The 72,089-nt window shown below is 39.1% G+C and overlaps 3 protein-coding genes across 3 annotated transcripts; all 3 read right to left on the minus strand.

Moving 5' to 3' along the window:
• Positions 1-19,948: 19,948 nt before the first annotated feature.
• On the minus strand, positions 19,949-21,320 carry LOC104118341 (protein SRC2 homolog). Its single transcript, XM_009629571.4, has one exon. The coding sequence runs from the start codon at positions 21,004-21,006 to the stop codon at positions 20,206-20,208; it is 801 nt and encodes a 266-aa protein (XP_009627866.1). The 5' UTR covers positions 21,007-21,320; the 3' UTR covers positions 19,949-20,205.
• A 26,426-nt stretch (positions 21,321-47,746) lies between these two features.
• Positions 47,747-48,070, minus strand: LOC117273024 (uncharacterized). Its single transcript, XM_033652091.1, has one exon. It carries the CDS (start codon positions 48,068-48,070, stop codon positions 47,747-47,749), a length of 324 nt encoding a protein of 107 aa, XP_033507982.1.
• A 508-nt stretch (positions 48,071-48,578) lies between these two features.
• LOC138892722 (uncharacterized) lies at positions 48,579-49,070 on the minus strand. Its single transcript, XM_070176458.1, has one exon. The coding sequence runs from the start codon at positions 49,068-49,070 to the stop codon at positions 48,579-48,581; it is 492 nt and encodes a 163-aa protein (XP_070032559.1).
• Positions 49,071-72,089: the final 23,019 nt, after the last annotated feature.

A 72,089-nucleotide genomic window follows, 5' to 3' on the forward strand; every position in this document is an offset into this window, starting at 1 on the left:
TATCCATAATACATACCATTAGCTATCCAATTTTTATCATATCTTCATAGTTCGTAATCAAGGAATAGTCCACATACATGAACATTCAGTCTTTAAACCTTAAGAATACCGAAATCTCCATATTTGATCCCAACTTCACTACTCAAATGACCGATACATCACTCATACATAATAATCTTACAGAAAATACTCATATAGGTCTTATGCGCCATGTAGCAAAACCTAAACCTCAGCAGTCCAAACCCAGGTGATCAACATAACACTAGTCAAGCAACCGCAAGTAAAAACACAATGCGCCTCCTAAATTGCACACTCTACTCAAGCGACATCAAATAGTTTTAGCATTCTCTTAAACTCCTGAAATCGTCCATGCCTTCAAGAACTCATGACCTTCCCTGCTAAACTAAATCGCAACCTTGCCCATGCAAATCTCAATCCCGCATGGCTCACCGCAATTATCAACGCCAAATAGTGGAAATACAAAAATCTCATAATCAACTCTGAACACCAGTAGGATAAATATCCCCATCGACCAGAAACTGCAGACTTAACCTAATCCGGGAGAATGTCATGACCTAAAATCCTAACCTGTCATAATGGTACCTATCGCGGTACTAGGCAAGCCGACATTTAAAAATATTTCCAACACTTTTAACAGAAAAATAAATTAAAGCAGTTTTAACAATAAAAGTTCTCATAAATGGGATAGAAATCCAAAATACAACGCGGAAGTTCACAACCACTGGGGTGTCACAGAGTACATGAGTATCTATACACCACAAGTCAGGAAAGTACTGTCTATGATAGTCTGAAACTAAATACAATAGGTGGAAAGATAGGAAAGGAGAAACAAGGTCTATGAAATGCCAAGCAGCTACCTCGATAGTCTCCGAGAATCCGAACTCCACAACTCAGCAACCGCCGTGATCGGAAGCACCTGGATCTGCACACAAGGTGCAGGGTGTAGCGTGAGTGCAACCAACTCAGTAAGTAACAAGACTAAATAAAGAACTGAAAGTAGTGACGAGCTTCACAATTATAGTTCAATTACAGTAATTTCAACTTAGGAAGGTAGGCATGCTTTCAAGTTCGATAAATTAGGTCAAATAGTCACTTCATGACAAGTTTAAGTGAAACAGCGTATAATATCTCTCAGAAATTTCAAGACAGTGATACATGGAAGCTAAGTGCAACAATAATGAAATCAAATGCATCCTCTCAGGGCCACAGTCACTTATCACTCAGCACTCGGCACTCGGTAGGCACATGCGCTCACTGGGGGTGTGCACAGATTCCGGAGGGGATCCTTCAGCCCAAGCGCTATAATTCGAACAGACAACTCACGTGCTGCACAGACAACTCAAGTGCTATAGTATAATACATGGATCTGCACGGATAACTCACGTATCATAGTATCAATATCTCACAATGAGGCCCTCGGCCTCACTCAGTCATCAATCTCTCCAGTCTCTCAGGCTCTCAGTAATCATGAAAATCAGCCCCAACGGAAATGATATAATGTATCAACAAGGAACAATAGAGACTGAGATATAATATACAAGTAAAACTGTGACTGAGTATAAAATAATAATTTAGCAGATAATTCAACATGTACACAATCTCTATGGGTCCCTACAGTGCCAACACATAGTCGAAACATGATTTCTAGCATGATTTGTGGTTTAATTTCTCTAATACATGAAGAAGGTACAGATAATAACAGATTATTCAACTACATAGTCCCATAGAATTTGACCAACTCATAATTCCTACGGTGCACACCAACACGCCCGTCACCTAGCATGCGTGTCACCTCAAAAGCAAATACATGACATGTAATATGGGGTTTCGTACCCTCGGAACCAAATTTAGAACTGTTACTTACCTCAATCTGAGCAAATCTCTACTCCAATATACCCTTGCCTCGTGAAACGGCCTCTGAACGACTCGAATCTAGCCATAAACAATTCGATGTAATCAATACGGGCTAAGGGAATCAATTCCAGAAGAAAAATACTAAGTTATTAATCAAAAGTCAAAAATTAACTCAAAAGCCGGCACCCCGGGCCCACGTCTCGAAAGTCGATAAAAGACACAAAACCCAAAAGCCCATTCAACCACGAGTCCAACCATACCAACTTTATCAAAATCCGACACTAAATCGTCACCCAAATCCCCAAATCAAACTCTCTGAATCCCTAGCCTCAAACTCCCAATTTACATCTTAAATACACACCAACTAGCTAGAAAAATCAATGGGGACGCAAAATTATTGATAAAAAATGAACACAAGGGACTTACCTCAAGCAACCCCTCGAAAATCCTCTTAAGAATCGCCTAAATCGTGCTTGAAATGTATGAAATGAAGCCAAAATCGCGAACCTAAATTTAAATAATCTGCCCAGGCTTTCTGCTTCTGCGGACACTTAACCGCTTCTGCGGCGTCGCAGAAGCGACATCACACACGCATCTACGACTCATTTCTCTCATGCGGTCCCTCATTCCGCTTCTGCGAGCATCCAAGCCGCTTATGCGGACCAAGCCCATCTGCCCAGTTCCTCTTCTGCGGTCCTCTTGTCGCATTTGCGGTCACGCAGATGCGGAATTTCCCATCGAACCTATGCGCCTTCTTCTTCTTTGCACCTCTCATCGTACCTGCGGCCACGCATGTGCGGAAAACTCCTCGCACTTGTGATCACCTGCACACTCTCCTCAAATCACACACCTGCGCGAGCCAGCCCGCACCTGCGATCAAAGCTTCGCAGGTGCGGTCATAACTTTTGATCCGTTAACCATCCGGAATCAACCCTAGGCCCACGTGACCTCAACCAAACATACCAACAAGTCCTAAAACCCCATACGAACTTAGTCGAGCCCTCAAATCACATCAAAAAACTTTAAAAACATGAATCGCACCCCAATTCAAGCCTATTGAATCTATGGAAATTCAACTTCTACAAATGACGCCGAAACCTATCAAAACACGTTTGATTGACCCCAAATTATGCACACAAGTTACAAACGACATTACGGACCTACACCAACTTCCAAAATCCGAATCCGACCCCGATATACAAAAGTCCCACTCCCGATCAAACTTCCCAAAAATTCAACTTTTGTCATTTCAAGCCTAATTCCACTACGGATCTCCAAATCACAATCCAGACACGCCCCTAAGTCTAAAATCACCCAACGAAGCTAACGGAAATATCAAAACTCCATTCCGAAGTAGTTTACTCATAGATCAATATCCGGCCAATCATTTCAACTTAAGCTTTCAACCTCGAGACTATGTGTCTCATTTCATTATAAATTCACTCCGGACCCGAACCAACTACCCCGGCAAGTCACATAATAGCTATAAAGTACAAAATGAGCAGTAAATAGGGGAACTGGGCTACAACTCTCAAGATGACCGGTCGGGTCGTTACAACATCAGACCTCTTATACCCGTAGAAGACATTAACCCCGAATTATGGACATAACAATCGTGAATTATTTGAAACCCATTAACACATAATAAAATAATCAATATTGATTTCTCTAACTCAATCGAATCACGAAGACTGCTAAACCCAAAAGTAACTCAACACGAAATGCTCGCTCTGAAGGGACCTTCTGCGAACCCGAAGCCATTTCTTGCATCTCTCCCATGCTGCCATGTAGAGTCAATATTGATATAGATGTACAACAAATCCAGACTCATCCACTACCGATCTCAATCCCTAGCCATACACAAATTCAAAAATCCTTAAATACCACACGTGAATCTTAAACTCATCGGCACCTCCTCGATAGCCATTTACCTTGCTCTAATCGCCAATACACATCATATATGCACTGAATAAATCATGCTTCACCAGCACATGAATATACAAAGAAGCATCCAAGCGATTCTTTTTTCTTGCACACTATATCAGAAACGAATAACGAGCTTGAATCATTCCCAGAGTCATCCTTTTCAAGTCATAGTTAATCCATAAGCGTTCCTTAGTCCAAAAACTGATATAACACATGATCCTACAATCTGATCATCAATAACAGTCTCCCCCACCTGGCTCGAAGACATAGAACACATCATCGGTAACCCGCAATACCTTTCCTTCATAACTGTCACGGTTCTGCACTGTTAGTCAGCTGAATATTTCACAAACTTATGTAATACTAGTAATAAAATGCTCCAAAGACTCTGTCAAGTACATACTTACACTGGTGACCGTCAAGCCCACTTCCTCAAATGCTCTGAAATGATAATATATACATTCCTCTGAATAGAAACCTCATACGAGACACACGATCTCAAATCTTCACGCCTTAGATAGCCCACCAGCTAGCCTCAAAGCAACACCTTCCCATGACCCCACCATGGTAGTCACAACTAGGCAACCAATTAATCCATCTTGAGTCAGTAATCATCACCCAAATAGAAAAGTCCGCTTTTTTCCACAAATGAATAACTGAAAGATCTATCAGTGTGTCTGCTTCCAATATTAGACAACACATCACGACGATAATCAAGCATCCATAGCCATTTCATAGTCCATCCTCAGCATCGCAAATTATTGGTGCACACTGATACCTAGTGCTCAACATCACATACGGACGATTAGGAAGAATCAAAGTTGCAGGCTTTAAGAAGAAACAAGGTCGCACGATAAGGAAAGAATGAAAGAAAGTTTCCTAAATGCCCTATAGCCTCTCGAAGATAGGTATGGACATCATCATACCGATATGCAAGACTTCACTAGACACTTTCTCATGACTCATAGAACCTATGAACCTAGAGCTCTGATACCAACTTGTCACGACCTAAAATACACTAGTCGTGATGGGCACCTAACCCAACCGTCTAGGTCAGCCAACTAACAATCAACACGGTTCTAATGAAATAAAAGTGGTCAACACATGATATAACTAAACTCCATACATTATCCCAAGGACTAGTAGTATAAGTCACGAGCCACTAAGACAAGTTTTTATAAAACTGGTGTGAAATGAATACGACATCAATTTGAAATGTACATAAACAGAATTCAAATGCAAAACTATCGAGGACAAGTGGCAGCAAAATCTGGAATCCAGGTACATCTTCGGTGCTAGCTCCCGTCAACCACCGCATCTTACGTCTAAGATCTGCACGCAAGGTATAGAAATATAGTATGAGTACAATCGACCCCATATATTCTGTAAGTATCATGACTAATATAGATGAAGTAGTGGTGAGGTTATAAAGTCAAATATACTCACTAATATGACATGTTTCGTTAGAATTGCAATATAAATAATACTAGAAATAACAAAGAAGAGTACAAAAACAAATATGCGAAAAAATAAATGATTACTAAAAGAAATCACGGTCAGTTTCCTCAATATCGTTATCAACCTACTTCTTAAATCGGTAACCATCAAACAATATAGTAAATCCATGAATCTTCATAGTGTAAGGAATGTGTTCAAGATATCAATTCAAATGGCACGGCAACACCCTTCGTGCATTTATCGCATCCTCACCAAATCTATGAATGCATGTCAAATCAATTGGCACGGCAACACCCTTCGTGCATTTATCTCATCCTCGCTAAGCATATGTATAATAGTACCAACCAGGTAAAATGAAATGACAATAATAGTAACTACAAAGTAGAGAGTACACATATAGAAGCAATAAACAAGTCGGAAGCTTATGAAAGACGGTAGCAGACGACATAGGAGGCACAAAAGTAGTGACATCAAGTAAGGTAGAAGAGCATAGATTTCAACAGCTAGCGAGTTAGAAAGTTTAGATGGAATCACAACAAGCGAGAAAAATTCATAGATGTATATGACAAACAAGAAGGTAGACATGAACGTAACAATATGTAACAAATAGAAGGCATGGATAGAACAATAGCAAATAAGGAAAAAGGCAAAGACGTGACAACCACAAGCATCATAGAAAACGTAGGTGCAATAGTAACAACTCAAGATAAAGAAATAAACGTATACGCAAGGAAATGATATCACAATATAATGCATGTCTCTCGTCCTCGCCTGAACGGAAACACCATTCGTGCCATGAATACATGATAATATAAAACTAATGACATGGCATCACCCTTCGTGCTTTTACTCTCATCCTCATATGATAATATAAATGCAATGGCATTGCATCATCTTTCGTATTTTAACTCTCGTCATCACATGATAATGTAAATGAAATGGCATGACATTATCCTTCGTGCATAATAATGTATATGACATGGCATGGCATCACCTTTGTATTTTACACTCTTCATCACATGATAATGTATAATAATGGCACGGCATCACCCTTTGTGCTTTATACTTTTCTTCACCAAGCATATATATACATCAACAACAAGCAAGGTAAGAAGTACAGATAATATCAAGAAGAGTGGTTAAGCAAAATATACGACGTGAATGAGAATCACAACTCTTGCATAATTAAACAATTCAATAGACTTCAAGAACCTCATTGCTCAAGTATCTCAACAAATCTCAAAAAAAATAATTTTCAACTCAAGTATGGAACAAGTATCTCTAGAAAACGGTTGTAGCAATGTATTCGTGATTAGGTATAGTGATGACCGAATTTAGCACATTAATGGTTTCACAAATAGTCCGTCAAATTTTATCAAGTTATAATAAGCTGAATCATAGTTTCTAGCATTGAAATTCATATTCATCTTATTATGGAAGTCAAGTAAAACATGAAGCAAGAAAATTACATATTCTAATAAGGCACAAAGAATCGTATAATCTACACCACACATGGATAAACCGGTACATGCATATACGCTTGTCACCTCACATATGCATCACCTTCGCATGTAGCAAACAATATTATTTTATTAGGAAATATTTTTCCAACAAAGTTAGGCAAGACACTTACCTCAAATAAGCCAAATCGATACACTAAAAGTGCCACCCCATACAAATCGACTTCCAAACGGTTCGAAACTAGCCAAAAACAACTCAAAATCATCAAATAATGCCATAGAAAGCAAACCCAAATGATAAAGGTCAAATCTTTAATCAAATACTCAAAGTCAACCAAAAAGTCAACACTGGCCCACACCTTAGAACCCGACAAAATTTACAAATTCTGATAACCAATTCGAGTACGAGTCCAACCATACTCATTTCACTCGAATCCGACTCCGAATCGATGTTCAAATCTCAATTTATGTTTTAGAAACATTTTTACTAAAATCCCGAATTTCTTCAATTTGATTCATCAAACAATTGCTAAATTCAAGATTGGAATCATGAAATATAAACTAATCCGAGTTGAAAATACTTACCCCAAACCAAATTGTGAAAATCTCCTCCAAAATCGCCCAAATTTGAGCTCCAAAACCTTATGAGAAAAAATGACTAAATTCTAGAACAAGTAAAAGAATGCAGCAGTTGTTCCAACTCGAATCAGATCTTAGGTTACCCCAAAACTCACATTTAATAATCCCTATATAATCCTTGTGAGATTACACCCAAGATAGCCTTTTGAATCACCCAATTTGGCCTTAAAATGAGGGAGATATGATGTTTTGAAGTTTTAGAGTAAGTCTAAAAATTTCAGGGACATAAATGGCATTTCTATAATTATATATACTAGAAAGAAATTCGGCAATAAGATCTTCGTTTTAGCACCCAAAACTCATCCGGAACCTCCCAGACACAAACCGTATATCCATTTCAATCATAAAACATGCTATGAACCTGCTCGCATACTCAAAATACCGAAAAGAGATCATCTTGACCTGATATTGACCATGGTCAAACTCCAAAACCTTAACTAATTTCTCAACCAATGATCCAAAACACACCTGAGCCGCTTGGGACCACATTCAATCATACCAACAAGTACAAATACATTATCCAAACTTATCCAAAGCCTCAAAATACCCATGGGAACATCACAATAAAGAATCGAGGCTCAAGCCGAATAGAATTTCTCTTAAGTTGTTAAATCTTCATTCTTTCAAAAGAGTGTCTGAATCACACTTAAACACTTTGGATTACTTCTAAACTTTGCACACAAGTTCAATTCAACTATATAGACCTATCCAAAGTCTCGTAACACCAATTGGAATCCAATAACATCAAAGTCAATCTTGGTCAAACTTATGAACTCATAAATTCTTCAAATTACCAACTTTCGATAAATAGTGTTGAATCCTTCTAGGAACCTCCAAAACCAAATCCGAATAATACTTACAAGTCTAAAATCATCATACGAACATATCAAAATCATAAAAACTCGATTCCGAGTTCATTTACCTAAAAGTTAAAGCTTGGTCAACTCTTCCAACTTAAAGCTTCCTAATCGAGAGTCATTCTTCCATATAATTCTCGAGCCACTCGAAAACTAAAATTGATCATACAAGTAAGTCATAATATATCATATAAATCTACTCAAAGTCTCAAACCACCGAATGGAATACTAAATATCAAAACGACCGATCGGGTCATTACATGTAGACCCACAAGAAATTGCATTAAACGATCTTCTTCAATTTGATCATTATGCGCTTTCATTTGGCTGCATGCGGGAATGGCTCAAAATGTATCTAACTCATCCCAATGGCCTTTGAGTTTTGTAAAATAGGAAGAAACAATCATGTTACCTTGTGAGAGTGAAGCTAATAATTTTTGAATCTCACATATTGCTGGTGCGTTCTTTTGTAAAAACTGATCTTTGAGATCTTGCCATACTTGGTGAGCAATCTTGGTGTGAATGACTCCTTTAGCTAGACTGGGTTCCACTGAATGAGCAAGCCATGACAAAATCATGTTGTTGCATTGATTCCACAGTGCAAGCTCTGTAGGCTTAATTGTTTCCGATAGCGGTTCGATTGATCCATCAATAAAGCCAATTTTATTTTTTCCATGGATTTGCTCCAAGAAGGATAATTGATTGCATTCAATTTGATTTGAACAAGCATGTGGCTGGGATGATCCGAATGTTGAAGAAAATATGGATTTGATGAGTCCATACCATGACTGTTATTGCTAGTGTTTGGATTTTTGGAATTATCATGCTTTGATACCATCTTAAAAAGGGGAAAGAACAAGGTAGTTGGGTGGAGTATTTTCTTTATTCACAGATGGTCAAATATATATACACAAGAATACAAATCAATCAAGCCTAATTTTTAGACCAAGAAATCTTGATCCCCATTTAATGAGATTTTCTCTACATCTATGGAAAATAAATATATAAGAATAAATGTACAAGATATGTATTCCTCAATAAAGGTACTCGTGGATACCTCTGTGATCATGATTGTCCCATATAACAAAGAAAACAAATATATATGAATTCAATGAAAAATCATGATAATTTATAAATTTAAGTGATACTAATTGATACAATACAACAATTAATTATAATTAAATGATAAATCTACATAAAAGTACATATAATATACTCAAGATTAAAGGTAGATAAGCATATATGACTTAATAACTTTGAATAAGCCATTGATTTTATGCATATATATTGTTGTTTACCCATAAAACGGTACAGTTGAATTTTTACATAGTTTTTAGACAAGTGAATTCATTTGATCATGAAATAATAAAATAATAGAAGAATTATACAATACTTAGCCTTGGGATATAGACGAAATAACAGAAATAACCGTTCCGAAAATAGGATTTCCGGGCGCAACAATAGTGAAATCAAAAGAATCAAAAAATAAGATTGTATTAAGCTTTATATAGAATGTAGTGTCAGTTTTCCAGAAAATTCTCCCTTACAATGATAACTGAGCTCACTATTTATAGCTATGAATGTAATGTCACAAACGAAATAATTGCCTTCATTCTTTGGCCATTCCTCTATCTTGGGTTCCACGTGTCCCTTTTTTGGACGATCGTGTGTCATAGCATATTTTACCCTATACAATTGTCTTATGTTTGAGTAGATACAAAACTATGGCATTCACCACTTATACAGTTTACCTGTAAAACGGTATAGTTGAATTTATATTTTGGTTTATAGACAAGCGAATCGATTTGATCCCCAAATAATAAATAAATTAAATAAAATACAAGACTTAGCATTGAAACCGAGATTGAATAGCAGATAGCTTGGTTCTGGGAGCAAGGCTTCCGAAGGTATTAATAAGGATAACGTTAGATAGAAAATAAAGTATTATTTAGCTTAGCATAATGTATAGCATAAGTTTGTCAGAATTTTTGTGTGTTACAATGGTTGTTGAAGTCACTATTTATAGCTATACCTAGGAAACAAGGTCCTATGATCAAGCCCCTCTTAAATGACAATAATGAGGGCCACTTATGAATATGTAACGGCAGATCATGAATGCCAAAGTAATGGATGAATTTAATACTAAGGAATATTCTTCATTGAATGTCATCTAGTGACAAATATTTATTTTCTCTCGTTGATAATGTTCCCTTCAGGTTCTACCCAATGCCAACCGAAGTTGATGTCCTTGGTCTTGGTTTTCACTCGCTTTATCTCTCGTCTTTCCCCGGTTCCATGTGTCACTCTGTCATTCGAGCATTTAATATGAACCGATTTTACCCTATACTGATAGTCCCCCTGCTTTCCGATGGCACATCTTTGTGTCACCGAAAAGTTGGTGAAGATTCCTTTCTTGGTGGGAAATTTTCTGAACCCTTCTGAAAAATTTCCAACACTTGATAAGACGTACGTCTCTTCGCATTTAATACCCCGAACACATGTTACTCCGCGATTTAGCAATATCTTCGCCGATTCTTCTAGGTAATCATGGCCACGATTTTAGCCGCCTATTCCTTTACTTATATGCCTCATTCTTCTTCTTTTACACTTAACAGTTTCATAAACTCTCTCAACTTCCTTGCATTCAACTCTTTTCTGCTTTTACCTTTCTTTAATATTCTTCAAAGAACTCTTATCACCTTCTGTTGATCATGCCTTCTTTCACTAACTCTTCCAAGAACTCCGGTCTTCTCTTCGGAGGGGGCCCGAATAGGAGCAAAGACAAAGAAATCAACATTGATGCTGACCCTCCTACGGTGAGCACCATCATCCCCAAACATTTCAACACAACCAAAGACTTCGAAGAGAAGTTCCTTTCTTCAAACTCTCGCACTTGGGATGTTTGTAAATACCCTTCTTCTATTTTCCCTTCCAGCATTCCTGCTGTGAAGAAGGACTGTGATTTCCAAGACCTGAACATCATTGCTCCCAATCTGGTTGGGCGAGTAACCTTCACTAATAAGGGATTCACGTACGTTTACACGTACCCATTAACATTGGGTGCATTTTCTTTGAGCAGGAGACTTGACCCCGTGATTTTGGAGTTGTGCCACCGATATCAGGTTTGTTTGGTATAGGTGGGCCCTTCAGCGTGGCGAACGGTGGCTTGTCTGTGGCGGCTATGCCAGGAAATGAAGGAGGATCTCATCTTGGCTCGTATGATGAACCTCTTCTCCCCTAAGATTTTCTGTGGGGGAGTAATAAATTTCAGCAAACATGGCCACCATGTTTTGCTCTCCAACATAGATGACAACAACGACCGTGGGTGGATGGAGCGATTTGTCGTCATTGCCACCGGGGATATTATCCCGGATTTAACTCCATCTTTTCCCGAATCCTGGACTCATACACGTAAGTTCAAAGTCTATCTCTTTTTTCTTAAAAAAAGGTTGTTTCATGTCGTTGTTGATCCTTCTCCTTTCATTATTTTAGAAACTAGGTGGACACCACCAAGGGTTGAAGGCCTGGACCGGTAAGTTTATAAGATTATGTAGATCACCACGCCTGAGACCCGCTGGTGGAAAGAGTTGGCCCCCAAGTATAAGTGGAGGGCCAAGAATCATGGTAAACTGATTTTTCCTTCATTTTTTCTTTGTACATAGGAAGACTAGCTAATCTCACCCGTCTCCTTTTTTTGTTGGATTCAGGTCTCCCGTAGGGCTATGTTACCATTCGTGATGAGGATGTTTTGGTTGATCTCACAGAAGCTGCGAGGTTGTTGAAGGAGGCTTTCATCCAAACAGGTGCCATCGGATCTGCTTCCGGTGCAAGCGCTTCCTCTCGTAGTCCCTGGCCGGAGAAGAAACAACCAAAAAGGCGGCATTATTCTCTGGCCGAGGGAAAGAATAAGAAAGTGAATAAAGACGCACCTGAGCTAGCCGCAACCACTGTGGTTATTGCCGATGATGGGGAAGCCAGTGATGAAGGGGCTTTCTTACAAAAGAGACGACGACTTTCATTAGCTCAACATAATGCTCAGTATGAAGAGATTATAACCCCAATCGAGGACGATGCCCAAGCTCTTTGGGGAGAATTAGACTTGGTGGAGAATGCAAATTTTCCCTTTTCCGGTCCCAGATGCTTCTCCCGGTACTATGAGGCCAAGTACCGGGCCTCTGAGCAACCAACAAATAACATCGGTTGTGCCGTAGTTTCTTCTCAGCCTACAACACCATCAGCTTCATCTCCTTCCACACCGGCCATACATTCATCACTAGCAACCGCTGCATAAACCCCACTGACCGCAGGCACTCGAGAGGAAGGTGTCCCTCCTCCCCAGTCCCCTGACCACGGGAATTTGGGGTACAATTACTCGCCCCCTTCTGTAAACCCCTAGAGGAGGAGGAGTGTCTCCCTCTCGCTGTCTACTAAGTGCCATTTGTTGTCCCAGCAGCTGTAATTTGCCAAATATCTTAAGCCAGATAAGAAAAAAATACATTCTCTTTTGGGAGAGTGTTTGTTAAATAATTTCATGCATAATACGGCAGCGGTAACAAACTTGTTCTTTTATTGCTTGTTTTGTCTTGATTTGTCGTGAAAGGGTTTTTAACTTTGGTATTTGCTTTGCAGACCAACTTCCTTGCTTTTCAGGGCCTTCAAAAATTGATCCTTGATAAAGGACTCATGACCAAGCGAGATCAATTGTTGGCCAAAAGGGACCAAATTGATGCTTGCCTCCCGGTGCTGGAAGCAAAGGCTGCTAAGGCGAGTGAGTTAGAGGCTCGGTTGTAAGAAGTTGAGTAGGAAGTGATGGCCCTCAGCCAAGAATCCTCTCAGCTAAATGTATAGATTCAAAAATCTAAGGCTAAATGGGATGAGGTCAAAGATGTTGTGCTTTCTCCTGCCGAGCGCGAATCTGCCATCATTGAAAGAGTGAATAACTTGGAGGCAGCCTTGAACTCCAAAGCTGAAGAGGCTGCTGCTATCAAGGAGAAGCGTGCCCAGAGGGAGGATAGGTATAAGAAGATCATGGAACATAATAAGGTTCATATAATCACTCTCTGCGATCTTGACCTTAGCCTTAGCGCCATGAGATCCGAGCGGGATGGCCTTTATACCGAGGTTGATCGGATTAAATCAGAACTTCAGCACCGATCAAATTCCCTCATCATCGAAACAACACATTCTATATATAGCATTAGGAGGAAAACCTTGGAAGAGGCCAAAACGGGCATCATCGATATTGACGATGATATCGCCGAGGCCCGAGTGCTAGAGTTAACTACTCGAAGACGCCTCCCGGCTCAGCCTGATGCAACTAACTCTTCTAGTTCTGATTCCGAGTTCACAGGAACGGAGGAAAAACTTGAAGAGAATAATGATGAGGTCCAAGATCCTGAGCCGACGACAGATTCGCCTACTTCTCCCCAGGGGCGTTGATGCTTCTTTTCCCCCGAGTTCTGGTGGCGACGTAGTTTAGCTTTTTTGCTTTTTATTCCTTTGTTGTTTTCCTTTTGTATTTTTGTACTTGTGCTGCTTGGCACGTTTGATAAATACAAGTGATTTTTGTTTAAGCATTGCGAAAAATTTACTCTTTTTGCATCGAATTATGCAACGCTTCAGGTGCATTTTTCCCCGATAGCATTTGGGTTCAGGGCATAAACTCTTCCGGAACTAACCCTTTACTGTGAGGGTTTCATAAGAGAGGGCCTTCTTACGTTTACGGTGCCCTTGAAGGGGATGTCTCCTGTTTATTCGGCACTAGCATTTGAAGTACTTGATTAACTTTCAAACGAAAAAATCAATTCATTGTTTGGACAAGAAACAAGATAAAAATAAAATAATTTTATTTTATTCCTTCTATCTTCAAAAGTACATAAGCATTCATTTTGCTAAAAGAAAAGAAATTGCCATTATATGTGCTTAATTTGTACAACTTGTTTCTACGGGGCTGGCTGTACAGTCCCCGATCCTGATGATACATTTTTGTTCCCAGACTTCGTAGTCCCAATTTTTGTAGCAATCAGGTTGCCGTATTATCATATTATTCCCCCTCCCCCAGTGTTCAAATGTGAAAAATGCAAATTGGAACACTGGAAGTCTTGTTCCTTTGAGGATTCCACTAGTGAATGGTTGGATAATCTTTTATTTGATAGCAAGCTTCGTTTCCCGTTAGGAACTTTTCTATCCAGAAAAAGATTATCTAATAACCCCCTAGTGGCTTGTAGGAAAGATCACTCGTGTACGGTTGAATAGCCTTTGGTCTGATGGCAAGTTTTTTTTCCCGATAGGAATTTTCCATCGAGCCAAAGACTATCTAACTATCCAATAGTGATTTTCTGTATCCATGCTTTGTTATTTAAAGGTATTATCTCCACTGATGATGTTTTCTTCATAGTATGCTTTTCGTTGTTGCCTCGTTAAAAACCTTACCAGAAAAACCCAATTAGGACAAAAACTGGACGAAGGGAAAAAGTGTGCAGCACATACTTTCAGTATAAGCGGTGCTCATCAGCAATAATTCCTTTTGAGGTGAGTCACATTCCAGTTGCTTGGCAATTTGACTTCATCTTGGGTTTTTAGTTCATATGACCCTTTCCCGATTACAGCTGAAATTCTGTATGAGCCTTCCCATGTCGAACCCAACTTTCCTGCATTGAGCTCCCGGGTGTTTTGAGTCACTTTTCTTAAAACCAAGTCTCCCACTTTGAAATAACAGAGATTGGCCCTTCGATTATAGTACCTTTCCATTATTTATTTCTAGGCCACCATCCTTATGTACGCTAAGTCCCTGCGCTCCTCAAGCAGCTCCAATCTGACTAGCAATGCTTCATTGTTTGTTTCTTCGTCCACCCGGAAGTATCGCAAGGTCAGTTCTCTTACTTCCACTGGGATCAGAGCTTCTACTCCATACATGAGAGAGAAAGTTGTCTCTCCCGTGCTTGACTTGGCCGTCGTCCGGTATGCCCATAACACTCCCGGTAACTCTTCGGGCCACTTGCCTTTGGCTTCTTCCAACCTCTTTTTGAGGTTTTGAATAGTCATCTTATTGGTTGATTCATCCTGCCCATTTGCGCTTGGGTGACTTTTGAGCCTATGCACTGTGGCCCGTTGTCACAGGCAATCGCTTTTGGTATTCTGAACCGGCAGATTATGTTTTCCCATAGGAAATCGACCACTTCGCACACGCCGATTTTTTGGTAAGGACCTGCTCCAATGCACTTAGTGAAGTAATTAGTTGAAATTAAAAGAAATCTTACCTTTCCGGGAGCCGATGGCAACGACCCGACTATATCCATCCCCCACTTCATGAATGGCCATGGGGATAGTATAAAATGCAGCAGTTCTGCCGGTTGGTGCACTAATGGTGCATGGCATTGACACTTATCGCATTTCTGAATGAATGCCTTAGCGTCTTGTTCCATATGGGCCAGTAGTATCCTGCCCTAACCATTTTTTGATGCATGCGCTCCTCTTTGGTCTCGAAGATTCTATATATTTGATTTACCACTAGTTGGGAATCACATTGTATTTCAATGATGGGGGTCTAGTCTATGGGCCAGTTCAAGTCTTGGAATAAAAGTCTCATACTCGGCTTCATTGTTTGTCAAGGGAATAATTTTTATGGGCACCCTCAGGACTTCTCTCGAGGGCGTGATTAAGACCACCCCAATCTCGGACCCTTTCACATTGGAAGCTTCATCCGTGAACAAGGTCCAAACTCCCAACGTCATTTCCAACACCATCACCGCTTCTTTTGTGGCCAAAGGCAGTAGCCCGAGACTAAAATCGTCCACGAAGTTGGCCAAAATATGTGATTTGATCGCAGTCTTGGGCTTATATTCAATATCAGATTCACTAATTTCAATTGCCCATTTGGCTAGCCTACATAACAATTTAGGTTTCTGAAGGACATTCCGTAGGGGAAAGGTTGTCACCACAGCTATAGGGTGGCATTGAAAATAAGGCCTAAGCTTTCAAGCATCGACTGCGAGAGCTAAGGCTAGTTTTTCGAGGTGCGGAAAATGAGTTACCTCTCCTGATAAAATGTTACTAATATAATATATAGGAGATTACGTACCTTCGTCCTCCCGGACTAGAACGACACTTAACACTACCTCCGAGACCGCTAAGTATATTAGCAACAATTCGCCTTCCTCCTGTTTTGATAGTAACGAAGGGCTTGATAAGTATCGTTTCAGGTCTTTTAGAACCTACTGGCATTTTGGATTCCACTCGAAGTTGTTCTTCTTATTCAGAAGTGAGAAGAAGTGATGACATTTTTTCAAAGACCGAGAAATGAACCTGCTTAGAGCGGCTAGTCTTCCGGTTAGTCTTTAGACTTCTTTCACATTTGCCAGCTGGTCTGAATTTCCTTGATGGCTTTAATCTTGTCGGGATTGACTTCGATCCCCCTTTGTGACACCAGAAAACCCAAATATTTATCGAAGCTGATTCTGAACGCACAGTTTTCGGGTTTAAGCTTCATGTTGTATTTTTATAGGATATCGAAGGGTTCCTGGTGGTATTTCAAATGGTCACATGCATTCAAAGACTTAACCAGCATATCATCTATGTACACTTCCATTATTTTCCCTATTTTCTTTTCGAACATTTCGTTCACGAACCTCTGATAAGTGGCTCCGGTATTTTTAAGCCCGAAGGGCATCACATTGTAGCAATATGTGCCAAAGTTTGTTATGAACGAAATTTTTTTCTGATCCTCTGGATTCATCTTAATTTAGTTGTACCCGGAATAGGCATCAAGGAAACTCATCAACTCGTGTCCGGCCGTTACATCAATCATTTGATTAATGTTTGGCAGTGGGAATGAGTCTTTTGGGAAATTTATTGTTCTTTTTCGGAGCTACTACTACGTTAGCTATCTATTCGGGATACTTTACTTCCCGTATTGAACCGATGTCGAGAAATCGAGTTACCTCTTCTTTAACAAACCTGTTTCTGACCTAGGCAATTGGGCGCTTCTTTTGCCTTACCGGTGGGATGCTGGAGTCCATGCTTATCTTGTGCACGACCACCTCTAGCGCGATACCTTTCATATCCGCGTGCGACCATGCAAAGAAATCAACGTTAGTTTTAAGAAATTCAATAAATCCTGACCTGAGCTCAGGGTTTAGTCCTGTCCCCAAATGAAACTTCTTCTCTAGAAACTTCTCAAAAAATGCCATTTGTTCGAGTTCTTCCATCGTGGACTTGGTCGCGTCCGCTTCTTCTTGTACCTGGAAATATCTTGGTACCTGGTGGGATTTAGAAGGCTCCTCCCTTTGTCATTTTCATTCGGATCGGAGCATGCGTCGGTTCCTGTAATTGCTATGCTACGTGTTCATTTCCTTTACTGTTGGAAACTGAGACCACGTTCATCTCCCTTGCCACCGGTTGATCTCCTCTTATTTGTTTTATTCCCTCTGGAGTTGGGAATTTTAGAAGTTGGTGATATGTTGATGGTACGACCTTCATCTCGTGTAGCCATGGTCTTCCAAGAATTATGTGGTAGCCCATATCGTCGTCTACTACTTCAAATAAGGTAGTCTTCATGACCCCTTCGGTGTTCGTGGGCAGCATGATCTCCTATCGAGTTGTCACACTCGGTAAGTTGAACCTGACGAGGAGCTTTATTGCCGGGATGATGCTTCTGGTTAGCTTGGATTGCTCCAGCACTCTCCATTGAATGATGTTGGCTGAACTTCCTGGGTCAATCAAAACACGTTTAATCTTGAAATATAAAAAGTTAAGAGACCTTGCGAAATTCTGAATATGTCTGCCTTCCGGCCCTGGACCTTCCTGGCCCCGGCATGGGCCTTGATGAAAGAGTCTACAAGCATCTCAAAGGAATCTATTGAATGTTCGAGTAAAAGTGAGTACCATGTCAGGGCCCCCTTCGTGAGGGTTTCTCCGAACTTCTTCAGCAGGACCGACTCAGTCTCATGTTGAGCCAAGTTGTTTCCTTTCACCATCATTATATAGGTGGTGATGTGCTCCTGAGGGTCCGAAGTCCCATCATATTTCGGTAAATTTAGTATTTTGAACCGCTTTGGAATTAATTCTAGTGTTGCGCTCAATTTGAACGGCAACTGGGTGTATTTCTTTGAGTTCAGGCCCTTCAACACTGGTAGTGCTATCGGAATTTGGTCCATTCGAGCATTTATTTCCCTCATAAACCGCATGAGCTCGGTTTTGAAGGGATCATTATTATTGTTGTTACCAGATCCGTTGTCGATCCCCCCGGTCTAGTCAAAGCCGACCTCACCCCTCGAGGTGTTGTTATCAACCCTTTGCGTTGTTTGATTTGCGGGAGCACCAGGAGGAACAGAGCCTCTTCCATTCACATTGTTGGAAGCGCCCGACAACGCTTGCCTTAGTTCTGTCATGGCCTGGTCTTGTCGTGAGAGATGGCCCATGATGGCCTTTAGTTGTTCTCTAAGATCCTCACCATTTCCGCAACGTGCTTGTCTTCAACATCATCAGGATGTTGCGGGTGTCGGTGATATCGCCCGCCATGAACCGGCGTTGCTACGTCCTCCTCGTTAAGGGTGTCGCTGATCGAATCCTCATGTTGAGGCAGATTCTTTTGTGCCTCAACGTTGTGTGAGATGTTGACATCGTTAGCTGACATCTTTTACGATTTTTCTAAGAAACAAAGAATCAAACAAATTAGTAATAGATGTAGGGATCAACTCAGTTACACAACTGTCTAAGCCCCACGATGGGCGTCAAACTGTTTAGTCGTAAAATGGTATAGTTGAATTTATAGAGTAGTTTATAGACAAGCGAATCGATTTGATCCTAATGATAAATAAATTAAATAAAATACAAGACTTAGCGTTGAAATCGAAATTGAATTGCAGATATCTTGGTTCCGGGAACAAGGCTTCCGAAGGCAGTAATAAAGATAACGTTACACAAAAAATAAAGTATTATTTAGCTTAGAATAATGTGTAGCATAAGTTTGTTAGAATTTTCGTGTGTTACAATGGTTGTTGAAGTCACTATTTATAGTTATACCTAGGGAATAAGGTTCTAGGATCAAGCCCATCTTAAATGACAATAATGGGGGCCATTGATGAATATGTAACGGCAGGTCATGAATGCCAAAATTCTCTGTGACGGATGCGTATTTAATATTGAGAAATATTCTTCACTGAATGTCATCTGGTGACAAATATTTGTTTGCTCTCGTTGATAAAGTTCCCTTCGAGGTCTACCTGATGCCAACTGAAGTTGTTGTCCTCGGTCTTGATTTTCACTCGCTTTATCTTCCGTCTGTCCCTGATTCCCCGTGTCACTCTGTCATTCGAGCATTTAATGTGAACCAATTTTATCCTATATGTGTACGACCAAAAACGTTTAGGTAGATAACCTTTTGTTTCAAAACATCATGTGTTTGAATAAATTGTTAACTTTTGGTTTATCGAATAACTTTTTTAAGTAAATACAAATTAATTCTTCCATATAATTAACTACTGCTTCTATCCCAAGAAAATTGACAAAATTCAGATTACACTGTATATAAGGTTAATGTACGCGTCGAATTAACGGGGTGAATTTAAATATCATTTTTTCTTTTGTTTTTTACTAAATAAATAAATTTTAATAAATCATAGAAGCACAATGACTGATATTTCTATTTACTTAATTTCATTGAAATAGTTAATAATCACATGGCCGGGATTATTATTTTGTAAATTATTTCCAGGATAAACTTCCAAAACCAAGTCAAAAGCAAATAGAGCACTTACTTAACACACATAACTATACATTCACAACAAATTGTATACACTCCAAAATAATTAGCATCCATGCTTTTACTTTCATAATAAATCTTTATTTATTCCCTTCTCCTTTTTTGTTTTTTTTTTCCACTCATTATCAGAATGTACTACTCATAGAGTCAAAAATACTCTTGGAATATTAGCATATTGAAAAGTAAAGGAGCCAAAAGGAACTTAGGCAAAAGACTGTAAGAACATTTCCTAAAAGTCATCTCCACCGTAGTCCCCATCGTCGTCGGCGAGATCATCCTCCACCTTCTCCGCCACGTCATCGGCGATTTTGTCCTCCAAGAGGTCGACGCCCTCCGCCAACGCCACTCCACCCAATACCCCTGCTACTGCACCCACAGCCAATCCTGTCCCCATTCCCCCAAACTTGCTCTTCTTTTTCTCCTCTTCGTAACCGTACCCACCAGATAGCTGCCCGTAGCTTCCCTCCCCGTATGCCGGCTGCCCGTAAGGAGGAGTTGTGGCGCTGTAAGGATAACCAGTTGGAGGCGCAGTGTACGGAGCCCCGTAGTCCCTACCGTAAGGTTGCGACGGGGGCGGGACACCGTACGGAGGTGCATAATACGCTTCTGGTGCACGATAGCGTGGCTGATCTCGTACGCTAACCTCCACTTGTACCTTTCCCTGAGGGCGACCAGAAGGGCGTTTGAGCTGGAGCGTACACTCCAGCTCACCACCTATGCCAATATCATCGACGACTTTGCTAAGGGGAAGCTTAGCGGATCCGATGAGAGGCTTGGTGTCCTCGACAGCGTTCGCATGAACGATGTCGATGTACAAGGTGGAATCGTCGATCGGAGAATTCAAAGGGACGACGAGTTTTTCGTTCCAGTAAGGAGATGTATCGCCGTCTTCGTCGACTTTAGTAGAGCATTTAGCGTTGGGGTCAACCCAGACAACTGCGTACGGCTTCAGGGGACCGTAACGCCAGTTGACGTTCTTCAAATCGTTGGCTGAGGTTATCTTTACTTCAACTTCGTATCGTGATCCCATTTTCAGAAGGGAAACTACACCAGAGTAATCTAGAAGGAACTATATGTATGTTGAGAAACAATAAATAGTTGGATTTAACTAGCAGTGTGGGCAAACGATGATTTTGGAGTTACTATTTATAGCACGTAATCGATCTAACATAATTGACGTTTAGGAAAAGCAGCAACCAATGATATTTGTTTGTCAGGAAGTTCCATTTGTGTCCTTTGGTCTAAATGCTTGACATTATTCTATATATATGAAATTACTATTCCAATTGTCATCGCTAGTATAAAGTGACATTTCTGAATCCTGTATCTGATCGATAACATTATATAAAAGGGAAAAAAGAATACTGTAATAACCTTTAAAGTACGAGATGCCAATCTTTTTCCTCTTTATGTGCATTTTGATATTGATTTTTAGTTTTTTTTAAAAAATTTATATACTTAGAAAATATGTAATAAGAAATACAAATCACAATTGTTTTTCTTTGAAATAATTAAAAATTATGATCAACTACAACTTTATTTGACTGCTTAAATAACAATAGTATAACAACAATAATAACGATGAAATAGCTAGAATGGATATTTCTTGATGTTCAACGCTTTTAGGCTAAGGTCAGGCACGGTAATTACCTTCACCGAGAAAAGTCTAGATCCCCAAGGGAAGAAACGGACAAAGGGGCCATTAGTCGGTGGCATGAAACGTATTTGAACAAAAAATTAATTAAAGGTGAAGGCATGGATTAGGCTGGGGAAAATGAGTTCAATTTGACATAGGCTTTATCCAATCCTTAGGAGAGGGAGGTTTATTTTGAAGCATATTCGATCGGTTGTTTTTGACAGTGATGTTGGCTGAATTTTGTGTCCGTCAAGGAAAATTTAGATGAATTTGAATTTGAAACTGTGATCAATATTTATTTTATATTATTTTCAAACGTTGTCAGTCGATATTCTGTATTTACATAATATTGTACCTTCTAGAAAGGAACTTTCTGTAAAGCAGTAGCAGATGATATTGCTTAATTAAAAGTATTTCAACCACTGGTTTCAGATACGCGGTAGGAACACGGATTTCATTATGGACCTTTTCATTTGTGTCACTTCTGATCATTTGTTTGCTTCTGTTTGCAAAATTGACTGGCAAATTATACTATTTTTTTTTCTCCCTAGCTAATTCCATTTGCAACTAGAATAATTGGGAGAAAAATAAGATGGAGATGTGGGAAAAGAAAAGGCAACGATATTTTTTCTTTAGCTCTTCACTCTGTCATTGCAAGTCGATCTAATTCTTCAAGGGAAAGCTTGACCTTTGGTGGTGTAGTTAGTATCTGATTTGATTCCAACTATGTTACGGATATGTCGTAATCCACTGCTGAACTTTTTCGATGTGGTTGTTCCAATTTTTAGATAGATCAAAGGCCAATTCAGTGAGACGAAAAAATCTATGTCTTCCATCGGTCCCATAAAAATATCTCACCCTGAATCATTTTTACTATGTCTTATTTACATTCTTTCACTTAATTCAATTTTAGGCAAAAATCATGATTTACATTTTTTATTTTATTTTAAAACTCAAACTCCTCCTTTTAATTTGAAGAAAAGACATTCTTATCTACCTATTCTATGTAACGTCTATTTTGTCCTTAATATTTTCAATGATCCGTCTATGTAATACCTTTTTAATTATGTGTGATTTGTTATTTTATTTTTAGCTAAATATTTCACTTATGGTTTGAATAAACAAACAAAATCTGATTTTGATTCCAACTACTACGGTCCGAGGCAAAGTGCACAAATAATATTTTTAGGACGGATTACTTTACCTAATTATGTTATATTATGAACCTAATTATCATTATTAGCAAGGCCGATTCTCATTTAATTATATATCATATACATAATTATCAATTGTATTTAAAGTAATGCATTAGGCTCCAATTTTCACTTTCTTTCCCTTTCTTCCTCCTCCATTCCACCTAGTGCAACCCAAAAATCTTCCCCATTTTTTGTTTTCATTCCCGTGGAAAATTCATATCAGACGAGAGATTATTCGAGATATCCATTGTATTGGGTAAAATATGTTATGACACGTGTGTCACACCTCTTTTTTTCCGAAGAGATAGGGGATAAGAGAGTTTTTCCAATTAAAGTGACATTAATCAAAATGAGATTATTTATTTATTCAGAGTCGCCACTTGGAATAATTTATGGTGTCCCAAGTCACCGGTTTATTTTAAATCTCAAATCGAGGAAAATTGGACTCTGTTTTAAAGTCCACGAAACCAGAAGACCGGGTAAGGAATTTTGTTAACCCGGGAGAAGGTGTGAGGCACTCCCGCATTCCGTGATTTTAGCACGGTCACTCAACTATTAATAATTGGCCTAATTATCTAATTTATTGCATGTTTGAAACCTATTGTGCATTTTTTACTTATGAACCGCATTTAATATTTATGGAATTATTCTGGAACAAGTCACGATGTCATAAACTTGTCGTTTTGGTACACATTACAAACCGCACCACATGAAATGCACCCGCGGTTTACGAAATGTTTATTTTTATTACTATGAGAAGTTACGTTCGGGTCACATGAAATGCACACCCGAATTTGGATTTATGGATCGTGACCATGACACAGGAACCGTACCCATGATCACGATGATTTATTATTAATTGCGCCTAAAGTGCCTAAACCGTATCAAGCGTTGTAAGAACACAACATTATCCCTAGCTTAAAAATATAAAGAAACAAAAATGTAGCAGCTTTAGGATGTGTAGAAAAATATAGAGCAATTAACAAGTAAAATTCACAAAGATAAATTAATAGTATTCCAGTATCCTTCTCAAAGTTAAAGCTGCTTTGCTTTTCCTTTAGAGCAAAAAAAAAAGCTATTTAACTACACTAATCAGCACAAAAGAATGGCAATGGGCCTCACATGTGCATTATAGAAAAGATTAAAACAAACAACAGCGAGAGCAAGCTTTCGGAGATCAACCTTTTAAGTCAGAATAAGAAAATATCAACGTGAAATCCATGTTTAATGCAAGTAAACATATGAAACTAAAGTTTTAAGTAGCAAACCTTACCAAATTTTTAGTATTAAATTTCATCGAAACATAACCCTCATTAACACATTAATGAAAACAGAAACTATCAAAATTAACGTGGCCAACGTAGTTTCGTTCATCTCACATTAACATAATTAAACAGGTAACTCAATGAAACACTGTTAAGGCTAGTCGAAGTTACGAAATTTATTTAAGAGTAAAAGATAATGAACCTTTACAATTGCTGGACTACTTCTTTTAAAATTCGAACAAGAGTGAACCTCTGACCGGAGCTTTTGCCGGTGAATCCAGACGGAACCGGCAACTCAAGACCTCAACGACAACCTTCATCGGAGTTAGATCTAACCCGAAACTTATCCTTAATGTTTAACCCATCTCTGCTTTGTAATTTATTGAAGCTTTGGCAAAGAAAGTGATAGAGGACTGTGATGGTGGTCGCTGCTTTGGCGGAGAGGATTTGAGTCCTTGAAGGAGGCGGTATTTTTTTTTTCTTTTTTCGGTGAGGTGTGTGTTCATCAGAGAAAAAAATGGATGAAACTCTGTAAGGAGACAAGCCTGCTCTGGGGTCTCGGGATTTAGGTTTTATTTTTATTATAAAAGGATTGTGGGTTAGAGAATGGGTACATGGGCTGAAGGGAGGAGTGGGCTGCCAGAAGTTGGGCTCAAGTTTGGGCCAAATTTGCCTTTAAAGTGGCCCTTTAATTCTACAAAGCTAAAATATTAATTTTTTTCCTAAAATATCATACTATAAAAATATAAAATCAATCCTAATTAATTAAAATAACTATATTATGACATGAATTTGTTTTGGTATTTTCAAGGATTATACTAAAATACAAAATGGGTTAAAAATAATATCCTTATAAAAATACCTAATACCTGAATTAAATAGAAAAAATAAAACTATTTTTGTATTTTTCAATTTTTGTGCTTTAAAATAGAATTAAAATTAATAATAAAGGGAAGTCCTATAAAAATAAACTCAAATAAATATTCTAAAAATACTAGGACTATTAAAGATAATTCTAATGTGCGAGTCAAAAATTACGTGCTTACAGCTGCCCCTCTTTGCTTGGAAACACGAAGTGTTTTTGAGCAAAGAAACAAGTAAGCGACGTAATTGATTTCTGACCCGACACTTATTCAAAAGAAAATAAATATGGGTAAAATATTGTGACTGAGCCCTGGTATCTGAGCTGCCTACATATCCTTGGCTATAAAGGAATCAGGTCACGTGTAGTTCAGAAGTGATGGAATATGTGGAGAGGATGAGAGAGTCGAGTGAGGTACTATTCCGTCGAGGTTCCGATCCGCAGTCCCTGCCATTACATCATGAATTGAAAGCAAAAATTATAACAAAAGTAAAAGAAAAATACAAGATCCTCTAGTTCTTGTATTGAATCTTCCTTGAATCTCCACTTGATCCTTTAATATGAAACTGAAAATTTACCCCATTCTTCAGGTGGGCATCCTGCTGACTTGAATTTGAAAAAAAACTGAAAGTTGACCCTATTCTTCAGGCGGGCACCCTGCTGCTTGCACTTGAAATAAACTTGAACTTGCGGTAGACTTGAGCTTGCAAAAGTTGTTCTTCAGGCGGCGCGCGCTACTTCTGATTTGAATTGAAAAACTGGAGATTGCCCATATTCTTGAGGCGGGATCCTGCTGTCTCTTACTTGAACTTAAAAACTGAAGTTGACCCTGTTCTTCAGGCGGGCTCCTGATTCCTCTCTAACTTGAACTTGTAAACTGAAAATTGACCTTGTTCTTCAGGCAGGCTCCTGATGCTTCTCTAACTTGAACTTGAAAATTAAAAGTTGACCCTGTTCTTCAGGCGGGCTCCTGATGCCTCTCTAACTTGAACTTGAAAATTGAAAGTTGACCCTGTTCTTCAGGCGGGCTCCTGATGCCTCTCTAACTTGAACTTGTAAACTGAAAATTGACCTTGTTCTTCAGGCGGGCTCCTGCTGCCTCTAACTTGAACTTGAAAATTGAAAGTTGACCCTGTTCTTCAGGCGGGCTCCTGGTGCCTCTAACTCAAACTCTAAGTGAATTTTGAAATGACTTCCCTCGTTCTCCAGGTGGGCGCCTGCTAATGACTTGAAACTTAAAATGAATTCCCTCATTCTCCAGGCGAGCGCCTGATGACTAACACTTGAAATGAATTCCCTCATTCTCCAGGTGGGCGCCTGATGCTGACTTAAAACTTGAAATAAATTCCCTCATTCTCCAGGTGGGCGCCTCATGCTGACTTAAAATTTGAAATAAATTCCCTCATTCTCCAGGTGGGTGCCTGCTGACTTAAAAACTTGAAATGAATTCCCTCGTTTTCCAGGTAGGTGCCTGATGTTGACTTAACACTTGAAATGAATTCCCTCATTCTCCAGGTGGGCGCCTGATGCTGACTTAAAACCTGAAATGAATTCCCTCGTTCTTCAGGTGGGCGCCTGATGACTAACACTTGAAATGAATTCCCTCATTCTCCAGGTGGGCACCTGATGCTGACTTAAAACTTGAAATAAATTCTCTCATTCTCCAGGTGGGTGCCTCATGCTGACTTAAAATTTGAAATAAATCCCCTCATTCTCCAGGTAGGTGCCTGCTGACTTAAAAACTTGAAATGAATTCCCTCGTTTTCCAGGTAGGTGCCTGATGTTGACTTAACACTTGAAATGAATTCCCTCATTCTCCAGGTGGGCGCCTGATGCTGACTTAAAACCTGAAATGAATTCCCTCGTTCTCCAGGTGGGCGCCTGATGACTTACACTTGAAATGAATTCCCTCATTCTCCAGGTGGGCGCCTGATGCTGACTTAAAACTTGAAATAAATTTTCTCATTCTCCAGGTGGGCGCCTGATGACTTACACTTGAAATGAATTCCCTCATTCTCCAGGTGGGCACCTGATGCTGACTTAAAACTTGAAATAAATTTCCTCATTCTCCAGGTGGGCGCCTACTGACTTAAAAACTTGAAATAAATTCCCTCGTTTTCCAGGTGGGTGCCTGATGTTGACTTACACTTGAAATGAATTCCCTCATTCTCCATGTGGGCGCCTGATGCTACAACAAAATAGACAAAACAAAAGAAACTTTTCTGCCCCAGTTTGCACTAGGAAGATTTGTGAGTTATTAGCAGAACTATAAATCACCTATGTTATTGATGAATGATGCAATGATGAGAGTAAAATTAAAGACTCGACTAGGATGTGCATCTCCTAAAGAAATAAAAATCTGAAAAACCTAAACTAGGAAGTGCGTCTCCTAAATTTGAGATTGAGCTTGCGGAAAACTATAAACTAAGCTTGACTAAACTAAAAACTGACCCTATTTTCCAGGAGGGACCCCTGATTTCAAGAAAACTAAAGATTGATAACTTAAGAAAACTGAAAATTGACCCTTTCTTTTTTTTTTTTTTTTAAAAAAAAAATGAGACTTCCCTTTTTTTTAACTTATTATCCTAGGAGAAAATTCATTAGACTAGGTTTTAATCTTAGGAGAAAGATTCATCAGACTAAGATTTTGATCCTAGGAAAAAATTCATCACACTAGGTCTCTTTTTTTTTTTGGTATCTTAGGAGAAAGATTCATCGGACTTAGATTTCTATCCTAGGAGAAAGTTCATCAGACTAGGTTTTTAATCTTAGGAGAAAGATTCACCAGACTAAGATTTCGATCCTAGGAGAAAATTCATCAGACTAGGTCTCTTTTTTATTATCTAAGGAGAAAGATTCATCAGACTAAGATTTCGATCCTAAAGAAAATTCATCAGACTAAGATTTCGATCCTAGGAGAAAATTCATCAGACTAGGACTCTTTTTATTATCTTAGGAGAAAGATTCATCAGACTAAGATTTCGATCCTAGGAGAAAATTCATCAGACTAAGATTTCAATCCTAGGAGAAAATTCATCAGACTAGGTTTTCGATCCTAGGAGAAACATTCATCAGACTAAGATTTTTATTGGGAGAAAATCCATCGGACTAGGACTTTTTATCCTAGGAGGAAAAATATGAAGAGCAATGGCAACATTTATGCACACTAGTAAGACAGATAAAGGCAAAAATTTGAGAAACTTACCTTTGTCGGCTCTTCTCTTCTTTTTTCTTTTTCTTTCTTTTCTTCTCTCTCTCTTTTTTTTGTTTTTTGAAACCCAAATTCTTTGCACTGCTTTGTTCCTGTTTCAAACAAAGAAATTTTTTTCAGTTTTAAAAGTTGTGGTCGGTTTGCGGCCTTGAGTCTTGGGCAGCTTGGATTTTGCTCAATCAACTTGAGTCAGTTTCAAGAGACTTTTTGCTTTACATCAACCCGGATCGTTTCACACCCAGTACCATTTGTATTTGTGGCTCAATCAGCCTTATCTCAAAAAAGAGATTTCTTTTCTTGGATAACCTTTTATGATATCTTGAATGGTTTTGGTTTTGGAGCAATTTGTCTGTCAGAGAGAATCACAACTGGTAAAAGCCTTTTGCACGATGTGCACACTTCATAGTCATTGTTCGGTACTACAGAGAATCCCTGATTAACCTTGAGGTTATCTTTGCTTGTTTTAGCCAGATGGGTTGACAAGAGTCTTTTGGGGATGAGCCTTTAAATGAATCCTCAAGGTATATTAACTGTAACAACTGAGTGTGCTGGCCAAATTTACTTTGTGCAACTGAAAAGCTGATAGCAGATTTTGAAATCTTTTCTTACTTATTTTGACAAGGACTGACTCAGAGTGAAGGACACAATGATGCAAAGAAACAATATTAACAAGAAACGCCCTTGTCGAGAAGGAAATAGGGAAGAGTTTACCTTTTTTTTCTTTTTCTTTTTTTTCTTTTTTTTTCGGTAACTAGCCTCAATGATCATGACATGCATTTTGGACTCAATGGTCTGATTTATCAAACTGATTCAATCTTTCTTTTTACCATTCTTATGACCTCTAAAGCCGGGTTTGTTTTGTTCATGCCAATTCCTTGCATCAGCTTCACAACTCACTCTCGACTAGTGGTGCCCCGAGAGATTTTCACCAACAAGTTTCTCTCATTTATTTATCTCTTCTTACCGTCGCCTTACAGTGCCCGTGAGGGTTTTCACTAGTAAGACTCTCTCATTTTTCTTTTATTTTCTTTTTTCTTTTGCTTTCTTGTGTGAGCAACTTGACAGCGTTCTATGTCGTATGATAACTGTTGCTCATTGCATGCGTCTCTTGGTATTCTTGAAGGCTGATTAGGAGGTCTTTATTTGGAAGGTTTTTGGATAGGGTTGGAAAGAAGGGACGACATAAGGCTCAAAGTAGACTCAAAATGAGGGGGTTGTAGACTTACAACTCTTGGAATCGACTCTTTCAAAATTGAAATAAAATCTTTGCCCCAGTTTTAGATACTGGGGATTTTTGGAAATTTTTTTCTTTTTTTTTCCTTCTTATTTAGTTGGACCGAACCGTGTAAGGCTGCCTACGTATCCTTTTTTTTTTAAAAGGGATTCAGGTCAAATGTAGTTCAAACATCAGACCTAATATTATTATTTTTTCATCTTTCTTTCTTTTTCTTTGTCTTTCTTTTTTTCTTTTTTTTTTCTTTTTTTTTCTTTTTTTTCCTTCGTTCTTCTCTTTTTTTTTCTTTTTTTTTCAAAACAAGTTGCCCCAACTTTTATTTTCTGGGGGCATGGACTTTGACTGTTCTTTTCTTATTCTTTTTTTTCACTTGAACTTTCTAAGAGTCGCCCCAGTTTGTACTCTTGGGACTTGAATTTTTATTTTTATTTTTTTATTTTTTTTTGGACTTTTAACTCTAAACTTAATTCCAAAAGAGGGTGGTCGAAAAAAATAACACAGGCTCAAAAGGGGTAACAAAGGGTATAAAGTGTTTGGGTAGCAGAAAAAGGGTCTCCCAGCCTCGAGAACGCCAAACATAGTATCCTTTTGCGGTCACAACATTGATGACCATATTTGTCTTCTTGGTGTGTCGTGGTTGGAAGACACTTTTCACCTATTAATGTCAAACTTTCCAATAAACTTCAATTGATTCTTCCTCAAACTTTACCTTCACAATGATTTGAAGGTAAGGATCATTAACCTCCACGGGTAATTTTATTCGAGCTTAATTCCAAAGTGTTTCAACTCTTTATTCATCCTCAACAGTTCCTTTTTCTCATTTATCCAATTCAAGCTTAAATTAATTTTCTAAGACCTGGCCAAAAATTCCGCATGCATGTCATATCACTAAAACTAACGGGAAAAGAACTAAGCATGGAAGGACACAAAAGGACAAACTATATTTTATTGAGTAAACAACAAGACAAACAACCTAAAATCCGAGTTACAATCCTAAAATAACCCGGCTAATGAAAATAGCAACAAAACGGACAGACAAGACTCATACAAATAAAATATAGGGATAGAAGGGTTTGACTCAATAAAATAAATAAAATCTGGATCACACCCTGGAATAACCCAGATAATAGAAAAAACATCAAAACAAGCTACCAAGATTCCTTCCTAGTGAGGAGGGAATGACTTTTCAATTGCTAAGCTTGACATTTAGCCACAAATTTGCTTATCAGAATTACCATGGCCTTCTCCAATTTCAGTCGGTAAGTTCCCGAGAGGATTCTCATACTCCATGTCACCACACACCATCCCCGCAAAGTGTGCATCATCATGTGCATGTAAAGGATTCTGCGTGATATTCTAGGTGTCATTATCTTGGATCACAATCAGTTTTTCCTGGATAATCCTTTCTATTTCTCTTTTCAAATCCCGACAACTTTCAACATTGTGCCCCTGGGCATTGGAATGGTATTCATACCTTTTAGAAGGGTCAAAGCTTCTTGCACGTAGGTCCACATAATTTGGAGGAATAGGTGCAATTATGTCATAGTGCTTTAATTTCTCAAACACACTTGCATAGGACTCTCCTATTGGTGTAAAATTATCTTTCAACTTTTGTTCCCCTCTATACCCCTGGCTTGGATGTGGGTTATAGGGTACTTAAAAATTTTGTGGAGGCTGGTGGAGATTTTGCGGTGCTAGTGCTCGCCTTCTGGGGTGTCTTAGTGGATGGACAACATACTGAAGTGGAGCAATAGAGTATTGTGGGTTCTGAGGTGGATAGTAGTGCTCAGGGGAATCATCGGAAGCCTGATGAGGCTGCTCATACCTTCGAGATGTTCTCCTAGGACTTCTTCTCGACCTTATTGTCATCATGGTTTCTTCATCCTTCTCATTCGTGTCACTAAAATTATCAGATTCAATCTGGACAGCCTGAGTTGCAGCTTTGAGAACTGCTTGACTTATAATTTTGCCTGTCTTAAGGCCATTATCAACCATTTCCCCAATTTTGATTGCTTCCTAGAAGGATTTGCCCACTACGGACATCATGTTTTGAAAATAATCTGGCTCTTGAACTTGAAGGAAGATAGTGATTAGTTCGTGGTCATCCATGGGTGGCTTAACTCTAGCCGCTTGCTCTCTCCATTTAATGGCATATTCCCTAAAACTTTCAGTTGATTTCTTCTTCAGGTTTGAAAGGGAATTGCGATCTGGGGCGATATCGATGTTATATTGGAACTGTTTGACAAAGGCCTAGGCCATGTCATCCCAAACATGCCAGTGAGAGGTTTCTTGATCCATAAACCATTCAGAGGCTACCCCTGTCAGGCTTTCCCCGAAATAAGCCATTACTAGTTCTTATTTTCCCTCCACACCTCTTAGCTGATTGCAATAACTTTTCAGGTGGGCTATAGGGTCTCCATGTCCATCATACTTTTCAAATTTGGGCATTTTCAAACCAAGTGGCAAACGAACATCGGGGAACATACATAGATCCTTGAAGACAATACTCTTCTGACCTGCCGACCCTTTCATGGTTTTCAACTTTTGTTATAAGTTTTTCACTCTTTGGGTCATTTCTTCTTGTGTCATCTTTTGGGCAGACTTCTCAATCTTTGAAAGAAGATCAAATAGGTACGAGTGGTACACAGGAGAATGGTATTGTTCTTGATGGATAGCAAATTGTGACTCATGACTTTTCTTTTATACCACTGTTGGCTGTGGGATAGTGAAAACGAGCATAACATCAGTGATTGTCTGATTGGTTGTCAATGGCACACTTTGGGAGCGCGCAACAGAAGTTCCAGCTGTAGTCGTATAGTTGGGATAAAGATTGAACCCAAATGGATAGGATTGATCAGACAATGAGACATGAGTGGTAGTGGTCGAGATGGGTGTGAATTTTGGGAAAACATGAGAAAGGGGTGGTCCTTGACCATTGGCCGATGCTTGACACATTTCAGTCATTTGCTGTTTCGGTAGTCTATTTTCCTCAACCACAGTAGACTCTTGTTGAACCCTCTGACCCTGAGTCTCTTGACCACTCGTAACAGCTTCAATGTCAGTTGTCAATGACATTTTTCCTTTGGATTTTGTGTTTCCAGCTTGCCACAAACCGACCACCTCAAACTTTCTTCTATGATTCAAAATAAGAGACACGTTAGAATGGACTCAGTCGGTCCTTATTATCATCATCATTTTTTATTTTATTTTTTTTCATTTTCATTTTATTTTATTTTTTATTTTTTTTGTCGATCGAACCTGATGTCGGTTGCCTACGTATCATGTGGGAACATGAATCAGATCGTGCGTAGTTTGGGAAGATCAAAAATAAAGTAAATAAACTAACTCTTTTTGGATTTTGATTTTTTTTAATTTTCGAAAGAAAGACTTGTAAAGAAGAAAGAAAATATTTTTGGAATTTAATTTTTTTTTTCTAATTTTTTCCGAAAGGACTTCTATATAAGAAAGAAAAATATTTTTTGGCTTTTGATATATATATATATATATATATATATATATATATATATATATATATTGGATTTTTGGGAGAAAGACTTTCTAAAAAAATGTAGAAAATATTTTTTTTTTTTGGATTTTGAATTCATCTGTTTTCTTTTTCTAATAAAAGACTCCTACAAATAAAATATTTTTTTGGTTTAAAAATTTTCTTATTTTATTTTGGATTTTCTAAAAAAAAGACTCCTAAAGAATGAATTAAAAGAAAATATTTTTGGATTTTTAAAAAATGGGGTCTCAAAGGATGACTTTTCTAAGGGAGGAAGTAAATGAAAATATTTTTGGATTTTTAAAATTGTGGGCCGGAACCGATGAGGTTTGTCTACGTATCTCACATCCGGTGAGAATCAGACCCGCGTAGTTCGGTCAGTTTTGACGGAATAGGGAAAACATGAATTTTGAAAATATTGGCTTATTTTCTTTTTTTTTTTCAAAATTTCGGCAGAGTTTCGAAATGTTTCAAATACCTACCTCACTCTTGTTGTTTTTTTTCTTCTTGATTTTCTTTCCCTATTCTAGAAGTCGGTCAACATACAACCCGAAACAAATGAATATACAAGTAGCACGTAATACATCAGGATGGTCTTTTAATTTGGGTACACCTGTCCTGGACGGACCCAACCCATGTGTTGAGTCCCAAAGTCAAATGCACGTGATGCAAACAAACGTTCCTACTAGGGATCCGGCATGAGGCTATGTTATTCTAAATTTAAATCCTTGATGTATTGTTCTAGACCTGGCTTACCCGAACGGACAACTCGAGCCGGGGGAGGCAGCGTACCGGGAATACAGAAGCTTCACCGGCTTTGCAACTTATCCGAACATCGTTCTAAAATTAGGATATGACTCTAACAGAAAAGAAGCCACGCGAAGTGCACACTTCCCAGAAGATTTAGAAGACTCAGAGAGAAGAAGGGTTTCGTGACAGTTTTATATACAGTTCAAACAATATCAAAGCGGTAAAAAGCGGCATTTAGCACATTAGGCTCAAACACGTAAAAATCAGTTAATAAACAAAAGCCAACTATAACAGTTATTCTAAGCTCGAATTCTGAGCCCTGAACCAGAAATTCTGGGTTCTTTTCCCCAGCAGAGTCGCCAGAGCTGTCACACCTTCTTTTTCCCGAAAAAATAGGGGATAAGGGAGTTTTTTCAATTAAAGAGACATTAATCAAAATGAGATTATTTATTTATTCAGAGTTGCCACTTGAAATAATTTATGGTGTCCCAAGTCACCGGTTTATTTTAAATCCCAAATTGAGGAAAATTTGACTCTGTTTTGAAGTCCGCGAAATCAAAAAATCGGGTAAGGAATTCTGTTAACCCGGGAGAAGGTGTGAGGCACTCCCGAGTTCCGTGGTTTTAGCACGGTCGCTCAACTATTAATAATTGGCCTAATTATTTGATTTATTGCATGTTTGAAACCTATTGTGCATTTTTTACTTATGAACCGCATTTAATATTTATGGAATTATTTCTGGAACAAGTCACGATGTCATAAACTTGTCATTTTGGTACACATTACAAACCGCACCACATGAAATGCACCCGCGGTTTACGACATATTTATTTTTATTACTATGAGAAGTTACGTTCGGGTCACATGAAATGCACACCCGAATTTGGATTTATGGATCGTGACCATGACACAGGAACCGTACCCATGGTCACGATGATTTATTATTAATTGCGCCTAAAGTGCCTAAACTGTATCAAGCGTTGTAAGAACACAACATTATCCCTAGCTTAAAAATATAAAGAAACAAAAATGTAGCAGCTTTAGGATGTGTAGAGAAATATAGAGCAATTAACAAGTAAAATTCACAAAGATAAATCAATAGTATTCCAATATCCTTCTCAAAGTTAAAGCTGCTTTGCTTTTCCTTTAGAGCAAAAAAAAAGCTATTTAACTACACTAATCAGCACAAAAGAATGGTAATGGGCCTCACATGTGCATTATAGAAAAGATTAAAACAAACAACAGCAAGAGCAAGCTTTCGGAGATCAACCTTTTAAGTCAGAATAAGAAAATATCAACGTGAAATCCATGTTTAATGCAAGTAAACATATGAAACTAAAGTTTTAAGTAGCAAACCTTACCAAATTTTTAGTATTAAATTTCATCGAAACAGAACCCTCATTAACACATTAATGAAAACAGAAACTATCAAAATTAACGTGGCCAACGTAGTTTCGTTCATCTCACATTAACATAATTAAACAGGTAACTCAATGAAACACCGTTAAGGCTAGTCGAAGTTACGAAATTTATTTAAGAGTGGAAGATAATGAACCTTTACAATTGCTGGACTGCTTCTTTTAAAATTCGAACAAGAGTGAACCTCTGACCGGAGCTTTTGCCGGTGAATCCGGATGGAACCGACAACTCAAGACCTCAACGACAACCTTCATCGGAGTTAGATCTAACCCGAAACTTATCCTTAATGTTTAAACCATCTCTGCTTTGTAATTTATTGAAGCTTTGGCAAAGAAAGTGATAGAGGACTGTGATGGTGGTCGCTGCTTTGGCGGAGAGGATTTGAGTCCTTGAAGGAGGCGGCATTTTTTTTTTAATTTTTTGGGTGAGGTGTATGTTCATCAGAGAAAGAAATGGATGAAACTCTGGAAGGAGACAAGGCTTCTCCGGGTCTCGGGATTTAGGTTTTATTTTTATTATAAAAGGGTTGTGGGTTAGGGAATGGGTACATGGGCTAAAGGGAGGAGTGGGCTGTCAGAAGTTGAGCTCAAGTTTGGGCCAAATTTGCCTTTAAAGTGGCCCTTTAATTCTACAAAGCTAAAATATTAATTGTTTTCCTAAAATATCATACTATAAAAATGTAAAATCAATCCTAATTAAGTAAAACAACTATATTATGACATGAAACTCTTTTTGGTATTTTCAAGGATTATACTAAAATACAAAATGGGTTAAAAATAATATCCTTATAAAAATACCTAATACCTGAATTAAATAGAAAAAATAAAACTATTTTTGTATTTTTCAATTTTTGTGCTTTAAAATAGAATTAAAATTAATAATAAAGGGAAGTCCTATAGAAATAAACTCAAATAAATATTCTAAAAATACTAGGACTATTAAAGGTAATTCTAATGTGCGGGTCAAAAATTACGTGCTTACAACGTGGCCATCCGAGAAAGGGACACATGGAACCCTAGACAGGGGGATGACTGAAGAGTGAAGATAATTGTTTGTCATCGGGAAGAATAATGCTCATAAAGATGTGATAAATGCTCTTCTCTCGGTAGCATTCATAGAGAATATTCATAGCATTAAGAGCAGTTATCCGTTACAAAGAATTTGGTATTTATGTTCACCGTTACCTCATCATCAATGCCCCTCATAATTGACATTAAAGAAGGGCACGACCCTAGTAACTTTTTCATAGCTATAAATAGTGAACTCAACTATCATTGTAAAAGGGAAGAATTTTCTGGCAAACTTATACTATATGTTATACAAAGCTCAATCCAATCTTATCTTCTGATTTCTCGATTCTTTTGTTGTTGAGCCCGGAAATCTTGTTCCATGAATTGTTGCTTCTGTTGTTTCGTTTATATCTTAAGGTTAAGTATTGCATAACTCTTCAATTATTTATTTATCTCAGGATTAAATTAATTTACTTATCTATAAATCACGTATAAATTCAACTATACCGTTTTATGGGTAAACAGTTTTGCGCCCGCCGTGTAATTAAATTGATCCTTGACTTTTTTACTAATGTGTTTTGATCATTTTTGTCTTAGAAAAAATTATAAGAAATGGCAGATAACACCGGGAAGTTAAGTTTGCTATTGAGCAAAGGTTAACTGATCATACACGAGCACAAACCACTAGAGGGTTGTTAGATAGTTATTCGCTCGATAGCATAAATTCCTAAGGGGAAGTAAAGTGTGTTACCAAGTTAAGGATTATCTAGCAATGTATTAGTGGAATCTTCGAAGAAACAAGACTTCCAGTGTTCCAATTCCCATTCGAACACGGGGGGGGGGGGGGGGAGGGATAATATGAGGATACGGAAACAATAACTGCCACGTCAACCAGGAACGAAAAATCAGAAATATAGTTACATCATCGGGACTGGGGATTGCGCGAACAACCCCGTAGAAACAAGTTGTACAAGTTAGCCACAAGTAATAACAATTTCTTTTCAGCATAGCAAATGCTTATGTATTTTTTGAAAATAGAAGGAATAAAATAAAATTCTTTTGTTTTTATCTTGTTTCTTGTCTGAACGATGAATAAACGTTGTCATTGGAAAGTTAAACAAGTACTTAAAATACTAGTGCCGTAATGAACAGAAGATGTCCTCTTCAAGAGCACCGTAAACATAAGAGGGCCCTCTCTTATAAAAACTCTGACATTAAAGGGTTGGTTCCAGAAGAATTTATGCCCGAAATCAAAAATGTCATCGGGGAAAAATACACCCGAAGCCGCATACGAAAAGGACGCAAAAAGTAAACTTGCGCAAATACTTATCAAAGCCCTCACAGAAAAGGGCTGATGCCTGGAGCCAAAAATTCATTCGGGGAGAATACACCCAAAAGTTTCACATAATAAGACGCAAAAAAGTCTGCGCAAAATTCTTAAAGAAAATGCAAAGACTAAAGGCTTTCATGAATATTCTAACGATGAGAAGACTCAAACAATACTTGAGCAAAAGATGTTTTATTTACAAAAATATGACAAAATGGCATAGATACGAGAACTAGAAAAAGAAAATAAAAGCTAAACTACATTGTCTCCGGAACCAGGAGGAAGAGAAGTGTCTAGGCCCCCGGAAGAAGTAGTCGAATTCACCGATGGCTCAACATTTTTACCAGTTTAGCCTTCGGTATCATCATCCTCCGATTATTCTTCAGTTCCCGAAAACTCGGAATCGGAACCAGAAGGACCAGGTGCATCAGACCTCGATGGGAGTCCACTTTTATCAGCTAACTCAAGCTCGTAGGCCTTAGCAATTTCAGCATCAAAATCAATGACACCAGCTTTGGCCTCTTCCAAGGTTTTTTTTTCCTCATGTTGTATATGGCGTAAGTTTTTTCAACATCGAGGGAAGTTGATCGGCGCTTGAGTTCTTATTTGAGTTGGGTTACCTCGGCAGAAAGGTTTTCCCGGGCGGACCTAGCAGATTTGAGGGTGACATCAAGGTCGCGGACAGTTAAACTAAAGAGCCTATTATGCTCGATAGTTTTCCTGTACTTCTCTTCTAGCCGGACGTGTTTCGCTCTCACAGCAGCAAGCTCTTCAATTTTGGAGTTCAACGCTGCCTCTAAGTTAATCACTCTTTATGCGGAGGCAACCTCACGTTCGGTTGCAGCAAGAACGGTGTTATGGACTTCAACCCATTTGGCCCTGGCTTCGTCAAGTCTAACCCTCAGAGGACCAATTTCTTGGCTAAAGGTTACTACTTCTTGTTCACTCTGCCGTAAACGAGCTTCAAATACAATAGCCTCAGCGGCTTTGGCTTCCAGTTCCGAAAGGCAAGTGACATGTTGCTCTTGCTCTGCCAAAGATGATCCAATGCAGAGATAATCTCTTCTTTTTCATATATAAAGCTCTGAAGGCCCTCGGAAGCAAGAAAGTTGGACTACAAAGTTATAAGGGTAAACTTCAGGAGGTGTTCACACCCATAAACAGAAGAAGTAATAAAGGAAGAAAGGAACGTACCACTGCGGCGTTATGTATAATATTGTTCAACAAACACTCTCCCGATAGTGCTTGAATCGTTTCCTAGTCTTTCTCTGAAGCCAAAGGCTTCAGATAATTATCAAGCTCTACCGGCCGGGATAGCAAGTTGCATCTCGTAGAGACCGAAACAGTAATGTTCCTCCTCCTTTGTGGATCTTCAGAAGGGACAGCATAATTTTGCCCCAAATTCCCATGAACTGGGTACTGTAGAAGAGGAACACCTTCTTCGTGGTCAGACGCGGCCAGCGGAGGTGGTGTAGCAATTGCTGGTTGAAGAATGGATGAAGATGGAAGTGATGTAGCAGTTGCTGGTGTTGGTGAAGATGGAAATGAAGCTGATGGAGTTGAAGAGTGAGAAGCAGCTGCATCAGATGCGGTGCTAGTTGTTGGATGCTCGCCAACCAAATACGGCAAGGGTCCGGTGCACAGCTCCACAGTACCGGACACAGCAATTGGGGCCCGAAAACGGGAGTTGACATTATCTACTAAATCAAATTCTGCCCAAAGTGCCTAGGCATCATCCTCGGTTGGTGTAACTCTCTCAACAGGTTGAGCATCCTGTTGAGATGATGAGGATCGTCGTCTTCTATGTAGAGAAGCTCTCTCATCACTAGCTTCTTCATCATCATCAATCATCGCGGTGTCTATAACCGGCCCGGTAGGAGGGCCAGTCACTATCGCTATCGGAGATGACTCGGGGGCATCGGTCCTTGCCCTTTTATTCTTTTCCCAGCTGTAGAGGAGCGTTTTCTCTTTGGTTGTTTGTCTTCCAGCCGGGGACTCCGAAAAGAAGCATTTGCTCTCGAAGCAGGCCCGAAGCCACTTGTTCGAGTAAGCGCCTCCTGAAGCAGCCTCACTGCATCAGCAGGATCAGCCAAGACATCATCCTCGGGAACAACAACAGAGCCAACGGGTAGACCTAATTTCATAGACAGGTTAGAAAAGATCAATCAAGTTCTTTACATGAAAAATTGAAACAAGATGAGTTTGAATTACCATTATTCTTGGCCTTCCATCCGTATTTAGGGGTTAGTTCTTTCCACAAGCGAGTCTCGAACGTCATAACGTCCAAGATTTTTTGTACCCACCGGTCCAAACCTTCAATCACCGGTGGGACCCATCGAGTTGCTGAAACAAAACGAAGGATGGAGGATCAATATGGCCATTAAAATATTTTTAGTAAATGGAAATACTAAACAAAGAGCTTACGAGTGCGATTCCAAGCGGCCGGAAAGGATGAAGCAGTTGCCGGAATAATATCGTTGGTGGAAATTGCAATGAACCATTCCATCCACCCACGGTCATTGTCATCATCCATGCTAGACAATAAAGCATGGTGGCCACATTTGCAGAGGTTTATCATTCCCCCGCGGAAGATTTTGGGAGAATAAAGATTCATCATGTGAGCTAAGGATAACTCCTCTCCAGTTTTCAGGCACAAATGCCGAAGGCAAGCAACCGTCCTCCACATAGAAGGTTGACTTGTGCCAAACACACCTGGTAACGGAGGCAAAACTCCGCAATCACGGAGTCAAGCTCTCCGCTAAAAGACAACGCACCCAAAGTAAAGGGATACGTGTAAACATATGTAAAACCCTCCTTGGGAAGGGTGAATCACTCCAATAAATCAGGAGCGATAATTTCTAAATCATGGCAGCGACAGTCTTCCTTCACGATAGGAATGCTCGAAGGACGTATGGAAGAAGGATACCTACTAACGGCCCATGTAGGAGAATTAACAGTAGGAAATTTCTCTTTGAAGTCTTGTGTGGTAATAAGACTTCTAGGGATAATGGAGCCTACTGTTGGAGGAACAAAGTCATTGGCTTTGTTTTTTCTTTTTGAGGAACCGGTACGTTTTGAGGAAGAAGCCATTGTAGGAAAGAAATGGTCTTTCGTTTGAAGAGAATTAGAAAAAAGATGAAGAAACAATATGCAAGTTAGATGAAGGAAGTTTAAAAAGATATGAAGTATAAGGGTGGAAGTTGACACGTATAAGTAAAAGTTTTAGTGGTTAAATTCATGGTCAGGATTACCTAGATAATCGGAAAAAGATGTGTTGAACCATGGGAAGACGCGTGTTCGAGGCATTAAATGCAGAGTGAGATGCGTCTAATCAACCATCAGAAGCCTTCAGAGGGAATTATAGTAATTCTTGCCAATAAAGTGTTTCTACTAACTTTCCGGTAACACAAAGTTATGTCACCGGAAAGCAGGGGGCCTATCTATATTGGGTAAAATATGTTATGACACGTGGCCGTCCGAGAAAGGGACACATGGAACACAATATATGGGGATGACTGAAGACTGAAGATAACTGTTTGTCACCGGGAAGAATAATGCTCATAAATATGTGATAAATGCTCTTCTCCCGGTAGCATTCAATAGAGAGTATTCATAGCATTAAGAGCAGTTATCCGTTACAAAAAATTTGGTATTTATGTTCACCGTTACATCCTGCTCAATGCCCCAGCTCATAATTGACATTAAAGAAAGGCACGACCCTAAGACATTCTTCATAGCTATAAATAGTGAGCTCAGTTGTCATTGTAAATGGGAAGAATTTTCTGGCAAACTTATACTATATTTTATACAAAGCTCAATCCAATCTTATCTTCTGATTTCTCAATTCTTTTGTTGTTGAGCCCGGAAATCTTGTTCCCGGAATTGTTGCTTCTGTTGTTTCGCATATATCTTAAGGCTAAGTATTGCGTAACTCTTCATTATTTATCTCAGGATCAAATTAATTCACTTATCTAGAAATAATGTATTAATTTAAATGTACCGTTTTACGGGTAAACATCCGTATAAATATGGCACAGGGTATCTTGAAACTTCTATCTTATTTGTCTGTCTGTTAATTAAAGTTTGAAACTAAAATATGACTCGATGTATGAAATCAATCACGAGGCACTTGGTTTATGCAATACAATGGTAATATATACATAAATGTGTAACATAAAAAATTAATCAGCAAGATTTAACTGCCAAGGACTAGCGGAAAATTAGATCGTGTGGGTTTGTGTAATATAAAGACAAGAGTTTAAATTTCATTTACGGTCATTAAAAAAATTCGAAACTTTAAATTTAAAAATCAAATTTTACGAATTTGTTATTTACTTGGGTCGGATGTTGTTGCAAATGATTGGGTATATCCGTAGTATCTTTTGTATTTTGCAATTGGTTTCACTTGACCAAGTTATAACTGAACTAGAAACCCTTCAAAGAGCATGCAACCTCGATGAGGTGATTTCATTTTATGACAAGAGTCATCCTCTTTGCAAATCTTCAGACTCTTGACATTTTACACCATTAATAGACTAGCTACAAGTGCTTAATTAATTTCAATTTAGCAGTGTCATTAATTGTCGAGTGAGCAACTAATGTTTTCCTTGAGAAGTTATGTTTTATCCGTTTGACCAGCTTTAGCATCAATGAATAGCCAAACTTTCATGGCAGTTGAAATTGTTGGTTAGTCCTCATTCTTGAGTCTTGTGTTTAATGTTTGTTATACCTTTATTTATTTAGACCCATCCCATCCGTGCTCTAGTCATAGATGCACTCCAGCATATATAAGGGAATTATTTAATGTCATGTCAGTATATATAGACTTAGCCATATACGTATATCATAATGCAGGCCTATACAACCACTTACCCAGTTACGTTGTTGCACCTGACAACTTAATGTTCATGTCCTGCAACTTCTTGTCATCAACTTGGATCTTGTGCTTAGAAGCTGCCATTTACTAAAATGAGTCAGTTAAAATTTTGTGAGTTTTCGCAATATATATTTTGAAATATTTAGTTTCACAAGTATATGAGTTACTATAACAAAATACTACAGCCAAGGTCTGAAATGAAAAAAATTTAACTGTCTGAATGGAATAAACAGTACAAGAAAATAAGGAGGGGATTTCAAAATAAGGTATAAATAAATCTAGAAGCCAAATTAGTCTAAGTCTGCTAAGGTCAAAACCTAAGTGTGAATCCCCAGCAGAGTCATCATGTTGTTGCACCCTTTTTTACACTAGTCAAGACATGATTCAACTTGTGGTTTCTCTATTGTTGATGAAAGAGAGTCGCCTCCTAATATTTAAAGATATACTAGGGTACCTATTTATTTACTAAGTTATGTTCATTACAGTTGTGCAAACCGGTGAGATTATGGGTAAGGGTTTTTATTCTTCTAAGGGAAAAGTATTAGGCACCCCTTAAAATCTACCTGAGGTAGCTCCATAGGACTTAGATTAATTTAAAGGCTCGGTTATTTATACTATGCTTAATCATCACTAAGGCATAGTTTACTACACGTTAAAAGGAGTGCATATAAGACATTGGAAGGGTATAGGATTATAAAGAGTTATTGAAGGTTAAGAGGGTTTTAAAAGTGATAAAGATTTTAAGGTTGGTAATTATTATGTCATGAAAGTAAGCATTTTGAAGAATAGTTGCTAGATTAAGCTTAAGAGTTGTTTGTAAGAAAGATGATTTTCAAATGTACCTTGGTTTTCAAAATATCTGAAGAAGCGAGTCTATGGAAATTCATTTGAGACTGTCTGTTACTGTTTTTTTATGAAAATCTGATTTCATTCCTTGTTAGTGAAAATCAGTGATTCTTTCCTAATTTTCTTTGGAAACGGGCTGCCATTCTGATTAAGGACCTGAGCTTCAAAAATCATTAAGAAAGAGTGAGTGTATAAGATGAAAATGTTGGAATTAACAGGAAGACGAAGATTAAGTACTAGCTATTTCCTTTTAAGTCCTATATTAGTTAAGGTTTGCCTAAGTTTCATGTGATACTAGAGCATGAAAGTAAAGTACATAATCTAATATATGGGTGTTAGATATATGAGAACAAAATATGATAACAACAAAGGCAGTAAGCGAAAAATATGAAGGCGGTAACCTAAGTTGTGAAAATAATGAACAATAACAAAAGAAGAAGGGAGAGAGGACTCGACTCTGATGATTGGTTCCCAACAAGGTAGGCCCAGCGACTTGAGAGATGCAGCCATGGCAAGACTGGACTCTTCAAAAATGCAACAAGAACTGGTTTGGGCATGAGTTCCTTAAGAACTCAGCATGCCCAAATGTACACATGCCGAAAAGAATAAAGAAGGTCATTAGAAATATACTCCATATTCTCAGCATATTCTAATACACATGACAGGTATATAAAAAAATAATTGAAACAAGAAAATGATTAATAATGTGGGAATTATATATTAATGTGGTGGTTTTACTTAGCAAATAATTCACATTAAAAACCTTTCGTTGTCATTAAATATTAAGCCCCCAAAGAACTAAATACGTCAATGAATTAAGGGCTAAGGAGGAAGCTCCACTCAAGGTCGATGCTCCCTTTGGATCCCCTGACACTTTAAAATTCCCAAGGGACTCAAGACCCAGGGCAATGCTTGTGCCGGGGAGGGCAGCCCAACCTAGAATTAAACTTCACTCCCAAATATCCTTAAACACTAACAAACATGTGTTCATTATGGTTTTATATGCCAATGAGGCCCTTCAAATCTAAATTAAACGCTAAAGCATTAACTATCACAAAATACATACTTTCCCTCCTAACATAAGAACATATAGTCTATACTGGATTACCAAACAAACATAGTATCACATGAATTATAAAGATCTGATTCTTAAACTCATACAAATGAATATTAGAAGCATAACAAACATGTTAAAACAATCTAAAGTTAGAGTAAGGAAATACAACAATAAGTCATCATATATAGAGGTTTCAAAGGTCTAAGACATGATCAACTTTCTCAGTAGGCCCACAAATTTACAGACCTCAATAGGAAATCCCTAAGAATCATACACCTAATGGTATTAGTTTCAAACAAATCATTAACTTCAGATAATATCAGCAAGGATCTTTATGAGGATTAGAGATTGGATTTGGTTTTAAAGTTATCAGGAGAGCAAGGAATAAGGCAGTTCTGGACAAGATGTATAATCAGGAATTAAGTAAGAACATGCAGTAGTTAATTAGCTACTTAAACATCTCAGGTCAGTAATGACCTTATGAAGATAGGGAAACCTTACACATTTTGAGAGTTGGATCAAGAAAAGTTACAGAGAAGGGATAGGCACTGCATCAGGATAGGTTTTAACTCAAACTTAATTCTAAGTTAGCACATAAATACAAAGATGATCATGCTTCTTTTTTACAAGTTATCATTTAACTAGGGCAGTGTGACTCAATTCTTTAAAAGATAAAGATGCATACCAGCCCTTTCAAAGATGCATGATGACTCTAAAGATAAGAGATAAGAGATATAATACTAAATAAGCATGTTGTTGAGGGGTGTTGACTAATCAAGAAAACAGTTAAGTTCAGTTTATCTAATTACCATCCTTTATAACAAAGGGAAAGGAACAGAACCATGATCACATTATAAGGAGAGATGACATAGCTTTAACAGATGTGTTCAATAGGATTACACAGAGAAGAAAAGATAGGTTTAGTTCAAATAAGATCATGTTAACAGAAGCAACTAAACAAAATGGAATTTCATAGCAGCAACAGTCTAACATACTTAACAAAGGAGATGACAGATGAACACTTAGAGTTTCTGCCCAAGGTTTAAAGGGATAAAGAATATAAACTTAATACTTTAAGATTTATTCAATCATAGTTATCAGAATATAAGTTAAACTTCAAAAAACTCACAAGCTATAGAGATGCAACTGGCAAGGATAAGAGTTACTACATGCCAACAAAGCTATAAGGTTTATGTGAACATGATCATATAACAACTTAAACATGTAGACTGTCGGAAACTCAGGAAATAAGATTAGCAAGAATCAAGTATAAGTATAATCGACCATTATTTAGAGACTCAAAGAAAGCCAACTAATCACAAATAATTATTAAACTAACAGAGCACAAGTATTAACATGTTAAACACCATAAAATAACTGTAACATACAGAACCTAACTTCGCATGCTTGTCTCATTCAAAGAAACGAACAAAAGAGAAGAATGAGAGAGGTGCTGACCTTTTTTAGGGCAGCAGACCAAACGAAAGCTCTTTCCAGTTGCTCAAGCTCCCAGAACACTCGAGTTTGGACCAGCGATAATACTCAGCAAAAAGGAAAAGGAAAACACCGAGAAGCCTAAGGCTAAACTTCTCAGTGTTTTTTGTGTGTGTATCTCTTTAGTGTTAGGTCTTAGTTCTTAGGTTATCTCCTTTTTTTAGGTGAGAGAATTGAAAGCCCTATTTATAGTGGTATTCAATGCCTTAGGGTTTCAGGATTCTAACTAAGATAGTGGAAGATGACTCATGCTAATGATGATAGCAAATTGAGTGAAAATCAGAAGACAGAAGGGGGGAATTCAGTATTGAGTTTATCTGAGTGGGGGGTAATTGGTTGTTGAAACTTCGAACCAATAGACAAACCCTAAAACCCAGAGGTCACTGTGTTTGACCTTTGGGTATAGGATTCCATGATGATTTTCTGAAGAAGGTTTCATGCATGCTCCTATTTGACAAACCATGAAGGAACATCAGAGACTTGATGTTGCGTCTTTGGGTCTAGGGTTTCAAGATTCAGAGGTTTGAATTTTGTGATTGAAAAAGGAATTTGCAGGAGGATTCACGGACTTCAGGAGGCAAAAGGTGACTTCAGGCTCCGATTTGAAAGATCGTAACTGATGTCAGGCGATTTGAGCTTTCATCTTTGAGTCTAGGGTTAAGCTTTGGGGGTTTCGAATTTCTGTGATGAAATGGCAATGAAATCGGCAAGATTCGCGGATTCAGAAGGCAAAGGAGATGAAATCTCTTATTGATTTGTGACTTTGCACTAATTTGTGCAAGGTTTGTGACTGATTGAGTTCGTGAAGTTGAGAGAAAATAGAGGGAAAAGGGAAAGAGAGGCGGCCAGGTCTCTGAGTGAAATGATTAGGGTTTTTTTGGTATTGGGGGGGGGGGGTCTCTAGGTTTAATAGTGAGAGATAGGATCTGGGACGTTGGATCTAATGATCAACGGCCTTGATAATTTGGGCATTAAAGAATAAAGTATGTAAAACGTTATGGCTGTTGGATGGTTGGATTTGGACAGATGAGATTGAGTTTGGTGAGATAGAACGAGTTACTGTATACATATATATATATATATATATATATATATGATGTTTTGAAAATATTGTATGCATATACATATAGATAGAATGCGTTGTTATATAAAAGATGTTTTGAAAATACTTGTTTCTTTTAAAGCAAATGTCGTTGTTCTAAATTATGACATGTTACGAAAAGTTCTCCACATGCGAATGTATTCCTTTGAGAACTTCATTCTATTGATGTTGATCTTTCGTGACGCCTCTGACAATGCGGCCACTTGTTGTTGCGACTGCATTCTAAATTAGAAGTGTGCATTACAAAGGCTTTTCTAAGGTTCTGACTGAACCCTTTCAGGTTGCTTACGTATCCGAAATGGAATCAGGTCTAAATGTAGTTCATGGGATGGTGATAAAATATGATGAAAATGACTGAGCCTGACTCAAGCATCTTACGCATCCAAATGGAATCAGGTCGAAGCATAGTCTGATTACAACAGATGCCAAATAATGAGACAAAGAATGAAAATGGTCGAGTCTAAGTCAAATAGCCTACGTATCCAAGTGGAATCAGGCCAGAACGTAGTTCAATTACAAAAGACGACTGATCCGATGAGGATTACCTACGTATTCCTTTATGAGGAAATCAAGTCGGTATAGTTCCTGAGCAACATACAAAAGTGATATTTTGTTTTTCTATTACAAGAGAAAGGGGGAGAGAAACAGAACCCTACGTGGGTTGCCTACATATCCCTCTGTGGGAAGTCAGGTTGAACGTAGTTCTGTTATATCAAAAACCCTAACTCTATTTGTCTTCAGGCATAGCATCTCTTGATTGTGTCTGAGTTGATAGGCTTCGTGCTGACTATTCCATCCATTTATGCTAGGATTAGAGCTCCACCTGACAGTGCTCAGTGAACCACGCAAGGACCTTGCCAATTTGGTGCAAACTTTCCTTTGGCTTCTTCTTGATGGGGAAAGATTTTCTTCAGAAACAACTGCCCTAGTGTGAAATGGTGAGGCTTCACTATTTTGTTGAATGCACTAGCCATCCTGTTCTAATATAGTTGTTCATGGCACACTGCATCTATTCTTTTCTCGTCAATGAGCATGAGTTGTTCCTGCCTGACCCGTGTCCACTCTGCATCGTCCAATTTTGCCTCTTGAATGACTCTGAAGGATGGTATTTTGACCTCTACGGGAATCCCTGCTTCAGTGCCGTATACCAATATGTATGGTGTTGCCCCAGTGGATGTTCTCATGGTAGTCTGATAACCTAATAAAGCGAAGGGTAGCTTCTCATACCATTGTCTGTGATTGTCCACTATATTTCGAAGAATCCTCTTGATATTCTTATTGGCTGCCTCGACTTCCCCATTCATTTTTGGTCTTTAGGTTGTGGAATTGCGGTCGATGATTCTGAACTTCTCGCAGATTTCTCTCATAAGGTCGCTATTAAGGTTAGCAGCATTGTCAGTGATGATGGACTCCGGTATTTCAAATCTGCAGATGATGTTGTTTCGGATAAATTGCCACTACCTTCTTTGTGACGTCTTTGTATGTAGATTCCTCGAACCATTTGGTGAAATAGTCGATAGCTACCAAAATGAAATGATGTTCGTTTGATGTTGCAGGCTCTATGGGTCCTATCACGTCTATCCCCAGGCGGCGAATGGCAAGGGCAAACCCATTACATTTAACTCATTTGGTAGAACCCGGATGAAATCTCTGTGAATCTGGCACTGGTGACACTTCTGCACGGAACGGATATTGTCGCTTTCCATAGTCATCCAAAAGTATCCACCTCTCAAATTTTTCTTGGCTAATATGAACCCGTTCATGTGGGGTCTACACATCCCTACATGTATTTCTTCCAACAGTCTAGTCGCTTCAGCGGCGTCCACACATCTTAGCAAACCGAAGTCTGGGGTCCTCCTGTACAAGACTTCCCCGTTGAGGAAAAAGGTGGTTTACTAACCTCCCGAGGGATCGCTTTTGACCATTAGTAGCAATTTCTGGGTACTCTTGGGTCGTAAGGAATTTCTTGACGTCGTGATACCATGGTTTACCATCTGGTTCTTCATTCACATGAAAGCAATAAGCATGTTGATCCCTGACATCTACCTTGATTGGGTCGATGTAATTTTTGTCTAGATGCTGAATCATAAATGATAAGGTCGCAAGGGCGTCGACAAACTCGTTCTGAATTCTGGGGACGTGCTTGAACTCAATCTTTGTGAACTTCTTACATAACTTCTTTACACGGTGCAGGTACGACAGTATCTTGACATTCTTGGGGGACCACTCTCCTTGGACTTGGTGTATCAGCAAATCGGAATCTCTTATGACCAAAAGTTCTTTGATGTTCATGTCGACTACCATTCTGATTCCAAGGATGCACGACTCGTATTCAACCATATTATTTGTATAAGGGAATCTTATATTTGCCGATGCTGGATAGTGTTGTCTAGATTACGAAAGCACGACTGCCCCAATCCCGACTCCTTTGAAGTTTGTTGCTCCTTGAAAAATATTCTCCACCTAAGGGTATGATTCTGCAATATCCTCCCCGGCAAATAGTACTTCTTCATCAGGGAAATACGTGGTAAGAGGTTTGTAATCTCCATCTACTGTATTCTCGGCGAGGTGGTCGGCTAAAGCTTGCCCTTTTATAGCCTTCTGAGTTATGCACACAATGTCAAATTCTCTGAGGAGAATTTTCCATTTAGCTAGCTTTCCGGTAGGCATTGGCTTCTGAAAAATGTACTTGAGCGGGTCGAGCCGAGATATCAGATGCGTAGTGTATGTCGACTTGTAATGGCTTAGCTTCTGAGAAATCCAAGTCAGAGCATAACAAGTGAGTTCTATCATGGTATACTTGGCCTAGCATGGTGTGAACTACTTGCTTAAGTAGTAGATGGCCTGCTCTTTTCTCCTAGTTTCTTCATGCTGCCCCAACACACAACCAAAGGCATTGTCCGAGACTGACAAATAGAGCAACAATGGTTTCCCTGGTTCGGGGGGAACCAACACTGGCGGGTTCGAAAGATACTCTTTGATTTTGTCGAAGGCTTTCTGACACTCCTCTATCCATTTCGTGGTAGCATCCTTCTTTAGCAGCTTGAAAATGGGTTCACAAATTACCGTGGACTGGGCTATGAAACGACTGATGTAGTTCAGTCTACCCAGGAAACTCATGACATCTTTCTTGCTCTTTGGTGACGGTAATTCCTGGATGGCCTTGACTTTTGATGGATCAAGTTATATCCCCTTCCTACTTATAATACAACCTAATAGTTTCCCAGCAGGGACTCCGAACGCGCACTTTGCTGGGTTGAACTTCAAATTGTACCTTCGTAGGCGTTCGAAATATTTCCTCAAGTCGTCCAAGTGCTCTGAACTCCTTCAAGATTTTATGATAACTTCGTCCACATACACTTCAATCTCCTTATGAATCATGTCATGAAAGAGGGTCGCCATGGCCCTCATGTAGGTAGCGTCGGCATTCTTGAGACCGAACGACATAACTCTATAACAGTAGACTCTCCAAGGCGTGGTGAAAGCTGTCTTCTCTGCGTATTACTCGTGCATTAAGATTTGGTGGTATCTAGCGAAGCAATCCACAAACTACTGCAGTTCATGCTTCGCACATTTGCCGATGAGGATATGTATATTTGGTAGGGGAATCATCCTTTGGACGAGCTTTGTTGAGGTCTCGGTAGTCCACTCATATTCTAATATTTCTGTCCTTCTTGGGCACTGAGACGATGTTTGCCAACCATATTGGATAGTTGGTGACCCTTACTACATTTGCTTCTATCTATTTGGTCACTTCTTCTTTTATCCTCAGACTTAAATCAGGTTTGAACTTCCTGGGCTTCTATTTGACTAGCGGTCTGGTAGGGTCAGTGGGTAGTCGATGTGAGACAATGTCAGTGCCTAATCCTGGCATGTCATCATAGGACCATGCGAACACATCGACGTACTGTCGGAGGAGCTCAATCATTTTTTCCTTATGCTCGGCTTCTAGGTGAATGCTGATTCTGTTTTCTTTTACATCTTCTTCGCTTCCAAGATTGACCACTTCTGTTTCCTCGAGATTGGGCTTTTTCTGACTCTCCCATTGTTGGATATCCTGCCGGAGATTGTCTGGCATCATACTCTCATCATATTCCTCGTAATCCAGGTCGTTGCGCTCAGCGGGTTCGTTACATGTCATAATCGTAGAACGCGGTTTTGTATCGGTTTGATTACTGAAAATAAAAACTAAGTATAAATAAAGGGATAAAGCAAAGTTTCAATATTTAGGAAAATGATTTTTTTTATTTCATCACAAAAGGAACGTCTTAAGCGTTCACAATAGGCAAATGACAAAAGGTACAGGCACGGTACAAGCCGCAATTGACCGTGCTCTTTTCAAAAGAAAACTTTTACAGTTCCATACTACCAAGAGTCCCGGCGAACCAAAGATGGACTGGTTTTCCAATTCTGTAGCTCTTCCCCTGGTTTGGCATCCTTGACAGTCGGTGTCTTGATGTCAGTTCCTTCACAACATTCTTCAATCATATTCACAAACAGCTTTCCCATCCCGTTGATGATATCACCTTTGGGTGCTGAACTCTGTCCCGAACTTGCAACATGCTCTGGCACAAAAACCTTTTTCCATGAGCTTACAGTGCGAGCTATCCCTTTCGGAGGCTAATATCCTATCCCAGCCCTTCCTTTTTGCCCATTATGTTCAATTGGCTCTATGATACCATTTGACTTGGCTCACAACCCTGTTCCTGGCGTGTATCCGTATTTTATCATCTCCCCCATAGCCATCTTGGATCTATACAACGACTTCATTCCCAAATTTTTTTAGTCTTCTCCATCTCAGCAGTCTGCATGATTTCCACGGCATGGAAGGCAACTCCGTCTAGCCCTTCAATGAATGGAACGACATACTCCAGATAGGCGGAGTGACCCCACTCGCCATGAACCCCGATCTCTTGGCATCCCCACTTGAATTTTATACATTGTTGCAAAGTAGATGGCATGGCCCCTGCGATATGTATCCAGGGCCTGCCCAGCAGCAAATTGTAGGAAGAGGAGATACCCATCACATGGAACAACACTGGAAAATCGATCGGCCTGATTTTCAAAGTGAGATAAATTTCTCCAATACCATCCTTTTGTGAACCATCAAAGGCTCTCACCCTTACGTGGCTTTCCTTGACCTCCCTCAAATAAATTCCCACTCCTGCAGGGTGGAGAGCGGACAAATATTGACTCCTGATCCTCCATCTACTAGCACTCGGGACACCTTTTTGTCCCCCCATTTGACAGTGATGTGAAGAGCCTTGTTGTGACTTGCGCCTTCAACAGGAAGTTCGTCTCTTTTGAAAGTGATCATGTTTTCTTCGATCATTTTCCCAATTGTCGCGACCAACACCTCGTTAGTGGTGTTACTTGGTACACTTACCCCACTTAGTACTTTCAACAAAGCATCCTTATGACTGTCAGAGATCATTAATAGATCCATGATGGATATTTGTGCTGGAGTTTACTTCAACTGCTCTTCGACAGAATACTCTTGCTTGACATTCTTTTCCAGAACTCAGTGGCTTCTAGGTCTGTTATGTTCCTCCTTGGAATTTATTCTCTCCCCGAGTTTTCTCGATTGACATCTTCATGGGTGTAGCATCTCCCAGACCTAGTCATACCATGGTCTGCGGAAGAGTCGGTCGTTTTGGCCTTTCCCTTTTGTTGGTACGTCTATAGGACGGTTTTGTACTCCCGATCTTCTTCGTCCCGAGTAGCATCGGTAGGCTACTGTGGATAGGTTTGAACCGTAACTGTAGGCCTTAGTTGTATTTTAATGATCGGAGCCTTTTAAGGAGGGATCCTTGCGGCTTCTGCATTGCCTATAGTAACAATCATTCCCTTCAGTTCATATTCTTCATCTAATGTGATAATGTTAGCTCCCTCATTTCGATAATTTGGCAGTGGGTTGCGGTTCATATTAAGTGGTGCCGGAGTGCACTGAATGGCTCCGCTCTTGATCAGGGTTTCAATTTCATTTTTCAACTTAAAATAGTCTTCAATATCATGCCCAGGTACATTGGAATGATACACGCATCTTTTAGTGGCATCAAAATATTTGGAGGGATGCTCAGGAACCATTCCCTCAATTGGGTGTATCAATCCTGCTATTCTCAACCTTTCAAATAACTGGGCCAGAGGCTCAGCAATCAGGGTATAAGTTCTAGGACCCCTCTCTTCAAAGTTGGGATAAGGGCGTGGTGCATAAACAGGTCGGTTTTGATGAGTAGTGATTTGGACAAGAGCATATGGCCGTTGTGGGTTTTGGTTGTTATTGGCTCGAGGAGGATTGTATTGTTGTTGAGAGTGGTAATATGGCTGGGTATTATAGACTGGAGCATAAGTGGGTGGTGGTAAGTGGTTTTTTGGGGAATAAGATGTGCTTCCATGAGGTGGGTTGGTTTGGTAGTAAGGCACAACTGCTGAGACCTCCTCTTTATTCTTCTTTCTGCTACCAATTGACCCTAACTGGATGGCCTTTCTGGCAGCTTGAAGTGCTGTCATGGATAGTATTTTACCAGATTTTATGCCCTATTCTAAGAAATCTCCCATCTTGACCAGCTCGGGGAACTTTTGACCCATCATTCCCATCATCTTTTAGAAGTATATTCCCTCCTGGGCTCTGATGAAATACTTAGTTAGTTCACTATCATCGAACAGAGGTTGCAACCTGGCAGTCTCCGACCTTCACCATCGTGCGTATTCTTGGAATGATTCAGATGGTTTTTTCTACAGGTTCACCAGTGCAAATCGATCAAGAGTGATCTCTGTATTGAATCAAAAATGATTCATCAAGTCTTTCGCTATATCTTGCCAAGCTCTCCAATTTCGCAGATCCTGTTGGGTATACCAGGTGAGTGTGTCTCCCGTCAAACTTGTCATAAACAATTTCATCCTCAGCTTCTCGTTCCTTCCCACTCTGACCAACTTGTCACAATAAGCCCTCAAATATGCGTGAGGGTCCCCTGTCCCATCGAAGATATCAAACTTTGGAGGTTTGTACCCTGCTGGCATATCCACATCTGGATGAATACATAGGTCCTCATAGTCTAAACTTTCGCTGCCTCGGGCAACTTGGAGACTTTTCATTTGCCTTCTCAACATTTGCAACTACTCAGATACTGACTCTTCTTCCTTACGCGTGGCTTCTCTCCCCATCTTGGCATATTGATCAATCTCATAAGGCACCCTAACCATTACATATGCTATAAAGGTAGGTTCAGAAATGGCATATACAGGGGGAACGTACTGCTCATGGGTGGAGGCATGTGCCACAGGTATGTACTGTTTAGTGGGGTAAGTTACTCTATCACGAGGACGAGTAGTTGCATTAGTGGTAATAGGTGGATTCTGTGATGTCTGAGTGTACTGTGGTACATAAGGAGTGTGAATAGGGGGATTTGGTGAGCTAGTGGGGGTTACTGGAGGTATGACTTGAGTGGTGGAAGTTGAAGTTGGGGTGTTATTATTTTGGCGTGATGTGGAAGGAAAATGATCTGGAAGTGAATCTAAAGAAGAGAATCTAGGTAGATGAGGAAGTGTTGTCATGGCCAGGTGCGCCAGTTCTCTGATATGCTATACCTCCTCCCTTAAGGACTCTATTTCCTGGGCCATCCTAGCCACGTGTTCATCATTCCTAGTACTGTCCTTTTCCCCCGATCGCCCCGGGCTGTCGGCTATGACCAGAGCATGTTCAGTTGGGCCTTCTGCGGCTGACATATTTCCCTTTGACCTTAGATTGGATGGTGGCTCCACCAGTTTTGTTCGACACAACCCATCTTTCTTTTCTTTTCTTTTTGGGGATAATAATAAGGTAAAAGAAAATAAGAAGAAAAAAATAAAAGGAGCAAGAGTCAGTTTCTTCATTTATATGAGTAGGAAATCACATAGAGCAGATGATTTGTGCATTACAGCTAGCGCATTCCTAGAATTTACGGGGACCTCTCATTACCGGAGATAGGCCTAGTTCGTGGATATTTGACAGATGTTTAGGCTTAACAAATTTAGATTTGAAGCAATTTATTTTCATTGATAATTTGGACTGGTACAAGTGGGAACAAGGGTTACATCATTATTTCATATAGTAGCATGGGCTCGAACAATTCGCCCTTTGGAAAGTAAAAGAGAAAAACTAGGGGTAAAGGTACAAAGTGAGAAAGAGGGGAACTCAATCAACTCTAATAACCATCCCCTGAGTCATTTTCTGTGTCTTTCTCTTCTTCTGGCTCCTCTTCCGGATCCTCCTCCGGGTCTTCCTCAAACTCTTACTCACCATTGTTGAATTCAGACTCCTCCTCTGGATATTCTTCTGGCTCTGTGCTTGACTCTATCTAGATGCACTCCACTAGCCGATCATCATCTTCAGCCGGGGGTAACATGTGGTCAATGTATCCTGGGACCACCTAACGATGCATTGAAGGGGTCACCAAGTAATGTGACAGGATCTCATGGTAAATCTACAAAGCAACAACTGCGTCCTCTAACTAGGCTATACCCTCTCTGCTTGGCCGGACCAGTTATTCTTCTTCATTAATCCAAACGTAATACTCGGGACTACACCATGAGTTTTGACCCATAGGCATTGTCACCAGTTAATTCCACTTTTCTTGCAGTCTTCTTATCTTGTGAATTGGGATCTAGCCATTGTACGCATCCTTGTACAGTGTCATGACCCAAAATCCAACTAGTCGTGATGGCACCTAACCCAACCCGCTAGGTAAGCCAACTTTCAACTATCCAATTCCAATAACAATTATTAAAGAAATTTAAGTAAATAATTATCTTAACCTTATATATTCCCCAAGAACTGGTAGTACAAATCATGAGCTTCTAAGAATAGAATATACAAAGCGGAAATGAAATAATACATAGTCTGTTTGAATAATACATAAACAGAGCTTTTATAAATCTAAGGCTACCCTGAACAAAAGGCAGCTACAACAGGAACACAAGTACATCTTCAAGTCCTACAACCATTGAGCACAGCAACAACAGCAGCCAACATCTGCACGCAATGTGCAGAAGTGTAGTATCAGTACAACTGACCCCATGTACTGAGTAAGTAACAAACCTAGCCGTAGGTTGAAAGTAGTGACGAGCTTCCACCAAGGTCGGGTCCAAAACCAATAGTCCACAACAATCCATTACAACATAAAGCAAATAATGCCAGAAGTAACTCAGGGATAAAATACCCAGCCAAATCATGATTTCAAAAATAGTAGTTCTTTCTTTCAAATACATCAATGAAAAAAAACTAAATCGTTTGCTGGAGTTGCCAAAAATATGAATAGATTGAAAACAATAAATTTCTCCCAAAATCTTGTGAATAATAAATAAGATGTTTCATTTTCCTTCCGGATAACCCGTGTAAAAACAAATGCATCACTATGCCCATCTGTCAACAATGTGTGAAAAATCATGAATGATGTGATGCAGTACAGCACGAGGAAATACATCTCTATGCATGTATATCATGTGTGCATGTCAATGCAATGCAACTCAATGATAAGATCATAACAGCCCCTCGGGCAGAACATCACTCATATACAGCCCCTCGGGCAAAACCTTACAGTCACTCGTGCCACTCGGGCATACCTCGCAATCACTCTTGCCACTCGGGCATACCTCCCAATCACTCTTGCCACTCGGGCATACCTCACAATCACACATGCCTCCCAGTCACTCAGCACTCGGCACTCAGCACTCAGCACTCGGCACTCGCACTCAGTAGGTACCTGCGCTCACTGGGGGTCTGTACAGACTCCGAAGGGGCTCCTACAGCCCAAGCGCTATAATCTGTACGGACAACTCATGTGCCATAATAATAAGGTATGCTACAGGCGGGCAGCCCCGATCCACACTCATCATCACAAATCATCCCTCGGCCTCACTCAGTCATAAATATGTTGTAGGCGGGCAGCCCCGATCCACACTCATCCTCACAAATCAGGCCCTCAGCCGATATCAAATATGTTGCGGCGTGCAGACCGATCCCATAAATATGCAACATAAATCAGGCCCTCGGCCTCACTCAGTCATAAACCTCTCAAGCCACTCGGGCATCTCAGTAAAACAGGGCATTCGGCCCAAAATATTTATATGCATCAAAATAGAGTCATAAAACTGAGTTATGATAAGCAATGAAATGAATATGACTGAGTATGAATTTTCAATTTAACACAATAATTCATAGCAATATGACCTCTGAGGGTCCTAATAATACTGGCACATGGCCTCAACATGATTTCTAATATGCTTTTCAGCTCAATTTCTTTAACACATGAAACCGCATGGAAAATGTCAAGATTATTTAACTATAAAATTCCACATAAACAATTATGTCATAATTTCTATAGTGCACGCCTGTCACCTAACATGTGCGTCACCTACCAACAATTCACAAAATACATATATTCAGGGTTCATACCCTCAACTCCAAGATTAGAAGAGTTACTTACCTCGAACAAGCCAAATCCAATGTCGAGCAAGTTAAGCAATGCTCCAGAAATACCACTCTGCGTGTATCAACTTCCAAATGGCTCGAATCTAGTCACAATTAATTCGATTCAGCCCACAAATTTTATAGGAATTAATTCCATATCAAAATACTAATATTTCCACAAAATCCGAAATTACGCCCCAAAAATCACCCGTGGGGCCCACATCTCGGAATCCGACGAAAGTTACAAAATATTAACACCCATTCAACCACGAGTCCAATCATATAAATTTTACTCAAATCCGACATCAACTCGACCCTCAAATCTCCAAATTAAACAAAGAGATTTTTCACAAATGTTTCCAACTTAATTCACCAATTAAATGCTAAAAACAACAATGGATTCAGGTAATTTAATCAATATTGAGTTAAGAACACTTACCTTGTTGTTTTCTCTGAAAATCTCCCAAACATCGCCTCAATCCGAGCTCCAAATCGTTAAAAATGGAAAATGGGACGAAGTCCCATTTTCTGAACTTAAACTTTCTGTCCAGACCTCTCTTCTTCGCGAACGCGACAGGTCCCTAGCGTTCATGAAGCACAAAATGTGCTTCCCAACATTTTCTCTTCACGAACGCGAGACACTGTTCGCGAACGCGATGCTTTATGGAGCCCTTCTTCGAGAATGCGAGCTCCCCCTTCGCGAAGGCAAAAGTCCATGCCCACTATGTTTCCTTTCGCGAACGTGATACCCCATACGCGAACGCGATGCACAACCCAGCTTCTCTTCGCGAACGCGAGGCCTCCTTGTGAACGCGAAGAGTAAATCCTGCCTGCCACAAATTCCTCTTCGCGAACGCAAGGGCCCAATCACGAACGCGAAAGAGAAAATCCGAAAAATGCAGCAACAAATATCAACAATCTCACCAAGGCCAAAAATGATCTGTTAACCATCCAAAACTCACCCGAGCCCCTCGGGACCTCAACCAAATATACCAACAAGTCGTAAAACATCATACGGACTTAGTCGAACCCTCAAATCACCTCAAACAACAATTAAAACAATGAATTATACCCCAATTCAAGCCTAATGAACTTTGAAATTTCTAGTTTCTACAACTTGCGCCGAAACATATCAAATCACGTCTGATTGACCTCAAATTTTGCACACAAGTCATAAACGACATAACGGAGCTATTCTAATTTCCAGAATTGGATTCCGACCTCGATATCAAAAAGTCAACTCCCCGGTCAAACTTTCCAAAAATTCAACTTTCGGTATTTCAAGCCTAATTCCACTACGGACCTCCAAATAAATTTTCGGACACGCTCCTAAGTCTAAAATCACCATACAGAGCTATTGAAATCATCAGAATTAAATTCTGAGGTCGTTTACACATAAGTCGATATCCGGTCACTATTTTAACTTAAGCTTTAAACCTTGGAACTAAGTGTTCCAATTCATTCCAAAACCTCACCGGACCCGAACCAATTACCCCGGAAATTCACAGAACAACTGTAAAGTATAATTTGAGCAGTAAAGGGGGAAGCGGGGTTGTAATACTCAAAACGACCGGTCGGGTCGTTACATTCTCTCCCACTTAAACATATGTTCATCCTCGAACGTGCCAAGAGTTGTTTCCAAGCCATCAAATCACTGTTCCATCTTACCACACACGTACCTGGGGGTGAACCCACGTCACCCTATCCCACATAGGCTTAACTACACAATGCAACTAAAAATCATTAATTTAACCTTAGCCCATAAACCTTGGAGTTTAATTTCCAACCTTTAAAATTTCTTTCAAGACACGAATCTTACATTTACACATTGTATAAGTCCGAATAAGCTACATCGAGTTATAGCTATAACCACGGATATAATCACCCAGCATATTACACAACTCGCATGCTCGTAGCACCATTCCTGATCGCAGTGACTACTCCAAAACCAACCACATACTGGTATTAAACCCATATCGATCCAAACCTGATCCCAAAACCTACGTACACTGTTGATAATAAAAGAAACACGCAGAATCTCGTAACCCTTTATCAGACCAACAAGTCATGGAGGTCTCTTGCCCCAACCGGAACCATAATTACTTTCTGAGCCGACTTTCAATATTATACTCCTGAATATACCGAAATTAAACCTGATAGTACCCATTCCAGGTCCAATGACCTTATATTACTAAACATAACTACTCCACAGACATACCACACCAATATAACTCGGAGCCACAACTCGTGCCATCCGTGTACTAATACGCAACAATTCAAATGTACCCAGTCATAGAAAATGACTCAAATGAGAGAACTGCCCCGCTAGATTAACAAGTACTTCCACAACGAAACGCTGAAAATTTATCATACATCGTAGAACCATCACCCGATTCTAACACGAGATTCATATTATATACTCCGAGCCACCCTGCTCCAATTTAATAATGACGGAGAGGCAAATGACAAAAAATACCACACAAAAACCTGAAAGGACATAACCATTACGCTATCGATCATGCAATACCCAATTACTCATCACACTCAAATTTCGCTATAAAGCTCAAATAGAACTGCACCATCTGTGCACATAACCAATGAATCACAACTCCTCGTAGCATAAAGGAATAACTCCCAGATTATTTGAGAACACGAATAAGTTTAACATCAACCAAATGACACATCCCTCAATAATAGTAGTATGGAGCCAACCATTTCGGCTCGGTGTAGAATACACATCTTAATTGGGCCTACCTATGGACCCCCAAATCAACTCGGGTTACCCACAAATAGATAAAAATTCTTCCGAAAATCCATAATGACTGAATCATAACACATTCTATCATATGGCTAGCTCCGGCCACAACTTCACAGTCCACAACTATGAAACAATCCACTCCTGAGAACTCCCAATCTCCAAATCCATAGAACACGCGAATCACCATATTTGATTCCATATCCACCGCCCGAATGCCTAATAACTCTCTCATACACGATCATCCCACGAGAAATACTTTAAAAGTTCTTCCGTGCCAATTGATAAAATTTGAATATCAGCAGTCTATCAACCATGTTACTACCGCAATACTAATTTATACCTCCGTAAGTAAAAAAAATACAATGCACCTTCTGAAGTCCGCCCCTTTCTCATACAACACCAAGTAGTAATAGTATTTATCTAGTTATTTGAAACCGTCCATGTTGTCCAACATTCGTTACCTTCTCTTCAAGACTGTACTGCCACCTTGTACATGAAAATCTAGCTTTTGTACTACACGTAACATCTATATTTCCATTAGGTGAAAAGCACAAGAATCCTATTATCAACTTTGAGTCACCAATAATTTACATACCATTTTAGTTAGAAACCTTTCTCTTGCTTCTTTCCAGGAGGAAATCACAATACATAACACGTTCTCCACACCGGTAGAAACCATCAAGAATACTTTGGAATCCATTTGCACATAATCAAGCCCTTAAAACTAAATTCCTCTAACTCGACCAAGCCACGCAGGTCGCCAAGTTCAGGTGTATTGCCACAAAGCACCTGTAGAAAACCCCCACATCATAAGCACTCAAAGAACCGATCATATCCATTACCATACTGATCCAACCTACTACCAAGCTATCCTATTTCTCCAAGTCCCTTCCGAATTTGTCTTCAGATTGATACTTCTTCTTGCCAAAATACCATGATATTTAACCACAACTTACCCCACAAACATTAGCATAGAACCACAACGCCCTACGGCCCATAAGCAACTGTATTCTTCTTAAGCACCTTCAAAAATACCACAACTACAACACTCACTCTGAGAATACATTATGTGAATTTGAAATTGTTCTTCTTACCTTCCTTACACAAAAATGTAGAATCCATACACAAGTCCGGAAACATTTTCAATTGTTATATATAATTCTCAAACCCACTGGAATCTTCTCGGGAGTCACCCACTTTGCTCAAATCTAATTGCACCGCCCAAATGGGCCAAAAGACACGTGCCCCATTAGTACCACAACACTCAAAGAAGTAACTCTACTTTAACACCACATATCAAATTCATACTCCGTGCGCACTACATCATTCACCAATAACAACTCACTCATCCCGCGAATTTCATTTACTCATACGTGAAATATAATCCTTTACCAGAAATTTCCTTATTCGAGTCATCCTCAATCTCAACTTCTGCAAGTCATAGCTAACCCACAAGTATGCCTCAGACCAAAATTAAAATTTAATACCTAACCATGAAATCAAATTGTCAATAGCAGACTCCCCCACATGGCTCAAAGCCATAAATTTAAACACTAGATAACTCGCAATATCCATACTCTATTATTGCCAAAATACCGCAGTTGGTTCAACGAAAAATCATTCTCAAGCTCATACAATGCCAACCATAAAATATCTCAATCATCCACTAAGCTCGCATTTATTCTCTTGACACTCAAGTCAACTTTATCAGCCAGATTCAAATTCAAATCTCCACCCATACACCCCGTCGGCAGAAAAGAAACACTCCACTCACATCATAAGAAATACTCCTACATAGATTACTCCGCAAGGGATAATCCACCTGCTTAGCCTCAATCTGGTATCTTGTTATATCTTTTCACAGTCACAATTGCTATGCAATCACGTAGTCAATCTGCGTCCAAACTCATTACCCAGACATGAGAATTTAATTTACCCCAAAATTTACCAATATAAAAAATCCTTCAAAACATTCATACTCGAGACTGTGTGTCACATTAAAACAAAAATCAAGCATCCCATGGCCATTTCTTTACATTTCAAGGAAACATTTCTTGTTACATTCAAATCGTCTTAACACATCCCGCGGTCACATCATACCCATCATACCGCCATTCTACCGCTCATCGAGCTACAAATTCCACTGTAGGGTCATTACCGGGCATATGAATCCAAATGTACAGGTTACAACTGAAGCTACCGAGCCTAAGCTGCGGTCTAAATCTGGCCTCAAGTCCTCCAGACTAGCCCATCACCAAAACAAAGAATACTCACCTCGAACCTCTTTCATAGAGTCACAATCCGGCGATACACAGCTGATACTGAGCGCTCATGTGCGCATACGAATACGTGGTAGGAATTCAAAGAGTTTATATCTCCAGCTGAATCAATCTCGCATGATAAGTAAAGAAAAATGGGAAGTATATATCCTAAATGCCCTGTAGCCTCTCGAACATAAGTATGGACGTCATCATACCGATTCGCAAGACTCTACTGGACACTTGCTCATGACTTGTAGAACCTATGAACCCAGAGCTCTGATACCACCTTGTCACGACCCAAAATCCAACTAGTCGTGATGGCACCAAACCCAACCCGCTAGGTAAGCCAACTTTCAACTATCCAATTCCAATAACAATTATTAAAGAAATTTAAGTAAATAATTATCTTAACCTTATACATTCCCCAAGAACTGGAAGTACCAATCATGAGCTTCTATGAATAGAATATACAAAGCGAAAATAAAATAATACATAGTCTGTTTGAAAAATACATAAACATAGCTTTATAAATCTAAGGCTACCCCGAACAAAAGGCAGCTACAACAGGAACGCAGGTACATCTTCAAGTCCCGCAACCATTGAGCACAGCAACAACAGCAGCCAACATCTGCACGCAATGTGCAGAAGTGTAGTATCAGTACAACCGACCCCATGTACTGAGTAAGTAACAAACCTAGTCGTAGGTTGAAAGTAATGACGAGCTTCCACCAAGGTCGGGTCCAAAACCAATAGTACACAACAATCCATTACAACATAAAGCAAATAATGCCGGAAGTAACTCAGGGATAAAATACCCAGCCAAATCATGATTTCAAAAATAGTAGTTCTTTCTTTCAAATACATCAATGAAAAAAAACCAAATCGTTTGCTGGAGTTGCCAAAAATATGAATAGTTTGAAAACAATAAATTTCTCCCAAAATCTTGTCAATAATAAATAAGATGTTTCATTTTCCTTCCGGATAACCCGTGTAAAAACAAATGCATCACTATGCCCATCTGTCAACAATGTGTGAAAAATCATGAATGATGTGATGCAGTACAGCACGAGGAAATACATCTCTATGCATATATGTCATGTGTGCATGCCAATGCAATGCAACTCAATGATAAGATCATAAACAGCCCCTCGGGCAGAATATCACTCATATACAGCCCCTCGGGAAAAACCTCACAGTCACTCGTGCCACTCGGGCATACCTCACAATCACTCTTGCCACTCGGGCATACCTCCCAATCACTCTTGCCACTCGGGCATACCTCACAATCACTCATGCCTCCCAGTCACTTAGCACTCAGCACTCGGCACTCGGCACTCGCACTCAGTAGGTACCTGCGTTCACTGGGGGTCTGTACAGACTCTGGAGGGGCTCCTACAGCCCAAGCGCTATAATCTGCACGGACAACTCATGTGCTGCACGGACAACTCACGTGCTATAATAATAAAGTATGTTGCATGCGGGAAGCCCCAATCCACACTCATCATCACAAATCATCCCTCGGCCTCACTCAGTCATAAATATGCTGTAGGCGGGCAGCCCCGATCCACACTCATCCTCACAAATCAAGCCCTCAGCCGATATCAAACATGTTGCTGCGTGCAGACCGATCCCATAAATATGCAACATAAATCAGGCCCTCGGCCTCACTCAGTCATAAACCTCTCAAGCCACTCGGGCATCTTAGTAAAACAGGGCATTCGGCCCAAAATATTTATATGCATCAAAATAGAGTCATAAAACTGAGTTATGATAAGCAATGAAATGAATATGACTAAGTATGAATTTTCAAATTAACACAGTAATTCACAGCAATATGACCTCTGAGGGTCCCAATAATACTGGCACATGGCCTCAACATGATTTCTAATATGCTTTTCAGCTCAATTTCTTTAACACATAAAACCGCATGGAAAATGTCAAGATTATTTAACTATAAAATTCCACATAAACAATTACGTCACAATTTCTATAGTGCACGCCCACAGGCCTGTCACCTAGCATGTGCGTCACCTACCAACAATTCACAAAATATATATATTCAGGGTTCATATCCTCAACTCCAAGATTAGAAGAGTTACTTACCTCGAACAAGCCAAATTCAATGTCGAGCAAGTTAAGCAATGCTCCAGCAATTCCACTCTGCGTATATCAACTTCCAAACGGCTCGAATCTAGTCACAATTAATTTGATTCAGCCCACAAATTTTAAAGGAATTAATTCCATATCAAAATACTAATATTTCCACAAAATCTGAAATTACGCCCCAAAAATCACCTGTGGGGCCCATGTCTCGGAATCCGACGAAAGTTACAAAATATTAACACCCAAATTAAACCAAGAGGGTTTTCACAAATTTTTCCAACTTAATTCACCAATTAAATGCTAAAAATAACTATGGATTCGGGTAATTTAATCAATATTGAGTTAAGAACACTTACCCCGTTATTTTCTCTGAAAATCTCCAAAACATTGCCTCAATCCGAGCTCCAAATCGTTAAATCTGAACTTAAACTTTCTGTCCATACCTCTCTTCTTCGCGAACGCGATAGGTCCCTCGCATTCGCGAAGCAGAAAATGTGCTTCCCAACATTTGCTCTTCGCGAATGCGAGCTCCCCCTTCGCGAACGCGAAGGCAAAAGTCCATGCCCATTATGTTTTCCTTCGCGAACGCGATACCCCATACGCGAACGCGATGCACAACCCAGCTTCTCTTTGCGAACGTGAGACCTCCTCGCGAACGCGAAGAGTAAATCCTGCCTGCCATAAATTCCTCTTCGCGAACGCGAGGGCCCACTCGCGAACGGGAAAGAGAAAATCCGAAAAATGTAGCAACAGATATCAGCAATCTCACCAAGGCCAAAAATAATCCGTTAACCATCCAAAACTCACCCGAGCTCCTCGGGACCTCAACAAAATATACCAACAAGTCCTAAAACATCATACGGACTTAGTCGAACCGTCAAATCACCTCAATCAACGCTAAAACCATGAATTACACCTCAATTCAAGCCTAATGAACATTGAAATTTCTAATTTCTACAACTTGCGCCAAAACACATCAAATCACGTCTGATTGACCTCAAATTTGCACACAAGTCATAAATGACATAACGGAGCTATTTTAATTTTCAGAATCGGATTCCGACCTCGATATCAAAAAGTCAACTCCCCTGTCAAACTTCCCAAAAATTTAACTTTCGGCATTTCAAGCCTAATTCCACTACGGACCTCCAAATAATTTTTCGGACACGCTCTTAAGTACAAAATCAGCATACGGAGCTATTAGAATCATCAGAATTAAATTCCGAGGTTGTTTACACATAAGTCAACATCCGGTCACTATTTTAACTTAAGCTTTAATCCTTGGAACTAAGTGTTCCAATTCATTCCAAAACCTCACCGGACCCGAACCAATTACCCCAGCAATTCACACAATAATTGTAAAGTATAATTTGAGTAGTAAAGGGGAAAGCGGGGTTGTAATACTTAAAACGACTGGCCGGGTCATTACATACATCGTCGTCCTTGCCCACAGAGGCACGTCTTGGATCATCCCGAATTTTCTGAGGACCCGCAGGGATGAGTACGGTTGGATGCCTTCTAGTACGATCAACTCAATGAAGTACTTATGAGGAGTCCTCAAGATTGCCCTTCCACCTAACCAAGAGTATTTCCAGCTGATCCATTCTCCTGTCAGATTGGTCAGTGTTTCCCTCCATTCTTCTTGCCCATATCGGGATATCCAGTATTTTATTCTTTCATTGTTGTTGCAGATCATATTGTTGACACCCACGAAATAGTCGATGGTGGCCTCTCGCTGGAAGAAGTGTTCAGTAGCCTATATCTGAAGTAGCAAGTTACAACCCTTAAAGAAATCATACCCTCGTGCACATGCAGACAAAGCTCCCAGCATCTCGGCTAACACCATCGACACCACAATAGCTTGAAGATTGTCGCGAAAGGTTGCCAGGACCACAAATAACAGGTTGATGTTGATACGGCCCCTTTGCTGCGGGAAGACCAATAATCCCAATAGTGCCATTGCGAAAGTGATAGGCCTGAGACTCTCCCACGTCGCCTGGTTACATTGAAACTCCCTTGAATACCATTCATAGCTTTCACAGTGCCCAAATCTGTCGAACATCTGGTCAAGACTCACCCATCTGTCCTCGATACTTCGGAGGCTTCTGCTATTGGTAATACCTAAGGCATTCAAGAATCGGTAATCAGACATAGTAACCGATAATACTGGCTTTCTTTTGTTGAACGGTAGTTCCGTGAAACTTGTGACTTCTTCCAATGTCGGTACCAGCTCACAGTCAGCAAATTTGAATACCACCTTAGCCGGATCCCAAATTTCTATCAACAGGCGAGTGAGCACCATGTCTTCTTGGATGTTCATCAATGTAGTTAATGCCCCTAGGTGAGTCCGAACCTCATCTCCGGGTTTTCCACCATTGTTTCAGCTTATGTGGTGCTCCCATTACCATGCTAATTTCAGGGATGTTTTGGTTGATTTCCTTTTTTCTGAGGTGGGTAAAATAAAGATATTTGGGGTAAGTGTTTGCTTCGGAAACTTAAGTATCTTGTCATGTTTGTGTGTCTTTTCACAGAAATTATGTCATTAGGTGCATGACCCGTTGACATCAAGGTGGCTTCCTACTTGTGTGTTTGTACCAAGGACCGACTCACCTAAGGTTTATGCAGCATGACCTATTTTACTAGAGTAGAATCTTTCCTACGTTTTAATTAGACTGAAGACTGTGAGAAGTTATGTCAGTTGACCTGACAAAGCCATTCTCTGAAACTACAGAGGTTTTGAAAAGAAGGTTCGGAGGGGTGTAAAAGACAACCCTCGCGTGCCATTGTGTGTGATAGTGTACGGCCAAGACTCGATTAGAAGAGATGTGATATAAAGCAGTAACAAACAAGGGTGTAGCAGGAATAAGCATGGTGATCATAAAGAGCAAATAATTATAAAAATCAAATAAAGCATGTAAGCATGTAATTGCAATTTCGAATATAATCAAAGCAAGGTATAAATAAATCCAGAAGCCAAATTAGCCTAAGTCTGCTAAGGTCAAAACCTAAGTTTGAAATCCCCGGCAGAGTCGTCATGTTATTGCACCCTATTTTGCACTAGTCAAGACAGGATTAGACTTATGATTTCCCTGTTGTTGATGAAAGAGAGTCACCACCTAATATTTAAAGGTATACTAGGGTACCTATTTATTATCTAAGTTATGTTCATTATAGGTCTGGGAATAGGTGAGATTATGGGTAAGGATTTTTGTTCTTCTAAGGGAAAAGTGTTATGCACCCCTTAAAATCTACATGAGGTAGCTCCATAGGACTTAGACTAATTTAAATGCTCGGTTATTTAGACTATGCTTAATCATCACTAAGGCATGGTTTACTACATGTTAAAAGGAGTTCATACAAGACTTTGGAAGGGGTATAGGATTATAAATAGTTATTGAAGGTTAAGAGGGTTTTGAAAGTGGTATAGATTTTAAGGATGGTAATTATTATGTTATGAAAGTAAGCACTTTGAAGAATAGTTGCTAGATTAAGCTTAAGTGTTGTTTGTAAGAAAGATGATTTTCAAATGTACCTTGGTTTTAAAAAAATCTGAAGAAGTAAGTCTTTGGAAATTTATTTGAGACTGTCCATTACTGCTTTTTTATGAAAATCTGATTTCATTCCTTGTTAGTGAAAATCATTGATTCTTTCCTAATTTTCTTTGGAAATGGTCTACCATTCTGAATAAGGACCTGAGCTTCAAAAATCATTAAGAAAAAGTGAATGTATAAGATGAACATGTTGGAATTAACAGGAAGACGAAGATTAATTACTAGCTATTTCCTTTTAAGTCCTATATTACTTAAGGTTTGCCTAAGTTTCATGTAATACTAGAGCATGAAAGTAAAGTACATAATCTAATATATGAGTGTTAGATACGTAAGAACAAAATATGATAACAACGAAGGCAGTAAGCGAAAAATATGAAGGCGGTAAGCTAAGCTGTGAAAATAATGAACAATAACAAAAGAAGAAGGGAGAGAGGACTGGACTCTGATGATTGGTTCCCAACAAGGTAGGCCCAGTGACTTGAGAGATGCAGCCATGGCAAGACTAGACTCTTCAAAAATGCAACAAGAGCTAGTTTGGGCATGAGCTCCTTAAGAACTCAGCATGCCCAAATGTACACATGCCGAAAAGAATAAAGAAGGTCATTAGAAATATACTCCATATTCTCAGCATATTCTAATACACATGACAGGTATATAAAAAAATAATTGAAACAAGGAAATGATTAATAATGTGGGAATTATATATTAATGTGGTAGTTTAACTTAGCAAATAATTTACATTGAAAACCTTTCGTTGTCATTAAACATTAAGCCCCCAAAGAACTAAATACGTCAATGAATTAAGGACTAAGGAGGAAGCTCCACTCAAGGTTGATGCTCCCCTTGGATCCCCCGACACTTCAAAATTCCCAAGGGACTCAAGACCCAGGGCAATGCTTGTGCCGGGGAGGGCAGCCCAACCTAGAATCGAACTCCACTCCCAAATATCCTTAAACACTAACAAACATGTGTTCCTTATGGATTTAAATGCCAATGAGGCCCTTCAAATGTAAATTAAATGCGAAAGCATTAACTATCACAAAATACATGCTTTCCCTCCTAACATAAGAACATATAGTCTATACTGGATTACTAAACAAACATATGTATCACATGAATTTTAAAGATCTGATTCTGAAACTCATACAGATGAATATCATAAGCATCACAAACATGTTACAACAGTCTAAAGTTAGAGAAAAGCAATACAGCAACAAGTCATCATATATAGAGTTTTCAAAGGTCTAAGACATGATCAACTTTCTCAGTAGGCCCACAAATTTATAGACCTCAATAGGAAATCCCTAAGAATCATACACCTAATGGTATTAGTTTCAAACAAATCATCAAGTTCAGATAATATCAACAAGGATCTTTATGAGGACTAGGGATTGGATTTGATTTTAAAGTTATCAGGAGAGCAAGGAATAAGGCAATTCTTGACAAGATGTATAATCAGGAATTAAGTAAGAACATGTAGTAGATAAATATCTACTTAAACATCGTAGGTCAGTAATGACCTTGTGCATATAAGGAAACCTTACACATTTTGAGAGTTGGATCAAGCAAAGTTATAGACAAGGGATAGGCACTGCGTCAGGATAGGTTTTAACTCAAACTTAATTCTAAGTTAGCATATAAATACAAAGATGATCATGCTTTTTTTTACAAGTTATCACTTAACTAGGGCAGAGTGACTGGATTCTTTAAAAGATAAAGATGCATACCAGCCTTTTCAAAGATGCATGATGACTCTAAAGATAAGAGATAGGAGATATAATACTAAATAAGCATGCTGTTGAGGGGTGTTGACTAATCAAGAAAACAGTTAAGTTCAGTTTATCTAATTACCAGCCTTTATAACAAAGGGAAAGGAACAGAACCATGATCATATTATAAGGAGAGATGACATAGCTTTAACAAATGTGTTCAATAGGATTGCAGAGAGAAGAAAGGGGAGGTTTAGTTCAAATAAGATCAGGTTAACAGAAGCAACAAGCAACTTAAAAAAATGGAAGACCATAGCAGCAACAGTCTAACAGACTTAACAAAGGAGATAGCATATGAACACTTAGATTTTTTCTGCCCAAGGTTTAAACGGATAGAGAATATAAACTTAACACTTTCAGATTCATCCAATCATAGTTTTCAGAATATAAGTTCAACTTCAAAAAACTCACAAGCTCTAGAGATGCAACTGGCAAGGATAAGAGTTACTGCATGATAACAAAGCTATAAGATTTATGTGAACATGATCATATAACAACTTAAACATGTAGACTGTTGGAAACGCAGGAAATAAGAACAGCAAGAATCAAGTATATAGTTTAATCGACCATCATTTAGAGAATCATAGCAAGACAACTAATCACAAATCATCATTAAACTAACAGAGCACAAGTATTAACATGTTAAATACCATAAAACTATTGTAACATACAGAACCTAACTTAGCATGCTTGTATCATTCAAAGAAATGAACAAAAGAGAAGAATGAGAGCGGTGCTGACCTTTTTGAGGGTAGCAGACCAAACGAGAGCTCTTTTCAGTTGCTCAAGATCCCAGAACACTCGAGTTTGGACCGGCGATAATACTCAATAAAAAGGAAAATAAAAATAGTGAGAAACCTAAGGCTAAACTTCTCAGTGTTTTTTGTGTGTGTATCTCTTTAGTGTTAGGTTTTAGTTCTTAGGTTATCTCCTTTTTTTAGGATTTCAGGATTCAAACTAAGATAGTGGAAGATGACTCATGCTAATGATGATAGAAAATCGAGTGAAAATCAGAAGACAGAAGGGGGGAATTCAGTATTGAGTTTACTTGAGTGGAGGGTAAAGGATTCCATGATGATTTTCTGAAGAAGGTTTCATGCATGCTCCGATTTGACAAAGCATGAAGGAACATCAAAGACTTGATGTTGCATCTTTGGGTCCAGGGTTTCAAGATTCAGAGGTTTGAATTTTGTGATTGAAAAAGGAATTTACAGTATGATTCACGGACTAAAGGAGGCAAGAGGTGATTCAGGCTCCGATTAGAAAGATCATAACAGATCTCAGGCGATTTGAGCTTTCATCTTTGAGTCTAGGGTTAAGCTTTGGGGGTTTCGAATTTGTGTGATGAAATGGGAATGAAATCAATGAGATTAGCGGATTTAGAAGGCAAAGGAAATAAATATCTGATCGATTTGTGACTTTGCACTAATTTGTGCAAGGTTTGTGACTGATTGAGTTCGTGAGGTTAAGAGAAAATAGAGGGGAAAGGGAAAGAGAGGTGGCCAGGTCTCTGAGTGAAATTATTAAGGTTTTGGGTACTGAGGGGTGTCTCTAGGTTTAAGAGTGTGAGATAGAATTTGGAATGTGGGATCTAATGATCAACGACCCTCATAATTTGGGCATTAAAGAATAAAGGATGTAAAAAGTTACTGTCGTTGGATGGTTGGATTTGAACGGTTGAGATTGAGTCTGGAGAGATACAAAGAATAAAGGAAAATTGGGGATAACACATGGGTCGTTGATCTGACGGTCCAGATTCATTGTGCTTTCTTTGTGAGTGGGAGAGGCGAGTGATGTGGCAGGTTGTGATTCGGTTATGGAGAGTGGCATGGACTGCCAAAGTGGAGAAGGAGATGGGTGACTGGGTCAGGTCCTAATTGGGCCTTGTATTTGGGCTAAAAATTATTTAAAAGGTAGCCATTTTATAATTGATTCAAGAATTGCAATTGTGGTCTTTTGGTCTTTAATCCTTTTTGAAATTAAGTTAACTAAACTTTATAATTATCAATAAAATGTAATGAAAATTATAATTGTTAAATACTACTCCCTCCATTCTAATTTATGTGAACCTGTTTGACTAGGAACGGAGTTTAAGAAAAAATGAAGACTTTTGGAATTTGTGGTCCTAAACAATTCAAAAAGGGTCCCAGAGTATTTGTGTGGTTATAAAAGCTTCTCATTAAGGGTAGAATTATAAGTTTAAGCAAAATTATTTTCAAATTTAGAAAGGGGTTATTCTTTTTGAAACGAACCAAAAAGGAAATAGGTTCACATAAACTGGAACGGAGGTAGTACTAGTTATCGTAATTAATTATTATTTGTAAAAATACTTCACTAGGACATTAATTTGAATTATTGAAATAGTAAACCAATTAACCATTTTAAGAAGTGATTTATTGAAATAATTATAGAAGTTACATGTAGAAATTATTTT

The sequence above is a fragment of the Nicotiana tomentosiformis genome, chromosome 5 (genome assembly GCF_000390325.3).
Source record: "Nicotiana tomentosiformis chromosome 5, ASM39032v3, whole genome shotgun sequence".
In the NCBI taxonomy this organism is placed as follows: domain Eukaryota; kingdom Viridiplantae; phylum Streptophyta; class Magnoliopsida; order Solanales; family Solanaceae; genus Nicotiana; species Nicotiana tomentosiformis.

What these genes read in the sequence shown, in the direction of transcription:
- LOC104118341 (XM_009629571.4), bottom strand. Translation starts at nt 21,006, where the DNA reads ATGGGATCACGATACGAAGTTGAAGTAAAGATAACCTCAGCCAACGAT.
- LOC117273024 (XM_033652091.1), bottom strand. Translation starts at nt 48,070, where the DNA reads ATGAATGGGGAAGTCGAGGCAGCCAATAAGAATATCAAGAGGATTCTT.
- LOC138892722 (XM_070176458.1), bottom strand. Translation starts at nt 49,070, where the DNA reads ATGGTAGTCGACATGAACATCAAAGAACTTTTGGTCATAAGAGATTCC.